Genomic DNA, 55950 nt, shown 5'->3' with positions numbered 1-55950 from the left:
TTTCAGAGCTTATGATTCATATAAACAGGGAGATGGAATGCCTTCTCATGCCCACTTTGCTCTGCATTTTCCCTATGATGCATGAATATGTCTAATTAAGCAGTCGTGCACTATCAGACACATATCGGACATGGACACTATTCTAACATGTGTCCGACACATCATATAAATGTCCAAATTGAATAATAATAAAAAAAAAGAGAACACACAAAGGACAACTATAGGATGCCCAGGATACACATGTTCTAAATTAAAGAATTAAAATTTTAAAAAAATTATTTTTATGAGTATAATTAAAATATATATTGTGTAAATTTTAAAAAAGATTTAAATACCCATCAGTTTTAGGAAAATTACATAAATAGCATCCAATTCTTATGGATTCAGCAACTCACGCCTAAACTTTCATTTTACTCGCATAGCACTTATTTATGGATGAAAAAATGAATTTGACTATTAAAATGTGATAATAAATGCTACGTAATATGATGTTTGTAAGTATGAAAATTTAAGTGAGAGATAAGTAAATATGAATGTTTTGGGTGCTAAGCACGTAAAAACCGCATCAGTTTTATACATATTAACATATCTAACACCTATATTTCAATTTTTAATGAACATTTTATTTCTTTTAATGAATAATTGATTAAGAAAACTTAAATCTTGATGTACTTTAATGGGACCTTACAAGTCATTATTTACCCATATGTACTTAGGGGTGTTTAAGATCAGCTTTTTCCCTTCTAGAAGTTTTTTCATAATTATAACTAAGACACTCTAACTGACATAAAAATCTTTTCACATCAAGTGATGTTGACAATTATACATAAATATCAGTTTTTCGATCGGCACGTCATTGGATCGGTTGACTTAGCTGACTTAGATCGACTCATTCCTTATAAGTATTAATCGATTTTGACTTTGGGAATTTGAGCGTCTTTCAAGTGATAGCCGATCGACTCTAAGTCGCCTGGTTCGTTGTCTTTGATCCGGACGATTATTTGATAATCATGCATAATTTAATCTGATCGGCTTTTCATCAGTTAGTCAGCTGATCTTGAGCCCTTTTAAATTTATCAGATCATTGAGTTTCATCTCTTCCCTTCCATACAATTTGATCACTTCGAGATTCGTGCTAAATTTTTTTTTCCGTACATTAATTGACAGTTAACTTACTTAATATGCTATAAAAACAATAAATTCTTATTCAACTCTATGGACCTTATTTTGCTCAATATTGGATTATTGGGGCTATTATAATGGTGGTGGCATTTCTATAGGAGAGAATATTATGTGCGGAGTCATGATGGCGGGACTATGTCTTCCTATAGGAGAGAATATTATGTGCGGAGTCATGATGGCAAAAAAATTTTCTGTGCGGACTCCTGACCTAGCTCTACGTGCGGCGCAGTGTATTCTTGAGTAATTTTCAGGTTATTTTTGGGTTATTTTCAATAATCCCAAAATAACCAAGAAATAACACGCGGTCTTTATTTTTGGGTTATTTCTGGGTTATTTCGGGATTATTAAAAATAACCCAGAAATAACATGAAAATTACTCAGGAATAACTTGCACCGCACGTAGAGCTGTGTCGGGTGTCCGGAAGGAAAATGCGCGCCATGTTGGCGGGACTATGACTTCCTGTCAGAGAGAATATTATGTGCGGAGTCCGGATGTAGAATTACGTCCTGACACTGCACAAAATACAACGATTACATATACAATATGTAAAACATATATAATAAGTACAGCGTTGTACTCGTATTTCTTATGTTTTCTGAGTATAATTCTAAATCATGACTCAATACATAATATTTTTTCCTCGTTCCTACAAAGCAATAGACACGCATACGTTAGCTATCATTCTCAAACACTGCAATCTAATGTATTTACTAATTCAATTCAGTATTTAAGGACATAGCCAATGGAAAAGATAAATGCAATATTCTATTTAAGATAAAATCAACAAAGATCAAGTGCATATCAATCCTGTTTTGTTTGTTTAAGGCTTCCTTTAAAGATCAAGTTTTGTAATTTTTAAACACATAACTTATTGTAATTTTTTTAAATTAAATACTCCTAAAATTAAATTTTGTATAATTCATTCTCTAATTTTAATAAATTTATAATCAAATTAATTGTCTTTACAAGCTGAATCCAAAAAGGTCGGCAATGGTTATATCTGAATCTAAATAAGCTCAAATTATATATTTAAATGTTAATAGGAAATATCTACAATTTAATTGAAAAATAAAATAATCTATAAAACTTATCAAATGGAGGCCAAATTTTTCTGTCCGGAGTCCGGATGTGAGGACAACGGTAGCGATGCAGCGGACGATCGGACCACCGTTGTATCGCTGCACCGCGTCCGTTGTCCGCATTTCCGGACTTCAGACAGAAAGATCGCTCCAAATGGAGAGGTGCATACATTAACAATGATGAGAGCAAAGAATAATAATTTAAAATGCTTATAACATTGTTCATTAATGTTCAATAATACTTTTCTATAGCACTATTTTATTGCGATGTGCCTAGCATTATGTACAAAGCATACATGCCACATATTTTCATAATATTCACTACCACTACTATCCCTACTAATTTATTTCATTCATATATTTTATTCAAGGTTTAGATGCATTATGAAGTGGTAAGTATTAAGATATATTCTTTATTTAATATATAAGAAAATATGCGCCGTGTGATTGACTTCCCATCCATTAATAATAATCTAAAATGTAAACCTCTTGTTATTGCTTGAGATAATTCTTTTGATTTAGATTATAGGTTTAATGATTATTTTATTAATTTTTTCATTATATTTAGGTTTTTGTTCTTCAAGTCTTCACCAATATGACAATTGATGAAGTTCGAGAATGTTAGAAATACTAAAAAGTACAAATACGCTTATATAATTTTATAAGAGCTTTTAATATAAATCATCCATCCAAAATCAAAGAAGAATGATTAGATTAACCCACAAATTAATTAGCAGGCAAAATGCTGATAAAATAAAATTATTATATTCTCTTGATCAATGAGGTGGTAGTATTAATAACATGAAGGTGGGATGCAGGAGTTGAACGAGGAAAGTTGATGGCTGTCAAGCTTAGTGAAACATTGAGATTGGTGCAAGTGTCTAGCATCCATATTTTGTCAGTTGTTGTGACTACTTTGACCCGTACCTATTCGGTCCAAGCAGAGGAGGGGCAGACTGGGCCATCCAGGCAGGGATTTTCTTTCTTTTTGGAGTGGGGTCTAGTCATTTTTACCCTAGGTCTATAAGTATGTTGTTTTCCTATTTTAGATTTGTGTGTGTTTTCTGTCGGTATAGTCGTTGGCATCTCCAATTCTCCCCTTATAAAAATGTATCCAATGGCGAGTGGTACTCCGGCTGTATCTCGTTCTCATCCTCTGTAACCAACCATTTTGTTGTTGTTGTTGTTATCACCAATGCTGCATGTGCCCCAAAGTCAACACATTTATTGTCTTCTGCAGCTCCCTGCTACCTTCCAGCCACTTACCAACCTCTTACCACCGAGTTGCCTCCCCCTTTCCCTCCCTCTTCCATGTTGTAGCCACCAAATTGCCTCTTATAGGTTGTTTCCTTCCATTCCAGCCAACATGTCACCGTGCTCCCACACTTTCAGAATGGATTCACCTTCCAATCCCCCTTCTACTAGCCTTTGTTGCCTAACCTGCACCCATCTCCTGTTGTCCTCCTTGCCACCTTGTTGCCAATCTTTAGCCGAACCTACAACCCTCCATCAACCATCCATTGTCCATATAATCAATCTTCCCATTACATCTAACTTTCACCATCCTACCAATCAAGCGCATTCAACTAATGCCCTTGCATCGCACATACATGACCATCACTCCTCTGGGATACAATCCTACTTGTGTTGGTGTCATGTATGTTGTTATTTTTTTTTCCCTTTGTGTGATTGAATTTCACTATTTTAAATTCAATGATAATATTTGATTTTTCTATCATTATTTAATCTTGCTTTGGTATTGTTTGGTATCACAGCTAACCTAACCCTAGTCATATCTTAGGGTTACCTAAACCCCTCCACTATCTAAATCAAATTTTTCTACATATCAAACATCACATATATACACTCTATCTCACTTACACACACCCAAATCCTAATCATGCCACCATCGAGATAAGTGTCAGGCACTGATCAGAAGCTTACCATAGAAGAGATACAATGAAAACTCCCCCGAGGGCTACAACGACTTGATGAAATTAAGGAAAGGCTCATGAAGAGGTCATTGTTGAGCATTATAGCGAGATTTGATGAGGAGAGAGAGTGTGTGGAGTACCGAAATCCCTTTTGTGTAGATGATTCTAGTGGAGAAGAAGATAGGTCACATTGCTTTAGGATTCAATATCAGAGGAGGTTGAGAGATTAAACGTCTATTGAATGATACAAAGACTCAAGTATGAAAGTGGACATACCAGATTTCAAAGGTAAAATGAATTCAAACAACTTTATAAAAGTGTTAACAGATCATCGAGCAAGGTTTTAAAGTGTAAAATGGCCAAAAAGTGAAACCTGCTGCTATCAAACCAAAGAAAATGCCTCATTTTGGTGGAGGAACCTGAAGAGAGAGAGAGAGAGAGAGAGAAATAGAGAGGAACAAAGTAGATTACTACATGGGAGAAACTGAAGGAGTTGTGATGATAGTACTTACCCTCACACTACCATCAATAACTTCTCGTGAGGCTATACCACTTGCAGTAGAGGAACTTATCAATAGAGAAGTACATAACATAATTTATGCAGATTAAGCTTAAATGTTAGCTGACGGAGCCAGATGAGCACATAATAACCAAATATTTGAAAGGTGTAAAGCCCTCCCTAGGCAACACAAATCATCTATGACCCTACTGATCATATATTAATGTTTATACATGAAACTAAAGGAGGAGAGATAGGATAAGCAGAGCATTCACCCATCACCATTCAGATATCCACCCATAGTAGGAGATATCGATAGGAGCACACTTAAGGAAATTGAGAACACTAATCACGAAAATGATAGAACTGAGTAGAGTCAGAAGAAGCCTAAAAAAGAGTAGCGTGAAAAATATAATTTTAGCCATGAAATGCTTCAAATGCCTTGTATATTAACACATTGCCTCCAGTTGCTTGACAAGTCAAGTTATGTCTTCATTGAGTAGGGTGGGGTGAAAAAAGTGAGCGAGTCGGAGACAGTCAAAGATTAGAGTGAGGAGTATTGACCTCCCCCAAATGAGGGAAATATGCTTATGGTTTGATTTGTTCTTCAGATTCAGGCTATAGGGCAATAGTAGTGGCTTCGATAGAATATATTCCACTCTTATTACATAATGAAGGAAAATGTATGCAATCTCATCACTGATGGTGGTACCAATAAGAATGTGGTACCAACACAGATGGTAAATAAGTTGATCACATGACTATGAGACATTCCTAGTTATACTCTTTGATATAGTTGAAGAAAAATAACAAAGTTAGTATTGACAGGAGGTGTCTCATAGAGTTTTTGATTAGAATCTAGTTGCAGGATCTGATGTGGTGTGATGTGATACCCATGGATGTCAACAACATCCTATTAGGGAGAGTGAGATAGTTTGGCTACATAACTCAACAAGATATGTACATGAACGTCTGCTCATTCACCAATGATGGAAGATGCCTCGTTGTCTTACCTTCTGCAGATTTTTAGGTTGCATGTGATATTACCATTGGAATCAATTTTAGTGATGGTAGAGGATAGTGGGATAGAGGCTACGATTCTAGACACGAGACAATCACTACAGTGAGCATTTCATGACATCATGATTGATACATTACAACCATGACTACAAATGTTATAGGTAGTTCAGTTAGTTCTCACATCATATAGGCATGAACCAACCTGAGACTATCTTGCGAAGTCTCATCATGGCATACTTGGCACAAATGTCCCAATTCAGTTTGGTAGTCTACCCTCTTGTGATTGGACTGATATGGATGGTTGCTAAAAAGTGGAGAAAAATCAGTAGATGTTTTGGGAGATAATGCAATGGATAGTGGGATACATATGCTTATAGAGCCAAAACTGAAGATTCTTCAGCCTTAGAGGGTTGCAATAGTTGTGTCCCTTCAATGTGCAGATAGAAGCTTCCACAAATAAGGTCAAAGTTCTCCCAACCCTAGGAGACTATGTGAGCTTCGAACACCCATGCACAATAATTTCGTGGCTCCTTTTGCCCAGACTAGTTCAGTCCAAGTAAAAAAGTTGATTGTTCCTTCAATGCAGGGATTTCTTTTCTATTTGGAGTGGGGTTTACTAATATTAACATTAGGTATATAAGTATATTATTTTTGTGCTTTGTTTTATGTTAGGGCAACCATCAATGTCTCCAAGTCTTCCCTTTTAGGGTTGTATTCAAGGGGGAGTGCTTCAACTGTATCTTGTTCATTTGTGATGATTATCCTCAACTTCCTACCGCCACAACTACCTCTCAGCTATCACCATCATTGCAACTATTGTTGCCACCCCAAGAACATCACCTTTGCTTTCTTCTATAACCAGAATACCTCTCGTCCATTGTCCAGCCACCTACCGTCTCCTGCCACCCAGACACCGCCCCCATTTCCTCCTTTGTTGCAATTGCCAAATAGCTCTAGCTCCTTACAGGCTTCTTTAGCCTACTTTGTTGCAATTGCTAAATAGCTCTAGCTCCTTACAGGCTTCTTTAGCCTACCCGTCACCACCTTCTCTCACTTCTAGGCTTATTGTCACCTTCTAGGCCCCCTTCCACCTACCTCTATCACTTGAACTACACACGCCTATTTCTGTTCACCCTACCACCTTTAGCCTACCTCCCATCCCTACAACCTCTCCACCAACCATCCATTCTTTCTACAACCAACCTTCCTGCTGCAGCCAACTTCCACCATCTCGTCAATCAACTGTAGTCGCCTAATGCCATTCCATCCTACATAATGGGCCCTTACCCCTTTGGGATACAATCCTAGTTGTGTTCGTGTATGTCTATAGTTATTCCAATTTCCATTTGTGTGATTGTATTTCACTATTTTGAATTCAACAATAATATTTGATTTTCTTATCGTTGTTTGTTTTAAAGTCGACATCAATGATAACCCGGGTTTTTATCTAGCACGTTCTTAGGTGACCATCTCTTTTATAAAGTAATTAATTACAGAGACTTGTCTTTTATAAAGAATATATATCATAGATTAACATATACTATGCATTCCTTAAATTAGTTAAGGAAATAAATCATTGTCTGAAGTAGGCACAAATTTGAAATCTTTTTTTAGTGTTTTTCATTAAATCATAGTTTTTCTATATTTTAAGATAGTCTATTATTCTTAATGTTATATTTGATCTCATAAATATAGTTTTAATAAATTTTGTAGCAGTAAATTGTATTATAATATGATAAATGGGGAATAGAAGGAAAGATAATTGGCATTGCATTAATCAAGCTAAACATAATTACCTAGATACAATTTGTTTAGTAGTACTTGAAAGACAATTTAAAATTTGTCAATTTTGGACAAATATGTAATATGTTATGGTTCTTATATTTTTTTGAAATAACAGTGCCTTTTCATTTGAGGTTTTAGCGATAAAATTATACATTTGAATAATTTAAAATGTTCAACCAAATTTAAATTTACTTTTTTTTTTAAATACAACCATGACAATGTTTGGTTTTGGCATAGAATGCTATGTCATATCAATATGCATATACTTATTTTAATGTCTAAACTTTATTTTGTCGATGGATTAACCAAATTGAATTTAAATTATCACCGTATGTGTGATGAGGGCATTCAGGTGAGCAAGCTAACTTAAAAATATTTGATGCATATTTCTCATTGTACATTAAAAACATGACATAACAAATCTCGAGGAAATCCAACGAGTGTTGTTTATGAACACCGAATTACATTGTAATAGGATAGTCAGAAGTCGATACACCAAGCGCCATTTTCTTCGATTGAAATTCTAAGGCGATCAAATGGAAGCACAACCAAACAAATGAATAGAAGACACTTAATTCGTGGGACAATTGTTCATGACTAGCTCCCTTAGCGGATTCTGAAATTCTTCACAAAGTGACCAAAGGAGACCCCACAAAACACATTTTTGATTCTTTGAGAAAGCACCTTGTCCAAAGAGAGCTCCCTCTCAGCTTACGCGATACACCCTCTGCCTAACGACTCAACTTTACCCAAATGACAGGAGGTCCTCTACTTAGGATTCCATTGAGAGGGTTGACCGATGGCATTTTCAGTAGACCGAATGTATAACAACTTACGAAAGGCTTCCAGTCAACCGAATGACAAGATTAATGGGTCAAAAAATGCCCCTCTTCAAGCATTTATGAATACAAAATTGTGTTAATGTCAGTTATGAATATGAAAGGGCGTCAAAATTAGTTATAAATGTGAAAATGTATCATAATAACTTATAACATCCCTTTTAAATAGGGATATACATGTAGTTTTACACTAGATACTCTTGAGACTTATAAATAGGGGGTCGTTTCTCAAATAAATTAATACTGAATTTACTCTAGCAAAACTAGTGTGTTACCTTGCATTTTATCTCTCTCAATCTTCCCCTTTCCCCTCTCTCTGTTCCCTCTCTCTGTTTCACTCAATCCGTCATAAGCTTTATACCTTGGGTGTGATCCACAGAACATATTCAGATTCAACACATTATGTTTATTATTGTTATGCTTAATTGAATAATATTATATATTGTTAAGTGAGATAATATTAGAAATAAAGTAGTGGCTGACATTATTTATTTAAATTTAGTAATTAATTGTTTAAATCTTATTGATGAAGAGATTCTTCTATCAAACATTTATGAACCATTTGATTAAATAATAAATTAGCAAGCATTGGTGCTCTTTCTCTCCCATTTGATGTCAGTTTTACAGTTAATTTAAAAGAAAAACCATAGCTAGAAGAAAGATTAGGAGAAAAAAGAGAAAGTTGGTTTCACTAATTATTAAAGCAAATCATCACTTATTAATGTGTATTCCTTTTCTAATTAGAGTTTGTGAAAATCATTATGTTTAAGTTTGATGTGTCGTCAAGAAATTTTCTTCATTCATCATGAATCTCAATATATTTTTTAAATAACAAACGTTTTAAATTCAAATTTAAGAATCGTGAGCCCTGATCTTATTAAGTTTTATAGTCAAACTGACCGTCTCGATAAGACAAACCCAATGGTGCCACAGTTGGTTCAATACCGGTCCAGATCAAACCATTAAAAAAATGAAAACTTTGGATCATTAATTAAATAATTAAATAAACTCAAAATTTTACATATCTATAGTTAAATCGTTATGATCAAAAGTGAGTAATATAGATCATTAGATCAAGTGATTGAGAGAGTTATTCATCAAAAGACTAAAATATCTCTCCATAGAGGCTATAAATAGACCTTATCATTCACTTGAGCTGATGAGAATAATGAAAAACTATAGAGCTTATTACGAACTAATGACCCAATAATAATTTTAGTCTATATTGATGCCGATCACTGTTGATCACCATCGATCATCACCGCCTCTCTTTCATCACCTATCACCGGAGATCCGTACAAACGGCCAACCTTTTCATATTTCTTAATGAAATTATCCACAGCGTTATCTATATTTTTTTTTTCTTAACTGTCGTTTTTTAAGCAGATCCGATGTTATTAGAGGCTATAAATAGACCTTATCTCTTCACTTGAATTGAGAAGAATAATGAAAAAATATAAAGCCTATTACAAACTAAAGACTCGATAATAATTTTAGGGCCCGTTTGGGGCAGCTTATAAGTGTGGGGGCTTTTTTGAAAATACCGCGGTACCGTTTGGATAACATGTTTTGTCTGCTTATCCGAAAATGTGCTTAGATTTTTACACTAAACGCAGGTCGAGGGTCAAATCCCGCGGTCCGCATTTCTGGATAAATTACTTATCTAGAAACTCACAAACTGACTCAAACACACCCTTAATCTATATTAATATTGATAACTATTGATCACCGCCGATCACACCAACTCTCTTTCATCACCTATCATCCGAGATCCCTACTTACGGCCAACCTTTTCTTATTTCAGAATGAAATTATCCACAGCGTTATCTATATATTTTTTTTCTTAACTGTCGTTTTTTAAGCAGATCCGGAAAACCTCATGTCAATGAACTCAGATTACAGGATCCGAACCGCTTTGGCGGACACGTGGCGGACACGTTTTCAAATCGGTCATGGCTACCTGCGTGCTGTTCCGGTTCGCTCATTCGATCCGAATCCCAAATCCCATGCCGTCGGTAACCTGACCGCACGGTCTCTATCTAGGTGAAGCATCCCGGACTCCTGCGGATGCGGAGAAATAGGAGGTAACCTTACTGAAATTGGTGGGGACAGCAAAATCATGCTTCTGCTCAAGGTAAAGTCCGCTTTACCATGCAGCACTCCACTTCTGTATTTCCGAGTTCTTGAAATTATAATTATTTTCTTCTTAAAACGGCCTTTCTCTTCTGCTGAAACCCGTTATTCAGCGGATTACAATATAGATGGAGCCAGATCGAGTGGAGGCAGAAGAAAACTAGGGTTTGTTCAAGACGTTGCTTCTTTCTTGGTTTACGAATCAAAAGCTTCTGAGGAAAGAAAATTAATGATCAAAGGGAGGAAAACCTAGGTCTTGCGTCTTACGGGTGCTGGGCATTTTGCGTGCTGCCGTTCTCTCTGTTTTTGCTATTTTTGCTCACTTGGATGTAAGATAATCGGATCTGGGATGGCGGATCTGTGTGGTGGTGACGGGGGTGAGGGATTCAGACCTGAGTCCAGCATCGGAGGCAATGCAGGTTCGCCGGCGTTAACTCAGGGGCCTCCGTTAGTATTCCCTGCTGTGTTGACTGCATCGGCGTCGTATAAGTGGGATGGGAAGTCTTCGGGGAAAGAGAGACGGAGGCCGGCGATAAGGCCGAGCCTGGATGCGGAGGAGTTCATAAATCTGTTGCACGGATCTGATCCGATCAAAGTAGAGCTCAATCGTCTGGAGAATGAAGTTAGAGGTGGGAATGTGGTTCGATCCACTGGTTTCTACTGATATTTTGTTTTTTTTTAGTCCGGTGAAATTTGTTGTGGCAATGTCACCGTTTAATTTGTTTTTCATGTCTTTGGGTATGCAGACAAAGACAGGGAATTAGGCGAGGCCCACGCTGAGATAAAAGCGCTGAAGCTGTCAGAGCGTGCGAGAGAGAAAGCAGTTGAAGAGGTTAGCAGAGATCTTAATTTTTTATTTTATTCTTCACTTCTATGGGCCAAGATTTTGTAAAAAGAGGCTAGATTGATGTAATTCTACCTGTAGATCGGTTGACTTCCTTTTATTGATTGAAAGCATACCTGCCTGATTTATTAATCTAGAATGTGAGACTGCCTTGGGAATCTAGTTCCGTTGGATCTCTTGATGAACATTATTCCGAAAATGGTGTGATGCATTCATATGCGAGAAAGTAATGCAACGTGATTGTTGCTTACTTTAGCAAAATGTGCTCTCACATTCTAGATTCGAAATATGAATCACCTTGAAACTTTTACACTTTCTCCTTTACTCTGTTTTGCACTTTCAATCTAATGTTTTTTTTTTTTTTTTGTGATTTTTTTCTTGAATTATGCTGTTGAAGTTTCTTTGTCGTAGCCATCAGTTGTAGTACTTCTTTTAAGACCATCATACTTTCTGGGTTTTACTTTGTTGATTTTACTAATAAACTGCCCTGGTTTCCTTTTTTTTAATCTCATCGCATTAGAGAGATATCAGCATTTTTTTCTGAGGGTCTTCAAGTTTTTATTATTATTTGTATTATTAACTTTAAATGATCACCTATTTAGAGTTAAATAAATTAATATTTATAGTTATAGAAGTTCTATTCTATCAATTAGTAAATGTCAAATATCTCTGTCATTCTTTTTAGGTTACATCCCAGATGAGGTGTTCAAGATTGTGGTAATTATAGAAGAACAACACTTATGAGACATACAACACGATTATAGGAGAGTATGATGGAACGTGAACTTTGAAAAAAATTATGTTGATATAAAAGAATCAATTTGTTTTTATGTTCGAAAGAATTACTGTGGAAGCATTCCTTGTGTTTAGATAGAGGACAAGTTTAGAGAGTAGATATTTGATTGAAATATTTCTTTTATTAATTTTGAGGTGTATGATTGGGTTTTATGAGAACTTATTTGGTGTATATTAAGGGAAAAATTGTATGCTAAAGGCATGGGAAGTTTTTTAAAGAGATGCATGATGGACCGTTGATTAATATTGTAATTGATTGTGGAGCGGCTCGAGTGTTTTCAATCACAATGGGGATATATTAAGGATTAGCACTATGTACATATCTTGTTATATTGGTTGGAAAGGTGTTTACAAAAGGATATTCAAAATCAGGTGCTTTGATTTTAGTTTTCTTGCAAATGACGTAGTTTCAATTGGCAATATTGGGTGAATTATCAAGGACTTGTTTGGTACTTTTGTTCTTTGTGTTTTTTTAGCTTTTCTTTTTAAAATGTATTGTTTAATGCGTTTTTTACTTGTTTTTTTTTATTTTGAAATCAAATTAGCTTCCTTTTTTTTAAAATACTCCAATTATTTGATTTTTTTTTAAATTAAACATGTTATAACATACCGAACATGTTTTGTTTTAAATTAGAGCATAAGTAATACAAAATGAAAACACAAAAACAAAGGACGAAATTAGAAGTGATTCCAAATGGCCCTTAAAGAAATGGAGAAAATGTTTTGAAGCTAAAAGACTGTGTTAGTGAAACATATTTTAGTACATGATGTATGATTGTAGTAGATATGAAATTACCAATGTATTAATCAATATAGTTGGATTACCAAGTGATATCCCGTAGATTTGAGTTTTCAAGAGTATTATATGATAAGAGAATATCATGTAGACTTCAAGTTGATTTTTTTAAAAATTGCAATCAACTTAGATATGATATAAAAATCGAAATATTGCACTAGAAAAAAATCATTTATAATCAAGTTGAGTGTGATAGAAATACAAATGCTAAGATGTATATGGTGCAAAAGTGAGGATGGATAAATTGAGCAAATGATTATAGGTATATTTGGTGTGGCTGTTTCAAAGAAGTAGTTGTGAAGTTGCTACAGAATAAGCTGTTGTTCAAGGAGTTGTGTTGGCTATTACAATTTTTTTTAATCTTAAAAAAGTCTGACAGTAGCATTCTGACAGCCACTACACTTTAGCCAAGTTATGTTGTAAAATACAACTTTTTCACCTCAGCTTCCCCAACACACCCCATACTACATGAATGGTGGCGGTAGAGTCCATTGAATATAAATTAATAGAAATAGACAAATAGTTTGAGAATGTTAAAAGAAGGGAAGAAAATGGTTCAAAAACATTGGTAGATAAGGTTTTTGCAAACATATAGAAAGGAAAAGGGGCAAACTTAAAATTATTGTGGATACCCAAAAAAATATTAGTATAGCTTAAGTATAACACCTCAAAGAGCACTCAATAAGAATTAATTGTTACTGATGTTCCATCTAGATAACTATAAATAGTTGGGATGAGATTATTAAGATGATGATGGTTCATAAATCTCAACAGCTTCATTGTTTCTTTTTAAGAAGTTTTAAAATTTTTGTTCTGTGTAATGTTATTTGTAGGCATTATTCCTACTTCCAGGATGAATATCAATACACATTTTATCTGCTGGAAACTCTGATCTGCTGATTTCTTTTTTCCTTCCCTGAACATAGTCTGCACGTGTGCATTATGTTTCTGCATGAAATGTTTCTGTTTGGCACATGTTTTCTTAGACCCGGACATAGTTTTCAACACTACTTTCATGTATTTTCTTAGTACTGCTAGATAGTTTGGTATGTGAGCTAATCCTTATCTACTTTATTCAGCTTACAGAAGAATTGACCAAGGTGGACGAGAAGCTTAAGTTAACTGAATCTTTATTGGAGTCTAAGGTTTTTAGTTGAAACCTCTATCAATATTCCATATTATTTCTCTTTAATTTTTTCTCTTTGTAGTTTATAGTGGTGCTTGATGCTAGCTATTTTCACAGAACCTTGAAATCAAGAGAATAAATGATGAGAAGAAAGCATCCATGGCTGCTCAATTTGCTGCAGAGGCTACACTTAGACGCGTTCATGCAGCTCAGAAAGATGATGATATGCCTCCCATTGAAGCTATCCTTGCTCCACTTGAGGCAGAACTTAAGCTGGCTCGCCAAGAGGTATGGTTTACATATTTAGTGCAACTATCAAGGCATATGGTTCTCTTAGTTTTTTAAGGGATGTAATGCAACTTATCACTCAACTTTTTATGCCATAATTTCCTTACTGGTTCTGTATTTGAGTGTGATGTGATGTATCCAGAAGTTATGAGGAATAGTTTATTGAAGAACACATTTTTTAAATTACCAAATGCTATAAAGTTCACAGTGAGAGTGTTTTAAGGTGAAGACTTTACTTGCACAAAGTTCTAATAGACACAAAGATAAGGAGGTATAAAATTTCACAGATCCATTAGCCAGACAATTTTAATGCTGAAAATTAGGAGAAGAAAAACCCACAAGGCGTTTCCCAATTAGAATAGTTCCATATCCTTGCTTCAAACTTAGACATGTTTGCCCTTGCTCATAATTGTGGAAGTTGAGAACACAACTTAAAAAACTCAAAAATAAATATTCTACCTAGGTTGTTGTAGGTTGTGACAACATTGCCAATGGATGACTAGCATTAATCAGTGATGCCGCTGAATGAGTGATGATTGATGTTTATGGGGGGTATTAACTAACATTGGTTGACTAGAAAGTTGGGCAATATTAGTCAGTGGATATTTTATGTTGGCGACGGCGTTATTACATAGACAATTGGACTTTGTGTGACATAGTTGGAAAATATTTGGGATTGTGAGCTGTCGAGTCTCGATGAACTGTAAGAACAAGCTTTGACAAAGCGAGAATCTGCTTTGGGAGTTGGATATTTGTCGATGTCATGACTTGGACGCTAGTGAATGTTGGATGACATTGGTTAATGGATATTTAATGCAACTATCATGGCATATCTCTTAGTTTTTTGAGGGATTTAATGCTACTTATAACCAACTTCTTAATGCCATAATTTTCTTAGTGATTCTGTATTTGAGTGTGATGTATTTGGAAGTTATGACTAATGGTTTATTGAAGAACACATATTTTAAAGTACCACATGCTAAAAAAATTCACAGTGATAGGGTTTTATGGTGAAGACTTTGCTTGCACAGAAATCATACAAACAATGATAAGGAGGCATAAATTGCATAGATACATTAGGTAAACAATTTTAATGCTGAAAATTAGGAGAAGGAAAACCCACAAGACCTTTCCCAATTAGAATAGTTCCATATCCTTGCTTCCAACTTGGAGATGTTTGCCTTTTCTCATAATTATGGAAGTTGAGAAAACAACTTGAAACCATAAATATAGATTTTCTACTTAGTTTGTTGTAGGAGGTGACAACATTTATAATGGATGACTAGTGTTTGTTAGTGATGCTGTTGAATGAGTGATGATTGATGTTTTACGGGGGACTTTAACAACATTGGTTGACTAGAAAGTCGGGGCAATATTAGTCAGTGGATATTTTATGTCGGTGATGGGGTGATTATATTAACATTTTTACTTTGGGCGACATAGTTGGAAAATATTTAGGATTGTGAGCTGACGAGTCTCGATGAAGTGTAAGTTTGACAAAGCGAGAATTTGCTTTGGGAGTTGGATGACATTGGTCAATGAATAATAATGAATGTCTGACGATTGGAGTATGATCTCGGTTGGCATTAAGAATTGGATGTTTATGGATGTTGGTTGATTGTGAAAGCTATTTTGCATTGATCTGTGAACGCCCAATATTAGTAAAGGTGACAGCTAACATCCAAGGATGGGTTGTTTGGTTATTTTTCTTATGGGAAGATGGACCCAATGACTTAATTGGTGGATGTTTTGGACATTGGTCAATGAATAATAACTAATGTCTGACGATTGGAGTATGATCTCTGTTGGCATTAAGAATTGGATGTTTATGGATGTTGGTTGATTGTGAAAGCTAGTTTGCATTGATCTGTGAATGCTCGATGTTATCAAAGGGTGACAGCTAACATCCAAAGATGGTTTGTTTGGTCATTTTTCTTACGGGAAGATGGACCCAATGGCTTAACTGGTGTATGGTCGAATGACATGTTTAGTGGATGTTTTGGACATTTGTTTTTAGTGGATGCGCAATTTGCACGCATTGGACGGTAGGCTGTGTTCAACTTAGTCTTTCTTCTTACAAAAGTTGGGTCATTTGGCCTTGTATGTATGCATTAAGTGTCAGTGATTAGTGGATGTTTTTTTTAGAGAATTCAGGAAATGGCGGCATGTTGGATGTTGAATGCTGGGAGTTAGCGAATGTTGATGGACACGGATGTTGGGAGACATACGAGGATGTATTGTTGGGGGTTGATGTTGATGGGTGTCTGGAGTTAGACTTAGTTGAATGGAGTTGGACATTGGTGAACGTTTGTCAATGAGTTAGTTGGGTGCAAATGGTTAACATTTGTCCTAGGTGGTACTCTGGTGGGTTTAGAAGCTATATGCATGAAAACATTTTACTATGCTGTAGAATCCTCAATTTTAAATGTGGAAAAATAAAGATAACTGAGTTGTATGTAGGGATCTTGAAGGGGATGGTTCTGTCTCTTCAAGGGTTACTCTAGAATATTTACCCATTTTTACTATGCTGAAGTATGCTGTAGTTTGTTTGACCATTTGAATGGTTTTTAGGATTTTTTTAATTATGATTTTTAGCTTTTCGTGGTTAGTTGAACTTGGATCTGGATGATTTTGATGTTATTTGATGCTTTTTGCCATAATAAATTGTCTCGACCATAAGCCTATTGGAACTAGAGTCTAGATTGGCTTATGAAATAATTCTCGTGGTTTTACCAATTTAATTTTGATTTATTTTTGGATCTTTAAAAGTGCGCAAAAATTTGTGCTTGATTAGGATGATTTTGTGAGCAGTGGCATATATATTTATAAAAATTTATTTTCTTTTCTCACCAATGCACCTTTGCTAGTTTCATTCCTGTATTTGTGGTTTATTATCCATTCAATTAATTTAAGAGGATGCTGCCCTGGTTATTTATTTTCTTACTGTTGAGTGCATGTATTCTTGTTGCTGCTTCTGGAGCTGTTCTCCTTCTGATTACTTCTCGTTTAAGGATTGCTGCTAATTGGTTGATTAGAAGCCAGGATCTTGTTTAATTCTGTTGGTAATAATCAGCTGGCATGATAGCTTTGGATTTTACTTTCCTTCTGTAGATTGCTAAGCTGCAAGATGACAACAGGGCGTTAGATCGCCTAACCAAATCAAAGGAAGCTGCACTGCTTGAAGCAGAAAGAACTGTTCAATTTGCTTTGGCAAAGGCTTCTATGGTTGATGATTTACAAAACAAAAATCAAGAATTAATTAAACAGATTGAGATTTGCCAGGTACAAAAACAAACAACTATTTTATTGCTTCTTAACTTCTGAATCAAAGTTTATGTTTTTGAATTATTGTTTTGCATGTCTATGTCATACCTTTTTAGGAAGAAAATAAGATCTTGGATAAAATGCATAGACAAAAGGTTGCAGAGGTTGAAAAGCTTAGCCAGACAGTAAGAGAGCTAGAAGAAGCTGTTCTAGCAGGTGGTGCTGCAGCAAATGCAGTGAGAGATTACCAGCGAAAAGTTCAAGAGATGAATGTACTTCTGTTTTCTGTTTACTAATTTCTAAAGTTCTGGGTTGTACTGGTTCCATATTTATTTTATATTATCTTAGATAACTTAGTTAAGTTCTTTTTCTGTACATTGTATGTTTTATAATAATAAAAATGAATTGTTTCTTACTAGGATGAGATGAAGACCCTTGATAGAGAGCTGGCTCGTGCAAAAGTTTCTGCTAACAGGGTTGCAGTCGTTGTTGCAAATGAATGGAAAGATGGAAATGACAAAGTAATGCCTGTTAAGCAGTGGCTTGAAGATCGGAGATTTATGCAAGTAAGTATTTTTTAATAGCTCTTTGCTTTCTTGATTACTTCTTCCAATCATCCGATGAAAGTCAGTTTTTCTTGATTCGTGTTTTCTCTTTTTCTTGTTTAAAAGTTGTTTATGTATGCTCTTTGGTGATAAATATAATCACCTGTTAATTTTCTTACAGGGGGAAATGCAACAGTTACGTGATAAGCTTTCTATTGCAGAACGCACCGCTAAATATGAAGCTCAGCTGAAGGTCGTGTTTTCTCCTTCACTCTTCATATGCATTCTTAAACTTTCAACTTTTGATTGTAGTTTCTCAAAAACATTATATCAATAAAGAAGTAATTAAAAAAATGGGTTTTGATTTCCCAGGAAAAATATCAGTTGCGGTTGAAAGTAGTTGAAGAGGGTCTGAAAATGTCTTCTGGTGGCGTTCATCGTACGAGTGCAGAGGGTAGGAGTGTAAGCAATGGCCCTTCACGTAGACAATCATTGGGAGGTGCTGATAATATGTCAAAAGCTTCCCCTAATGGTCTTCTAACTAGGAGGACATCATCCTTCCAGTTTAGATCTTCCCTCTCAAGTGGCTCTAGCATGGTTTTGAAGCATGCAAAAGGGACTTCGAAGTCCTTTGATGGTGGAAGCAGATCATATGATCGCAACAAAGTCCTTGCAAATGGGGGTACTTTTTCACTCAACAAATCTACTGATGAGACGAGGGATGGGGATGCACATACCAATTGGAAGGATAGTTTAGAGGAGAAGCCAGATGAGCTTCGCACTGAAGATGCAGATGACTCTGTGTCTGGATTGTTATATGATATGCTACAGAAGGAGGTGATTACTCTCAGAAAAGCATGCTATGAGAAAGATCAAAGCCTGAAGGACAAAGATGATGCCATTGAGGTAAATACATCTCGACGGGAGTGATTACTATCAATTTTTATATTCCACGGTAGTTTGAATTTCGGGTTCTACTTGCAGATGCTAGCAAAGAAAGTAGATACATTAACAAAGGCAATGGAAGTGGAGGCCAAGAAAATGAGAAGAGAAGTTGCTGCCATGGAGAAGGAGGTTGCTTCCATGCGAGTAGATAAGGAGCAAGAAAATAGGGCAAAGCGTCTTGGTAGTTCTAAGGTTCCTGCTAACACTTCACAGCTTCTTCCTGGGAGGTAAATCCAATATTATTATTATTATTATTATTATTTTTCTATTTGACTGCTTTGTTACGCTGTTAAAGGGCAATCTATGCATGTTGATTTGGCTCCTGAGAGCATTATTCCTTTTGGTTATTGTTGTTGGACATTTTAGGGTCTACGTTTTGCTAATGTAGATCTATTATAACGTGCACATAATTATGCAAACACACATATTTGCAAATCACCAACTCTTGATTCAGATATCTCTCTACCGATGCAAAAAATGTATACATGAATAAAATTATACAAATAATTATTTAATAACCATACACAAAAAATAATTTTTAGAATTTGTTATCACAAGTCAGTTGAATAAATCAGCTATCTTACAAATTTATATAACATCAAGTTGATGAAATAACAATTATGCACGCAAAGCCAATTATTAGAATATATAGAGAGCATGGCTAAAGTAAAATGAACATGAGTGGTACCGTAGTTAACCCAAACTAAAATAGAAAAAATAGTTATTATTACTTGAAAGCCAATCAGGCTGTTACATCTCAAATACTGAAAGGAAAAGTACAACAAAGTCGATGGAAATACGAAAAAACAACACACCCGACACACGACATGTGGTTAGGGTTGGATCAAGGGTGGTAGAGCGGTGATGGTTGGAAGGTCGTGGGCTGATGGACGAGGTTGTCGACAAAAACATGTCGTGAATACCGTAGTTAACCCAAACTAAAATAGAAAAATTAATTATTATTACTGGAAAAACAATCAGGCCGTTACAACTCACACATTGAAAGGAAAAGTACAACAAAGTAGATGAAAATAGGAAAAAAAACAACACACTCGACACACGACATGTGGTTAGGGTTGGATCAAGGGTGGTAGAGCGGTGATGGTTGGAAGGTCGTGGGCTGCAGGCGAGGTGGTCGACAAACAGAAAACAACAAAAATGACCGTTTCACGCGTTTTAGATATCAAGTACGCAACCAATATCGATATGACATCTGTCAGGGATGACGACAACAAGGGTGGCTGGGTATGGGTGTGGATTCCGACAGTGGGCAGCAAGTGGAAGAGTTTGCAAGCTGCGACAGTGAAAGTAGGAGACGGTGACAGTAAGGTGAAGAGTAGAACTCTAGGGAAGACAAATACAGGAAACTGTCCGGGCAGTTGTAGCAGGGATAAAGTGTCTGGGAGCGACGTGGGAGATGGAAGGGGATAGAGGATGATAATCACCATCTCAGAAGAGGAATAGAGCCGGATCACCATTCAATATGTTGGATATAGCCCTAGAAGGGAGAAGAGTGGATGTTGACTGTTGTCCTAAAAAAAAAAAAAATCCCTTCTAACCCCTAATTCAACACATATCTAAGGAATGGCTAGAAATGAATGAAAGAAAAAAAAAAAAAAGGAAACTCGCTAAAAATTTGAAAGGAGTCAAAAACGGGCCGCTCGGTTCAACGTTGTTCCGCTCGCGTGAACTGTTGTCTGGGTACCGTAGCATAGTTGTTGTAAGGGGGAGGAGGTCTCGATAGCTCCCGCGTGAATCAGTAACCAACTTTAGCCTCCAATTTGGACAAGGAGATTATCCCTGTCGGAAATTTTCAGTCTCTTGTTGAAACAGTGGCATAGAATTGAACGTTTAATTTTGAATTTATTTTAAATTACACGTCTCAATTTTGGTTGTTATAATCATAAAATCCCTCCTGTTTCTATTGAAACATATTCTTAGAAGAATGGTTAATGGCCTTATAATCTCGAAGTCCTGATAGCTTAGTTATAAGTAGCGTTGATTTTAAGCTACCATTATAGTTGGAAGGATTAGGTTTCTGAGAATTTGCAAAAGGTTGCATGCACCTCCTTAAACCATTTAATTGCAAAAGGATCTAAATTTAATTCCGAGAAAAAAAAAATCCAAAAACTCAATCATAAGCAACAACAACCCTCAAGGAAAGGATGTACATCCTAATCAACAAGCTACGAAGCAATAATTCCACTCTTCTAGTCGGTTCTTCTAATTTCAAGTCAATAACTCAGGCAAGAAGCTTCCAGGATCTAATGTGAAAATCTAGCATTCAAATTTGTTCATTTTAACTCAGTCATGTTTCATTTATCGTACATATTGAAATTTGCATCAATTCTGTGTGACTTCGAAAAACTAGATTTTGATAAATTCTTCATTTGATAATCTTCAATCAGATGAAGGTATGATTGTCGTGCTTTCTATAGAGTAATCCATGAACCATTATATGCATTGTCTTTCATGTCATTGGACAAGGTACCTTTGATGTGCATCAGTTGATATGCATAATCTTATCGTTTAGTATAGTATTTGACACACACACACACACACTCTCTCTCTCTCTCTCTCTCTCTCTCTCTCTCTGTATATATATATATATATGTGTGTGTGTGTGTGTCTATGGTGGACTGGAGGGGTGTTGGATTTGAAGCTTGAAGGAGATAGAAAAAGTGAGTTCAATGTAAACCCATGATGTAAAGCCCATATAAATACATGTCAACTCATATGATGCCAGCATTTTTTTTTGGAACTTTTAACTTAAAAGCATTAAACATATTATATTTTATGTTTTTATCTAATCTAAATTTTTTAACTGGTAATTTTTTCTTGGGTTCCTGAGGATATCTTTTCATTATTTAGATCAATTATTACCTCATCACCTGATTTGAATTTCACATATTTTTATTTTAATTAAATATACTTCAGTAGGCTTAATTAGGAACCTGTCCTTGGTGAATATTTTTCAGCAAGTTGTGCACATGATGTGTATAAGATTGTGTCAATTTACTACGACTATACTCTATACTCAATATGAAGTCCAATGATATTCATGGGATTTCTAGGTTGAAATATCACAACAATTTTAAATGGACTCTTTCCTCTATATCTTTGAACTAATGAATTTTATGACAAACTTGATGGTAAGTGATGTCAAGTCCAACTCTAAAAAGAATATATAATTCTTTATTAGATAATGTATGCTAAAAAACTAATATGTCTTGAGGATTCTTATGTGACTTGCAACTATTTCTTAGAAGAAGTAATGATGACGAAAACTCAACTACGCAAACCACTCGAACAATAAGCTTATGTAGTTTATCATCATGCTTAAAATAAGTTTGAAATATAATTCTTTTTGAATCAGATTCAATTTTAGGTGTGGCAATAGTAGTATTCAACATTTAAAGAGTTCATTGAATTATGCTCATAAACACTTCTTCATCAAATCCATGAATGCGCCCACTCTCACTAATTTCATCATCATCTTCTTCTTCCACTTCACTTCTTAGATTTCTATTGATACATTCATCTACTTAGTGACTAGTTTGATGATATTTTAAATAGATTTTGCGAAAATCATAGTACAATTTGCAATAGTAATTGAATTTCCTTTATTATCCTTATTTATAGTACTATGAATTACTTTTCATATTGTAGGTGTAATATATTGAGCTGGATTATTTTGATGTGAGATGTGTAGAGGTAGAAGATTTAACATCATTTATAATATGATATAGAAGTGAAAAGGGAGAAAGAAAACTCAAATTCTTCTTGTTCTTTGTTGGTTGAAATCCAGCCCCTAATATAGAGGTTTGCAATGAGGAAAAATTGGGAAGAAGTAAACATTTTTTAATAGGGAAGAAAAGCATATATTAGAAGCTTTTTTAAATGTAGAACTTATAATGAATATAGTAATACCCACCTAAAAAAATCATGGATTACTGCCTTTCCATGAAGCAAGGAATGCATTCTCCTTCAGTAATTTATGGGTTCCCATTCCTTCTTGGAAAATTGCCAGGAATGAGGCCTTTTGCAGCCATAGTTCCCTGATTTTAAAGGGGCATGCATGAGCTGTCATGTTATAATATGGAAAGAGGGAAGGCTTGGGTGATTGGAACATTCATTACTCCTGTTATATTGGTTTGTAAGCACCCAAGATGTCGCTTGTCAATCAAGTTTTAAATATTGAACTTGCCAATTTTCTGTCAGGTTTTCGCCTGACAGATTAGTGGTAATACATGAATACATAAATGGTGACTTAACATTTTTGTAATGAAGTGTCTATTTTCTCCTTATATTTGGTCTAATCATGATAGATAAGATTGTGTGCTATGCTAATAACAACCTTATTGTTATAATATACTATTCTGTTAGTTCTAAGAGTTCTCTAAAATTTTTCTTGAAGTAGCTTAAGTCAGATTAATTCACCAATCCCACTAACCAATTATTTGAGTTCTGCTTTACCACTACTATTTGCCAAAATACTTTTGTTTTTACTTCTCCTGGTCACTAGATTACCACACACATGGGTGCAATACCTTGAATTAGATTTTTTGTCTGCTATTGACCCAATCCAATCAATATAAATTTTGACCTTTAAAAGTCTCTTCTCTTATAGCAATACCCCTTTAGGCTTCTTTTTAGGTGTTTGAGAATCTTAGTAACAACATTCATGGTTTTTTTTTGTAAGTGGCATGCATGAATTAACTTTTTAATATGGCATCAAAGATTATGTTAGTTAGACATGAGTCAAATATATGACTTTCTCGCCAATTTTGATGTCTTCCTTTATCAACTAGATAAGTGATATCAATATCACTTAAATTTATTTTAGGATCAGTTAGTGTTAATCGGTTTACTTTCTATAAACTTACTTTCTTTGAAAGGTGGTGAGGCTAGGTTTGTTCTTATAGATTTTTATTTCAGAAAAATATTTTAAATGCTCAAGGTTTTAAAGATATTTGTCTCCAAATAATGATATCTTATAACAATAATATTATCAGCTTATACAATTAGTATGATTGATTTATCATTTTTGTGTTTGGAAAATGAGTTATGATCATTGTGAGCTTGTTTAAACTTTTGTGAACTTTTTAAATCAAGCTCATGGTGAGCCCTTATATATATATATATATATATATATATCAATTTTTGGACTAAGATTTTCTCAAAGGCATTGATCACGCGGGAGGAGGATCCATGTTAATTTCCTTCTTTAAGTCACTATTCATGAATGCTTTTTTAAGCTCTAGTTGTTGAAGTTGCCATTAAATGTTGATTTTCATTATCACCCTAGGATTAGAGGTTTTAGAATAATCAACCGTGCTTTTTGTCCCTTGATGGATTCAATAGATCAATATTTCACAATCAAGATCCATTTACATCGCATATGACTGACAGTCTTAGGTGTTTGAATAACTTCCTTTGTTTCATGCTTTTCAAGGGCTTACTCCTTTTCAATTGTTTCTCTCCATTTGATTTATTAAGGACCAATTCTATATTGTCTTCAAAATTTCAATCTGCAAGTTTGGAGATAATTTATATGTATATATATTTTTTATGGAGAGGACATGATTATTTTTAACCACATTTTATTGAAGGATGCTAAGTTGGATTCTTGACAAGCTTCAGGAGGGATAATGATTTCCCTTCTTTGAAGATTCTTTCTTTGAGAGTAGACTTGCAGTAAGTGGAATATTAGGGGGAATTGGAATTTTAGTAATCTCAATATAGTTTGGTCTAGAAAAATTTGTATTATTTGTGTGTTGGAGATTTTCAGAAGAAATATCTCCCTTTGATGGAAATATTTCTGGAAGAAAGGTCTCTTTATGAAGTTATCATTTTTTTTTATTAGTGCAATTGTATTTATACTTGTTTTGATTTGTTCCCTAGTTGTGAAAGATAAGCTTAAGGTTTTGCGATCTAGCTTAACATTTAAGGTCCATGTTTGTGACAAATGCACTACACCCAATGAATTTAATTGAAAGATTAAAATGGTATGGGCATCATGAATGAAATTGAAAAGCACATCAATTGAAGTTTTAAATTAAAGGACGTTTGTAGGCAAGCAATTTATAGGTAGTAAGTAGTAAGGTTGGCTTCTCTTAAAAAATATTTAGGGTTATCAGCGAACATAATAGATCTCTCCACTTGTAAGAGTCGCTTATTTGTTTGCTTAACTATTCCTTTGGTTTTTTTGAGCTTGGGACAAGATATTTGATCGTAGTTTTGGTTTATTTAACTTCTCATAATATATACTTAAATATTTATTTCTTTTAGAGCAGAGGATTTGGATTTCATTATATTATTCAAGTTTTAATTATATTGTAGAAGTCATTGAGAGTTTATTCTACATCAGATTTATCTTTTAATAAATATATCAAACATAAGTTAGTGTAATAATCAATGGTAATCTTTAAATATCACTTGTAGTTAGGATTTTGAGTTTTGGATGGGCTTTATATGCTATATATTCAAGTGAAAAAGGTTTGGTGACTTTATATGGCTTATATTTTATGGTAACTATTTGGTGTTTGGCATATTGATAGTTTTTGCGAACAACAACAACAACAACAACAAGAACAAGAAGCTTTATCCCACTAAGTGGGGCCGGCTACATAAATCCTTTTTCTTCATTGTTTCCTATTGAGTGATATTTTCATTTAATTGTAATAAATTAAGATCATTTTTTATGCAACATGCCCCAATAGTTTACACTAAATTTTTTTTTATTATCAATTGTGAACTATCCACATAATTTTCATTAATTGGGATCCACACTCACCAAGACATATAGCCTTTTTTGTTGTTTTCTAATGTCGCCTTATTGATGGTATCACTGCTACATGTAGACTATTGTAATTACTATGTAGTTTTTATTTTATCTATCATCAATACATGGGCCATTATAATTATTATGTAATTATTATTCTCCAACTTTATATATTTTTTGTTAGAATCTCTCCTAGTATTTTATGACACAAATATTGGAATGAATGTTCAGTCAATTTTCTTCCGTGAATGCGAAATGAATATATTCGTTATAGGTTTGGTTAGCTCAAGTGACGGGCAAAATTAGAGAGAGTCGTCTTAGATGATTTGGTCACATTAAACGTTGACCGTCTCATGATTCAATTAGAAGAGTAGTTGTTTTAAATTTGACTTATGTTAAGAAAGGTAGACGTAGACCTAGAAAAACTTGGGCATATTGTATAAAAAATGATCTTAATTTATTAGAATTAAATGAAAATATGACACTAAATAGGGCGCAATGGAGCAAAAGGATTCATGTAGCCGACCCCACTTAGTGGGATAAAGCTTCTTGTTCTTGTTTGGTTTTGTTGCTGTTGTAATTGTCATACTATCAGAATTCTAAGTATTTCTGTTCATGTATTTTCATTGCAATGTTTATCATTACATTACTACAATCCTGTGCGGCTTTCATTATGGCAAATTAGTTTCATTTTTGCAGGGCAGTATTCATTGTTTCATTTCAAGCTTATTTTCTATTTATTTTTTTTCTATGACCAGAATCTCCTTTTCTCACTTCATCGACAAGAAAAACAATATTCACATGCTCTTGATTCTTGATTCTCCTAGAATTGAGGAATGCAATCTAAATGCAACAAGGAGGGTTGCAAAACATCAATTCAAAATACTAGTTGATTGACAAGAACTATTTAAAGTGAATGTGATTAATTAGTTCATATGCTCTTAAAAGGGGGAAAATTTGAGCATTTATGACGCATAGAAATACAAAAGGCTGGCTAGGAGTGCTTGAAAACACCTCTACATTAGGTAGCTGTATTGCAACATGTCAACATTCTTACGTGGACTTGTGGATATACTCACTAAAGGATTATGAATGGCAACCTTTTAAATATTTTTGTGCATGACATCCATTCATTTACCTTGGGGATGGTTTGAATTGCTTCCATAATTTTTGGTAGTCGGGATCCACACTCACGAAGACTTTCGCCTGCTTTCTCTCCTCTTGTTATTACATCATTAATCCATGAGATTCTTACTGCCTAGTTATTAACCCATGCATTGCTATAATTATTCCTTGATTTATATGTTTCATAATGGAAGCTCTCTAAAATTGTATAAATATTACGTTAAAATTGGAATGATATATCAGCAAATTTTCTCCAATTTTTGTATCTAAAAAAAGAACTAATTTTTAAGGCAGGGAATATCTGGATGGCCAAACCTATAATGCCTTGATCCCCATTTACGAGATCATTGTAGCAGCAAAGCATTATTACTCTTATTGGAATTTTTATAAAACTAATATAAATCTCTGACCTTACTAACAACGCCATTCTTCTTCCCTGATTTTTAATCTTGAAGTTTATAAAATTTTCATAAGAATGTGATCTTTCGGTTGTGATCATTATTTAACTTGCTTTTAGAAAAGAGGTTGCGAGAGAGATCTGGAAAATTTAAGATAAAATTCAGACAGTCTCGAGTTAATTTTAATGGTTCCTATCCTAACAAAATGGGATGGATATTTATCAATAATTTTGGCCTTGTGGTTTCTAATTGAGGGAGTGTAAGCAAAGAATAGATGATCAGAACTTGTCATGTAATTTGATGCCCTTGAGTCAGTATTTCATAATTCTTAGCCCCACTTAGTACAATTAAGAACAAGAGAAATTTTTTTTTGGTTAGAAGGGAAAAACTAACAGGTTTTTAGGCGTGAATTAATTGTGTGGAATATCTAATTGCTTTTTGTTAACGAAATGTAGCGAAGGGTTTTATTTCTTTTTAATTTTATTCAGACACTTTCAGTTTGCTAACTGTGGCCATTGTTATGATGATTTTCATGATTGTTTCGATTTGTTGGTTTGTCATTGAGTTTTCAGCAATTTTTGGTTGTTAGATTAGTCCTTTACAGAAATTACTCTAAAAATTACCTTTATTTATCTTGGATTTTGCTTGTTTTCTAATGGTAACAACCTATTGCTTAGTTATTAGCGTTTGTGGTATCTTTAGGAACTATGTCTGTTTACTATTTTTCCCATTAATTTCAGCAAATGCTTCTTCTATTTAGGAAGTGGATGAGTCCACTATTTTTTTTTTTTTTTTTGAGATCCACAAGAAAATTGTATGTTCTTGTCTACACCAGTTTGATGTTTTTACTTGCACGCTTCTTTGACCAATTATATTGGTCGAACATATCTTGTTCTTGCTCAACTTTTGCAATAATTGTGAGGTATTTTCTGGCCCTCATTTCCTTGCATGAGGTCTTGATCTTGATTTTGTAATACTTATAATTGAGTGGATTTTTAAGGAATAATTCCTTTTGTTAAGTTTTTCTAGCTTGCTCGTGTGATTTTGTAGACTAAATGTATTCAGTGTGTTTTCTCATGAAATTAATAATCCAATGCATTATAAAGGCACTATCCTTACCCATGATGGAAAGGAAGTGTTAGCCATTTAAGGTTGATGGATGATGTAATTTAGGCATCCATTTTTTTGCCTCTTCCCCAAATTATATTTTTAACAAAGTGATAGGCGATAGCTCGCCTTATACCAACAACATTAATTATTCTTATCTTTTTTGCTAGACTCAGTTAGGGTGTTACTTCCCAAATTATGCTATCCCAATGCTGAAGCAGATTGTTTAGAATTTGGTTAAGGTGTAACTTCATTAAAATTTACCTCTTCAGCGCTTACTTAGCGCACACTACCTTTCTGCCTTCCTCGCACGCGACCTCGATCCTCAACACTGCTCGACTCCCGCCCGCCCTAGTTTTCTCTTCCACTGCCTTATTCTTCTCTGCAGGCTTCCTCCTTCGCACGAATTCAGCCCGCGGTTTCCCTCTTTGTTCGACAGTGACTTTGGCTCCTTGCTCTGTCAACTCCATGGTTCAATCAAGCAGCGCAAGTGTTTGACACCGCAGACTCCTCTCACTTCGTTCTCAGGTAAGTGGGTATGTAACTTGCATTGGCAAAATTCTTCGATTTCTCGGTTTCCACCCGCTTCTTAGCTCTTCGTTGTTCGACTCACAGTTTCTTCTTCTCTTCAGTTTTTTTCTTCCGATTGTTCGTTTCCTCTTCCCCGGAGTGGCAGAACCGTTAAAAAAATCACTAATATGGCTTATCACATGCTTAGTTCTTTTTCAGGACTAATTGTAAGCTGTGTTTTAAAAATATTTTTGTGGCTTGTATGAGGATTACCTTGGGGCGAGGTGGGGTAAAATTGTCTCGTCCCATTTAATTTAAATTTATTTCAGTTTTTAAAATTTATTCATTATATATTAAAATAAAAATTGAATGAATTTTTTTTAATAGCTAAGACTTTTTAAAGTGATTTCTTTCTTAAAAGCTTGCAAAAAACATCTGTCCTCAAGTGGACTCATCTTCCTTTCTTTCGCATCCATCTAGCTTTCAATTCCACGGTAGAGGTTGCATTTTCCAGAAGCCACGCCTCACACCTGTGCATTTTATTACACTGTGGGTGCAAGGAGGTGTTTTTCTAACAACCAACCACCTCCCGTTCTTGTCTTGTCTCGTAGACTAGGTCGGATGCTTATGCTTTAAGGCATCTGTCTTTTCTCTTTTCGCCACTTCACAATATCTGTTTAGATTTTAATTCTGGAAGGTGTTGTAGTGATATTTGCTTTGTTTTGTTAGAACACATTCTTTTTGTGAACTAGTTTTTGTGTTTTTGGGCTACGTTGGGTTTCCTTTTTTAACTCAACCTTGCATTAAATTTTTATTACTTTATTATTTTAAGAACTTGTCTTATTATTTTAATATTATTTATTGGCATTTAAAGTAGAGATTTAAAATTTAAGTTGACATATTATTCCATAAAATTAAACCTTTTTTGGTACCTTCTTAAAGATAAATTTTAAAACTGAGAACTTAAATTCATCCAATTGCTATTGGAAGTAAGATCTAATTGCATCCAAATACTTAAACTGAAGGAACCATCAATCTAGCTGAAAAGAGTGGGGATGAGGGATGTGGTTGGAAAATTAAACTTGCACAAAATGTCAGACAATTGGATAAAATATGATCATTTAAATTAGTAGGAACATTTGACAAAATATGATCGGTTAAATTAGTAGGAATATTCATGGCTGGAAAAGCTAGGTACATGGCAGTCACTTGGCTGAACTTAAATTGTAGTCATTTGATACCAAGGGATAGGATGAACTAGCAATAGAAAATAGAGCTTGGATTGGTCATTTTGAAAAATAGAGGATGCCAATGGGTGGAACTCATTTTTGAAAATTTTAAGGAACTTTAAAATTAGTGTATGCTAGATGTAACGTTAACATTGAAGTTTTTTATTTATTGCCTTACCTAATTTATTTGCATTTCGATATGAGTATGACCAATCTTACTCAAAAATGATTTGCTCACTGTATGAGTGTCCCGGTAATTCGGGGTCTAATAAGTTGTTATATCATGCTACCTTCTCCCAAGATTATTAAGAGGCTATTATTGTGTTTCAAATCTATGTTATTGTAGACACTAACCTAATCATTGCTTTAGGTTTATTCTTAATCCAAACTTAGTGTGTTCTGATAATTTTACTATATTTTATTTTTTGTTGCTGTAGAATCCTTCTCTCCTCTTGAATCCTTCAGTGATATTTGGCTATGGAAGATGACAAACCTAAATAACACGAGGTATTTTGAAACAGCTTAAATTGAACCTGTGAGATAAATCTCAATATTTAAGATCAATAAACTAATTTTATATTTAAGAATAAAGATTCATACGAAATATATGAAAACTAAAGTTTATAATCATAAACAAATGATATAAAGCTTTTTTAAATTAATAGAACTTATAGTAGTCTTTCACCATGGACAATAAACTAGTAAAACCAAAAGATAACATCAATATTTGAAATAACTAATCCTAAACTCTACACAAGTCTAATAAAAAAACTAAATAAGGCAAACGTTGAATTATTGAAATATTATTCTTGGAGAATTTTTTCTTGTGGCAATGATTCACAAATCAATTTGATAGGATTTGCTAAGGGGAAAATTAACCATAAATGACTTTTATATGCAAAATCTATTAGCAGCTTGTATTTATTAAAATAAATGGGAAGATACAATGCATCTGGTATGAAAAATAAAAAAAGGTAGCCGTCAGAACATCTTATTTGAATAATATTATATGGTAGAAATGACCAAAAATATCAAATATTGTGGTGATTTACTATATGGATGCATTCATTATTCTTTATATACAACAACAAAGTCTTTATCCCACTATGTGTGGTCGGCTACATGAATCCTTTTTCTCCATATGGTCCTATTTAGTGTCGTATTTTCATTTAGTTCTAATAGGTTAAGTTCATTTTTTTTACAATAAGCGCGGGTCTTCCTAGGTCTACTTCTGTCTTTCAATGTATGTTGAATCTAAAACATCCACTCTTCTAATCAGATCTTTAGATGACCGACGTTTAATGTGACCAAACCATATAAGACGACTCTCTCTAATTTTGTCCGTCACTGGAGCTACACCAACCCTATCACGGATATATTCATTTTGCATTTTATCTCTAAGTGTAAAGCCACTCATCCACCTAATCATTCTCATCTCAGCAACACTTAACTTAGTACCAGGCTTCTCTTTTAAAGGCCAACAATCACTGCCATAGAGCATTGCAGGTCTTACCACTATCTTATAAAATTTTCCTTTCAGTTTAAGCTGTACTTTTCTATCACACAAAAGGCCCGAAGCATTCCTCCACTTCAATCAACTTGAATTCTGCTATTAACAACAGACACGAGATATCTAAATCGTTCACGTATTTTAAAAATTTGATCACCCAAAGTTACACTTATGTCACTGGAGCTACTAAAATTATATTCTATGTATTTAGTTTTAGTTCTACTCAAATGAAGGCCTTTAGTCTCCAATGTAGACCTGCATAATTTAAGTTTTTCATGGGCTTTTTCTCTCGTCTTATCCACGAGAAGGATATCATAAGCAAAAAACATACACCAAGGTACATCCTCCTGTAAATGTCCAGTAAGACCATCCATAACTAAAGTAAAAAGATATGGCCTTAAAGCCAATTCATGATGTAATCCAACAAAAATAGTAAAATAATTGGTCAATCCTCCTTCAGTTCGATCACAAGTAACAACTCTAGTATACATATCTTTAATGACGTAAACGTAAGTCATATCAACACCTTTCTTCTAAGAACTCTCCAAAGGATATCTCTTGGAACCATATTGTGAGCTTTGCTAAATCAATAAAAACCAAATGTAGATCCTCCTTGTTATCTCTGAACTCCTCCATCAAACCTCTCAATAAATGTATAACTTCCATAGTAGACCTGTCCAGCATAAATCCAATTTGATTATGAGAAATCTTTGTAATACGTCTTAACCTATGTTCAATTACCCTCTCCCATAATTTTAAAGTATGACGCATCAACTTAATTCCTTTATAATATGCGCACTCTTGTGCATCCCCTTTATTCTTAAAAATGGGGACTAAAACACACTTTCTCCACTCCTCAGGCATCTTTTTAGTTTTTAAAGTAATAACTCCCAAATCTCCTAAAAATTTCCACACTTCAATTGGGATATCATCAAGTCCCACAGAATTTCCACTCTTTATTTTCTTTAAAGCCTCCTCAACTTTTTTTCTTTACTAATGCTACGGTACAAACAAAACGTTTTATTATTATTGACGATATTAAGATCACTAAGGTCGATTATATTTTCTGAAACTTCTTTAAAATGTTTATGAAAATAATTCACCCACCTATCTTGAATATCTTTTTCTAAGAAAAATATTTTTTCATTTTCATCTTTAATACACTTTACTTCAATTAAATCTTTACTTTTCTTTTCTCTTTGTTAGAATAGATTGTTTGGCTAGTTTATACACTTATTTTTCACTTTTCTTAGTATCTAATTTATTATAAAGATTATTAAAAGCAAAATTTTTAGCGTCACAGATTGTTCTTTTAAACTCTCTGCGGGTCGTTGGGTCGTTTTTTAAACTCTCTGCGGGTCGTTTGATTTTTTTCCTAATTCTTTAAGCTTTTACATTTAAAATAATTTTTCTAACATATATTCTTATATTTTATCTTTTCTTGCACATTATTATTCAACCACAAACTATTTTTTTTAATAGAAACTTTTTCTTTTGATTCTCCAAATACGTCTTTTGCTACTTGTTTAATAATGTTTGTTACTTTATCTCACACAGCATTCGCTTCTTCATGAACATCTCAAATTTTGAAATCTTCAATTTTACTTATAAAAATATTTTTATTTGTGTTTTTTAAGTTCGCCCATCTAATTCTATGATGATAAGTCATAGTATTATTTATGTTACAACTTGTTATCTTAAATTCTAGAACTAATAATCAATGTTGGGTGCTCAAATTCTCATTTGGAATGACCTTACAATCTTTATAATCTCGACGATCTCTTCTTCTCATAATAAAATAATTAATTTGTGTTTTATTATATCAATTCTTATAAATATTAAGATGCTCATCTCTTTTCTTATATAAAATATTAGTAATAACAAAATCACACGTTAAAACAAAATCTAAAATGACTCTACTTTCTCCATTAATCACTCCAAAACCGTAACCACCATGAATATTTCTGAAGTCTTCTATCACTCTACCAACATGTCCATTTAAATCTCATCCAATAAAATTTTTTTCATCAAGAGGTATCATTTGTATTAAATCTTGTAAGTCATTTTAGAATATATCTTTAGACTCTATATCTAAACCTACTTGAGGAGCATAAACACTTATAATATTAAAAATCTTAGTATTAAAAATAATCTTAAGGGCTTAAATTCTATCTCCAAATCTATTAATTTTTACAACATTTTCTTTCAAACTCTTATCAATAATTACACCTACACCATTTCTAGTGCGACTTTTCCCAGAATACTAAAGTTTAAAACCTAAGTTATCTATTTCCTTATCATTTTCTCCAACCCATTTAGTTTATTGAATACATAAAATATTAATCTGTTTATGTATCATAATATCAATTAATTTTATTAATTTACCATTGGAAGTGCCTATCTTTCAAATTCCTATTATAATATTAGTTTCATTAGCTTCATGGACTAATTTCTTTACCCACATCTGTTTGTAATGTCAGAAATCTTACTTATTTGACACTACATTAGGGCGCTAGTATAGCGGCCCTTGCACACTTTTCACTGTATTCAGGTCATACAGTGCGTCGCTTCCAGATGACACTCTAGCACAAACATAATTTTCAATAGGATTCATGTTCTGATTTTATTTCGACAAGTTTTATGCTGGCTGTCGACTACCTAATGCAACCCTCTATTTTTCACTTTCGGGCTTGAGACCGACAATGACAGTGTTAAATAATTGTATGAAAAAATTCAATATATTTGTATGCCAACCATCCCTGTGCGATTGCATTGGTTATAGTCAAAGATGACTTATCAATCATTTAATATAATACCTTTAATCCGTTACTGAATATTTAAGATACTATGAGGAAGATTCCATCTACCTAGTGGATTCTAATGACCCTTAAGAAAGTCACCATTGTATAGTCCTATCATTCCAACTAATTAATTTTATCAACAAAAGGGTATTAATGATATCTACATCCATCTAACAACCATACACATTATATACATATATGTGTGTGTGCATGCTTAGCAAATATTTTAACAAATTATTCTCTTAGCTTTATAACACTCAATAGGATGCAATGGAGAAAAATGATTCATATTGCAGACCCCACTTAGTGGGATAGAGGCTTGTTGTTGTTTTTGTTTATTCTCTTAGCAGTATAATTATGACTTTTTTGGCATACATAAGGTATTAAAGGAGGTCACAAGCTTGACTGGTAATCTATTTTATACATTTGTAGATTTATATTAAGTATCAAGAATAATAATATTAACCAAGAATGATATATTTATCTTCTAAAAAAGATAAGTTATTAATTTTGAGATGAAATGGTTGAAACCATTGCTCAATTGAGTTCCAAAATAATAACACTTAAAAAAAATGATAAGAGGGTAGAGAAGGCTATAAATGGAATAATGCAACATCAAGTAGCTTGTGGCAAGATTGGCTTTGAGGTAGTCCAAGAAAATTTTGTAGACGGAAATGCATGTGATGAGGTGTGAGATTTGGCTTCAAATTGGATTTTGGACTAAGTCAAGTGTTGTACTTGTTTGGTTCGTTTAATTTTCTCCCCTTCCCCCCTTAAAGCGTATGGTTTTCAAATTCATAACTAGTTTCTAAAATGCTCATCTATTACATTATCACTGTCGCATAAGCTCTCACGTTTCTTAATGTTTTAACTCATTCTTTCATAGTACCAAGTTTTTAAACTTCTCGGCCCATTATATTTTCTTGTACCTATTCATAACTCAAATCTTTTTAAGTAGCAAGATCATGCTAAATGATATGATTCATCATGCACATAACGTCATATGAAAGAGATTTAAAAAATATTATGCACTCCTAAAAATATGATTCATCTTGCAGAGCAATGCATGCATTGGAAGTATTGCCGGTGCAGTTTGTCACTGGCTATGATATTGCACTTTTCTTTTTCCCTTTTTGTGCCAAGGGTGCAGGTCTCTTGGAGTGTTTGGACTCCCCTTGCTTCCTTTCTTCTGGTTGTTCCTCACAGACCTCCTTTTAATGAGCAAATTCAGGCTAATTCAAACTAGGGGTATGCTCTTTTGTTATGGCCTAGACGTTGACTCATGTTTCTACAATACCAAGGAGCATATTATCTAGCTTCTCCTCCAGGTCCAGGTCAATGCTAGCAAGTTTAAATTTCTTTGTATTCGTTAAAACCTACAATTGATAAATTGGTCTTCTAAAATGCAGAATTTTAAAATAAGAAATATTGAATGTAAGACGTTCTACTTACTGAAATCTTCTCTTGTCACCTCTCCTCAGGTGCATCAACTGTTTTTCTAATGGGGTTTCATCCTAAACTAGTGACCCATCTCTTGATCTCTTTGCACAACTTCCAATCCTTTTTAAGCTAATCCCATTTATTTTTTAGCAGGTTTTGTCATACAGTCTATCAATTCTTTCTTGAAAGAGTTTGGTTATATTTTTTCAACCTTGTTGAAATGTGTTGTGGGTTCATTGCCCTTTTCTACCTGTTTTAAATATAGATTACATAAAATTTTTCGTCTCTCTATGCGAAATAGCGGATGTTCCACATTCTTTTTGTTTACCCGTCTGATATATAAGTAAAAATAGAAGGTATCAACATAATTTGGCATGTAAAATAATAATGCATAAACCTAAACAAGAATATGTCAATTAAAAAGTAAAAGTAGAGCTCAGAGTCAGTCAATAGATGTCAAAGATACCTCTATCCATGATTAACAATTGTGTTATGTGGGCATAAAGGCCAGACAATATCCGTGTCAAAGTAGCCCGGACATTTTGTTTTCCACATTCACATTTGGTAATCAATTGAGCTCTTTGCTATGTTTTTTCCATCATCGCTCTACTAAACATTTCTCAAGAAAGATGAAATGTGCTCACAAATCGCATTTTGAAAGCCTCATCATAAACGAAAACCAGGTAAACAACGCGTTGACAAAATTTCCGAAGTAATAAGATCATATAAATCATCCAAGCAAACCAAGCAATGCTTATTTATTTGTTTTAGATTTTTTTTTTTTTTTTTTGGATATATGTGACTATTTAGTTTTTTCTGAAAAATTATGTTGCCCGAATTGCTTGCTCTTGCTCCTCATTTTGGAGTAATATTTTTTGGGGAGAATGTTGAACATTGTTTCTCTTTGTTGTAGTTTTCTTCTGTTGAGCTTTTTATCAATAGAGTTGCATATATAAAAAAGAGGAAGCACTGAAATGAATTATAAATAGAATGTTGCATTTCAGTGCTTTTACTGTTTGATCATGCAAACTTCAAATATACAACAAACCATATGCAGTTATATTCTTGAAAAACTTAACAGAAGAAAACATTTAAAAAAGAGGAAGCAGTGCTCAACATTCTCCACGAAGATATTACTCCATATCGAGAAGGAGATAAGATTAAGCAAATCAACAAGTATAATTTGTCAGAAAAACTTGAAGATAGTGTTCACATATCTATCCAAATAAAATAAAACAACAAAGAAATATGAAACAAACAGATGAACATTGCTCATATATGTTTAATCTGATTGCTACTACTGATTGATCAAAACTGGTCAGGATGCTGTTAACTTTTCTATCATGCAAACATCAAATGTGTAGCAAAGTATATGCAATTCTATTTATAAAAGTTTTAGGAGAAAAAAAAAACTACAAAAAAAAAGTGCTCAACATTATACCCCAAAATATTACTTTATAATGAGGCCAGTGTAAACAATTTGGCCAACATAATTTGTCAGGAAAACTTAAATCCAGTGCTTATATAACCATCTAAATAAAATAATTCAATAAAGAAATCTAAAACAAACATATGAACATTGCTCATATATAATTCATCTCATTGCATCCGCTAATTTATCTGAATAGATAACGATGTTGCTAATTTATCTATCATGCATAATTCAAATGTACAACAAAATATATGGAATTCTATTTAGAAAAATCTCGATTTTAATAAACTAAAAAAAAGAAACAGTGCTCAACATTCTAAGCAATTTGACCAGCCTGATTTGTCAGAAAAACTGAAAATAAGTGCTCATATAACTATCCAAACAAAATGAAACAACAAAGATAAATGAAACAAATAGATGAGTACTGCTCATATATTTTTCACCTCATTGCTTTTGCTGATTGATCAGGACATGAAAGGATGCTACTATCTTTTCTATCATGCAAGCATTCAAATGTGTAGCAAATTATATGCAAATTTGATTGTAAATGTGTCAGATAAACTTAAAAAAAGAAACAATGCTCAACATTTGCTCCCAAGGTATTACTTCACACTAAGCAGGTGGTAAGAGCAAGTAATTCGGGCAGCATAGTTTGTCAGAAAAACTGAAAACGGGTGCTCAAATATCTATTCGAACAAAATAAATTAACAAAGAAAGTTGAAACAAGCAGATGAACATTGCTTATATATTTTTCATTCCATTGCTTCTATTGATTTAACAAAACAGGTAAAGATTCTGCTAACTTATCTAGCATGCAAAATTTAATTGTGCAGCAAAACATATGCAGGTCTATTTGTAAAAGTATCATATAAAGTAAAGAAATAAGCAATGCTTAACATCCCTCCCAAAAAAAAAATATTACTCTACACTGAGGAGGCAAGAGAAAACTATTCAGCCAGTATAATTTGTCGGAAAAACTAAATAATATTGCTCATATAACTATCCAAACAAAATAAACCAACGAAGAAATTTGAAACAAACAGGTGAACATTGCTCATATATAAATCACCCCATTGCTTTTGTTGATGGCTCAGGGCAGGGAAGGATGTGTTAACTAATTTCTCTTGGAAACCTCAATTTTGCATCAAAGCATATGCAATACGCCTAGAAAAACAAAATTTTCACAGAGAAAATGAGAAACACAGAGGAAAACTGCGAATGAAGCTAAAAAGAAAAGCATAGAGGAGAAAACTTCACAGAAAGGTTGCAGCAAGTTGTCGGCGTTGAACGGAGGGAGGGGAGCAGAACCAGGTTTCAACTCTAGTGATACGGGTGAGAAAGGAGGAGCAAGTGTATATGTGAGGACATGGAGTGGGATTACTGGAAATCCGAAGGGGCAGCTACGTTAAAGGCACTTCGCAACGGAGTTCCTGCAGCGGAACACACCCTCTTCTCCTTTCGTCGGCCTCCGCCCGCCGTAATGCTAGCGGTTAAAGAGGAGCCAAACACCGCTTCTGCTTTTCCAAGATGTAAAAAATCGCCAAAAACTGCAGAATGGGGTCCCAAACAGGCCCTGAGTATGTTGTAAATGTCCTTTGGTGCAGTCATTATAGCTGAGGCAATATTTATGATGCATTTTAACTGGGGACCTATTTTATTAGTGAAATTTTATTGAAGAACAGGAAGCATTATGCATTCAGTTGTACCAAGCAAGAAATTAGGTTATTTAGCTTTGAAATCAATTATTTGAATTTACTAGCTTCTGTTGTTTGAAAGCAAACAAGCTTGACAAATTTTTGATATCTCGATCATGTGAGGAATAAGAATGCTTCGTAAGTTTTTTTTTTTTAATGGATTGTTTGATTAAGTACAGTTTGAAAAACTGTAGCTAGTTCTTGGTTACAAAGACTGGCTTATTATAAATAACATCAACTATCTGGTTCGGCACCCCTTCAATGTATTTTCAAGGTCACTCTTTTAAGGATAGAAATCTTTATCCTTGTTAGTTGAAAGTAAGATGCAAGGCTAGTATAAGTAGTAGAGATTGATGCCAGTTATATATTAAAGGGTGCCCAAGATCAGTTGCAGTCTTGCAGATTGATTTATAAAAGGGCTAATTTTTTTGCTTGAGCCAAAATTCTTTGTTCATTACTTAAAGTACCATAAATCTTGAATGCAGATTTTAGTTGAGGGTTTGATTGATTCCAGTGCCAACTTGAGCACGTAGTCCTACTAGGTTAATGAGACTTATTTGCTCCTCTGAAAGGGGATACCTAATTTTTAGAAAAGGGACTAATCAAACACTTCATAGTACAATGCATTTGGCATTTAAACCAGATGTTTTCTTGTTCTAGAATAATTGTTTTTTAAAACGCAATCCCATTTCTGAAGGCTATATACATAAAAAAAAAGCAATCGAACTTAACAATCCTTTTGATGAAGCTTTACCCAATTTATAATAGAAATAATGCACAATATATCGAAGGATTAATTTATTGAAATACTATAGCCAGCTGTCCCTTTGAAAGTTTTAGAGGAAGGGCAATTTCTTAGGGGGTTGTTTGGTTGAGTGCATGTGTGGTGTATTGTAATCCTTTTGTAGGAATTTGGATTGGAAACTTTTCTTTCTCAAGCGGTGGCCGAATTTTCAGCCTCTTGCAAGTTAATCAGGAGAGGTGTAGATTTGCAGTTTAAGGAAAGAAGAAATGGATATCTTAATCAGAAAATAGGAGAACAGAGAACCTGATTAGAGATGGGTCCTTTGACTCCATTAAATGGTGATTCTATCCTCAAAACCCACAAACATACTATCTTGTAATCAGTGAATTGTTTTGATCAATAATTAAAAAGAATTGTATGGACACCAGCTGTTATTACGTTAGATGCCTTTGGAATAGGAAATTGAAGAAACATTCTATTGAAAAATTCTCCCTGTTCCTTTACTTAACTTAACCAAAAGATCACTGGTTATTGAATTTCCGCCCTCACAGCACCAAGCAGAGAGATTACCTCCTATATGCTGCATTCCAAATGGCTTATACCTCTGGAAGAACTACTGCCGCTCACTAGACAGCTAATAGACCTGGAAAAACTGCAGAGATGCCTGTGATATGGCTAAAAAGTTGCTTTTGGAACGGTTTTGGAGTTGGTAGATTTTGGCGCTCGTTTAAGATAGATCTCTCCCTTAAACCCATAACAGTTCCTGAAACATAATTCAAAAAAAAAAAAAATTCTTTTCATAGGATGGGTTATAATTATAAATAGGTTTGAAAGATAATGTTGTAAAAATTAATAGAGTTGGAGATAAAATTTTATATCTTAAGATTTTTGTTGATACTAAGATTTTTAATATTATAAGTGCTTATGCCCCTCAAGTAGGTTTAGATATAAGTTTTAGGTATAAATTCTGGAATGACTTAGAAGCCTGAATATAAATGATACCTATTGAAGAAAGAATTTTTATTGGAGGAGATTTAAATGGACATGTTAGTCGAGTGGTAAAAGATTTTAGAAATATTCATGGTCGCTACGGTTTTGGAGTGATTAATGAAGAAGGTAAATTTATATTAGATTTTGCTTTAGCATATGATTTTGTTATTGCTAATAATTTATTCAAAAAAAGAGATGAGTATATTATTACTTATAAGAATGAATCTAATAAAACACAAGTTAATTTTTTTCTTATGAGATAGAGAGATCGTTGAGAATGTAAAGATTGTAAGGTCATTCGAAATGAAGATTTATGTACTCAATATCAATTAGTAGTTATAGATTTTAAGAGGAAGAGTTGTAAAATAAAGAACACTAGGAATCATCGTCTAAATACACAAATAAAACTAATTTATAAGTAAAATTTAAGATTTCAAAATTTGAGATTATCGTTAAGAAGCAAATTCTATGTGGGATAAAAATAACAAGAACTATTAAATAAATGAAAAAAGTTGTACTTGGAGAATCAAACGAAAAAATTCTATAAATAAAAATGGTTGATGGTGGAATAATAATGTGCAAGAAAAAATAAAATATAAGAAGATATGTTATAAAAATTGGTTTAAATGTGAAAGCTTAGAGAACTCAGAAAAATATCAAACGAGTCGTAAGGAGTCTAAGAGAACTGTGACGCTAAAAATTATGCTTTTAGTGATCTTTATAATATATTAGATACTAAGGAGGGTGAAAAATATATGTATAAACTAGCCAAACAAAGAGAAAATAAATTGAAGATTTAATAGAATTGAAGTGTATTAAGGATGAAAATAGAAAAGTGTTTTTCTTAGAAAAAGATATTCAAAATAGGTGGTTGAGCTGTTTTGATAAACTTTTTAATGAAGTTTTGAAAATATGATCGACCTCAGAGATTTTAATATCGTTAATAATAATAATAATATGTTTCATTTTTTAATGTCGTATTCGTAAAAAACAAGTTGATGGGGCTTTAAAGAAAACTAAGGGCGGTAAGTTTGTAGGACCTGACGATATCTCAATTGAATTGTGGAAATATTTAGGAGATTTGGGAGTTTTTTGGCTTACTAAACTCTTTAATATTATTTTAAAAACTAAAAAGATGCCTGAGGTGTGGAATAAAGGGGATGCACAAGAGTGCTCCAATTATAGAAGAATTAAGTTGATGTGTCATACTTTAAAATTATGGGAGAGGGTAATTGAGCATAGGTTACGACGTATTACAAAGATTTCTCATAATCAATTTGGATTTATGTCGGGCAGGTCTACCATGGAAGCTATACATTTATTGAAATGTTTGATGGAGAAGTTTAAAGATACTAAGGAGGATCTACATATGATTTTTATTGATTTAGAAAAGGCTTACAATAAGGTTTCAAGAGATATCATTTGGAGAGTTCATGAGAAGAAAGGTGTTGATATGACTTATACTTAAGTCATTAAAGATATGTATACAAGAATTGTTACTTGTGTTCGAACAGGAGGATTGACCAAATATTTTCCTATTTCTGTTGGTTTACATCAGGGATCGGCTTTAAGCTCATATCTTTTTGCTTTAGTTATGGATGGTCTTACTGGACACTTATAGGAGGATGTATCTTGGCGTATGCTTTTTTGCTTATAATATCTTTCTCGTGGATAAGATGAGAGAAAAAAGCTCAGGAAAAACTGTAATTATGGGGTTCTACCTTGGAGTCTAAAGGCCTTCGTATGTGTAGAACTAAAATTGAATACATGGAATGCAATTTTAGTAGTAGTAGCTCTAGTGACAAAAAATGTAACTATGGGTGATCAAACTATTAAAAAGCCTGAACGCTTTAGATATCTCTGGTCTATTGTTTAAAGTGATGTTGATATTGATAAGGATGTTATTAGTAGAGTTCAAGTTGGTTGGTTGAAGTGGAGGAATGCTTCGGGCCTATTGTGTGATAGAAAAGTACAACTTCGACTGAAAGGAAAATTTTATAAGATGGTGGTGCGACCTGCAATGCTCTATAGTGTTGAATGTTGATTTTTAAAAGAGAAGCATAAAACTAAGTTAAGTGTTGCCGAAATGAGAATGATTAGATGGATGAATGGCTTTACCCTTAGAGACAAAATGCAAAAAATGAATATATCCGTTATAGGATTGGTGTAGCTTTAGTGACGAACAAAATTAGAGAGAGTTGTCTTAGATGGTTGGGTCACATTAAACGTCACACATTTGATGATCCGATTAGAAGAATAGTTGTTTTACATTCGACTTATGTTTAGAAAGGCAGAGGTAGACCTAGGATGACTTGGGCATATTGTATAAAAAAATAGGGCACTAAATAGGACACAATAGAGAAAAAGGATTTATGTAGCTGACCCCCTTTAGTGGGATAAAGGTTTTGTTGTTGTTGTTGTTTTATAGGATGGGTTATAAATAAACTGGCTTCTTTCTTAACCCCTAGGATCTGGAATTAATTGATTGTCCCTATGAAGGTAGGTAAAGAAAATAGTTTTATACTAATAAAAGTTGATTATAAAAAGGGCCAGTGAGGGATAAAGGCAATTAATAATTATGACATTCTACTAGAATTAAGGAGACAAATCACATATGATTATAAAGACACCACAAAAAAAGTTAAGAATTTCATAAATATGGATCTCGCTTTTATCTTTAACCTAATAATAAAGAACAACTAGGAGTCTAGAATGATGGGAACTAAAGAAATAAAAAGGAAAAGAAGCCATATAATAGGTAAGTGTTATGTTTATACATAGAGATATTTTTTCTCGTTTTCAAGTCATATTTTTTATCAGAAATCATTGAAGGAGATGAATTTACACATCCAATTAGAAATATGGCTCACGATTTAATATTTTTGTGCATGTTGAAGAACCTGACCCTCTTTATAAGATATGTAGAACCTAAGAAATAGCCAACAAAAAGCCACATGGAGCTTTGAATCTAGTTGTCAATATTCAGGGATAAGCAACATAAGATATTCAAGAAGTCTAGAATCAACAATGTAAATACTCCAGGTGCTTCAAAAGAAATATTTATATTCTTAAGAATGGTCATATGTTTTTGGGTTTTATATTGAAATTCATTGTTGAGATGCACAAAGAAACAGACCAAATATCAAATCTCATAGTTTTCTTGGTCTCTTTTGATTTGAAGTAAAAAAAATACGCACAGTTTATTCTAAACAATGATTTAAAGCTGCCAAAATTTTGCAAAAATATGAGAATAAATTCAAAAAAAAACAAACTCACACTTAGTGATTTAGGATTTCTAACGCAGAAGGAAAATCTTAGCATAGCAGGATTAAACAGTTCTAACTTACCGTGCAAATGAGTAGCAAAGTATTTATATCAGAAGAAGGTGTAAGTCACCACTTAGAGGGTCTGATTCTCGAATCTGTTCTAGGAAATGCAGGTCTTGAAAGATATTATATGACTTGCTTGATAGAGAACTTCCCATCCAACTAGCTATAAGTTTGAGGCAAAAATTTTTATTCAGAATTTATGATATAAAATATGGTTGAACGGTCTTTTTAATAACTTAAAAGTTTTAAAATTCCATGATAGAGAATTTCCATCCAACTTGCGCATATAAGTTTGAGACAACATATTTTTACTTAGAGTTTATGATATAAAATATGGTTGAAAGGTCTTTTTTTATAACTTTAAAAGTTGTAAAATTAGTTGTTTAAATGTTAGCCACCTTAGTTACAACTAATTTTTCTGTCATGATTGCAGCAACAATCAGTGGCAGGAACAGGTTTGTTGGTCAACCCATATGATTTTTTGGTTCATTAGAGAGATTGGCAATTAAGATTCTCAGATTTTAGTAATATTAAATGTCTTGAAGATAAACAAGGAAACTCTATAGAAGAGAAATATATTGTGTGATCGATGCAAAGAAACCGTCCCCTCTTATGGCAATATATGTAATGAACACTGTTCAGTAACTCAAATGGCTTGTGAAACATGAAGATTCATCAACAGCAATATGTAGGAAACAAAAAGTATTTTATTTGCTATTGTAAAACATTTGAGGGAAAACATGGTAGTGGTGGCAATGTGGAACTGACGATAATGATAGTGCCAGCTCACCTGATTAATGTTAATGGCAAACAATAATTTTAATATTTGAAATCAAACTCGATTGAAACATGGATATGGGTATATGCTGCAATAAGGAATGAAAAGCAATTGAGCTAGGGAATTTGTTGAGAGCATAATCAAAATCAATTTGTAATAATAAGCTAAATTATACCAATATAATTAAAACATTAGAGAACACATTTCTTTTTTGCAGTCACCATCATCATAAACGTGAAAAAAAGACAAAAAACGTTGAACAAAAACATTACAAAAATTCAAGATGACATAAGCTTCCCAATGCTCACATATGTGCTTTGGATGAGAGAGAGTGTGTGTATTTTATTTTATTTTATTTTTTTTTTTTTGCGGCTTGTAAAAATTTGTTTTCTAGGAAGTGAGGGTCTTATATTCATCAAATAGACTTGGGCAATAAATGTTGTGCTTCCTTCCAGATAATGTTTGAACCGTCATAAATAGGCATATTACGTCATTTCATAAGATATCTTTAACATCCACTATCATCAGTGGATGCAATCTTATCACTAAGAGTTGCTTTCGAAACAAGATAAGTAGATTATCTGGTGGGTTGTTGGATCTGATTTCACAAGGAGATGAACAAAGAGAATAATCTAAGGCATTAGTACCATAGTCACAAGTCAAATTAGATATATTCAAATTTTAACTAATATAAACAGTGATACCATGCTTGAAATTTCTAGTTTATAAATATTCATGCCAGTTACATTGCCTCTCTTGCAATTAATTTTTTAGAGTCCTTCAGTTGGAATTCTTCCAGGACTACAGAAATATCATTCCTTTATCACTTGATTTGAATTTTACACATCTCTTTATTTCAGTAATCTACCTCTATTTGCCATAATTAACAACTAGGTTTCTTGGATTTCTTCAAGCAAGTCATGTAAATACTATGCAAATAATTGTGAATATGCACCAGATTGGGACTTACTTGAATGTTAAATAAGATTTATAGATTCTTTAGGTGGATATCCTATTGAAATTCTTGTACATATTTTGATAGAAACTGAATTATTTATAAATCCAATTATACATAATGTAAAGACTTATCCGGATGTACTCTTTTTCATATTGGGTTATTATTGGTCACCAAGATCCCTATTAATAACCCCAGTTTGTCTATCTGTTGTGTGTGATGAAAGGCTGGAAATTTTAATTGTGTTCTACACTTTTTTCATTGTATTTTCAATAGTAACGCTTAAATTTTATCTCTCTATTAGATGCAAATGTTTTAGGTAATCTATTGAGTTCAACCACTTGGATGCTATATAATTATGTTATATGAAATGCTACAATAATTTTTTAACATACAATGAGATGAACTATTGTGGAAAGTGATCAACCGCTAAACATGTAGAATACGTTTGTTAAACTTTTTTGTAATTCTAAATTAAACCCATATTAATACCCTTCCATGACATACAAGGAATATTTAAAGTTGTGTTCACGCTAATTTTATTTCTCTTTTTAACTTTCTGAAAAATTTCACTTTGTGAAACAATTCTTGCATGGTCCCTATTTTAGACTTTACCAATAATATCTATTTATTTGTCATAACTATAATTTTATAATTTTGAAGTTTTATTGTAGAACGACTATGCATGACAAGCAAGTCTCTTAAAGATGAATATGAAATCCATAAATGAGCTCTCTGCAAAAAAATGATCTTTAATCATAAAATTCTTATCAAGCACACTAGTCTTTGTTTAAGTCGTGATATATTTCATTGATTAAGTCATGATATATTATATTGAAATCCTTGCAATTGCCATAATTTTCCTTAATGTGAGCATAGCCAATGACGTTGAGCTGCATTTTGTTCTTGACCTAACATTAACTTAAAATTATAAAAAGTTAATGTTCACCTCTGCTGCACTATTTTGTGCAACTCACTTGGCAAGTAGTTAGGTGCTTTGTTTTCAATTGCATGGGCTTGAGTTCAAAGCTTAATGCATACAATATTTGCGTGAGTTTAATAAACAATTAGTATGGTATGTTAGCAAAAATGTATATTCCTACGAAAGATTAACTTATTTAGCATATCTATGTTGATCTTCATTTCAGAGTTGAGACATTTTAAGTACACAATCATAGTATTGGACAAGATTTTAAGTATTGTCTCTAATATTGAGGTGATAGGACATTTTTTTATTTTAATTTGAATATTTCTGCTTGACATATGCTTTTCCCTAAAATAATCAATCAAATACCCTTTTTTGTGCAAGTCTTTCTCAATCTCTATGTTATATACTTATAAAAAGTAAATGAAGGCAAGTTAAGCTTGGTTAATACCTTAATATCATTAAAAGCACCATCAATGGAGTTTGGCTATTTAAATTCCCTTTAAGACAGAATGTAATCAACGCCATTTTAGTATGAATTTCATTAATGAATCATTTACATAAAACAACCAAATCATTAAAAAAATTGATTATCATGAATTCTAGCATGTGTTGGACGATTTTAAATTGCTTTAACTTTATCAGTATCATTAGATAACCCATCAGTAGAGAAAAAAAAAAACTGAAATAATATAACTAGACAACGCTTTCAGATCCAGATATAATTGTTTAGCTTACAACTTTTCAGAAATTTTTGTAAAATCTAGTAATATATCCTGCTTAATCTTGTCACAAATTTTTGCATTAAAAAGTTTTCGAGTAAGGTTGATGATTCTCATAGAAAAATAATTGGTGCATTAGTTTCTTCTGAAGTTTACTATATTATAATCATTAGTTTGTTCTCATAAGATTGATTCATACAAACTATCTATAGCCTTTTAAAATAGTTATTCACCCTTATTTGATCTCACTTTCAGTAACCACAACTTAAATCAATCTTATGAGAAAATAATAGTTTCAATCATCATATCCAACATATCATCTACCTTATGTATATTAAAAAATTTTGGTCATGATCTTATTAATTACTTGACCAGTCACACATTCTCCAATTACCTTCATTTTTAGATATAAGCAATGCAGGTCAACACAATGGCTTATTATCACCCAAGTAAATTCAACGTGGTCGGTTGGATTCATCTTACATTGTAGTAATTAGTAATTAGTAAGTTGATGATCTAATAATCAAATCAATGTCATGTATATTTGTAAGGGTTGATAGTTTAACAATATGCATACTGAGATTAATCTTTAACTTCATAGAGTTATTTACTAACATCATTTGGCATATACTTTATTTGTCACATTATTATTTAATTCAATACCTGTAATGCATAAATCAATATCTCAACTCAACATTTTTTTTCAAGAGCATTTTTATTCAGGCTATGCTAAGATTTCTTCAATTTATCAGGAAACTCAATTCTTATAATGCACGACCTTCACATGTAGCGCGCTTTAAAACAAATCTATCCATTGACCATAAACACGTAAATATTACATTTCCTAAAGAGCGTTGCATCAAAATTGTACAATCAAGATCTATTCAAATGACATGTAACTTCATAGGTTAAACATAATTCCAGATCTTATCACTATGTGCTTAAGTTGAAACCAGGTTATAGAAATTGTAATTTATCTACTCAATGCTTCTTTGTAAGGTTGTGGTTTTGCTTTCAAATTCATGCAATCAACAAACTTAGCAACAACATTCGTGCAACTATACTATCAATACTATCAATAATATGTTTACGAAGTTTTTCATACTAAAGTTTGCTTGAAAGATAAAAACTATTTCAATTAAGTACAATTTTTAGGCTTGACAATGATGCATTACATGATATTTAAAGAGTTAAATTTAAAAATCTTTAGAATTACAGATCTTCTCGCTGAATTTGTGTGCATTATCTCTTTTAATTTCTCTCTTTATCTTCTTTATCAACATCAATGTGCAAATTTCCTTTATTACAAAATGACCTGTTAGATCACTTTTAAAATTTGCTTTAGTAGAATTGAAGAGTTGATGCTGTAAGAAAATGTTTTCCTTTAAAACCTTCGTTAACAATATTGTTACTTCATTTATATGATGTCGGTGAAGCAACTGAGTGTGAATGCTTTTGCAAAAAGATATATTTCCACTTTATGATGATTTCACCACAAAAATTTCTGGTGCCTAACAAGAACACGGTCTTAATTCTTACATAAATTTGTAATTCGCTGTTTTATGATCTTCCCTTTTCTCAAAAAAGTGTGGTGGGCTGGTCACATTCAAAATTCGATTAGAGTAGTCCAATGATAGTGGGCAATGATTATTAGGGCAAAGACCAGTACAAAGAACTACTCTTAGTAGACCTCAAGATGGAAGATGGGTAAAAATAATTATATATCTCACATCAAAAAAGGCTGACATGTTATTGTGTTATTCTAGAAAATGCTTAACCCAAAGTGATGCATGCTTTATTGTAGTAGTGAGACTTTTGTATCTTTGATGGGTGACTCGTGAGAAGTTACACCTCTGAGGATAAAATTGTGAATTTTAGTTTAGTATTGGTTTGTTTGTGCCATATTGGATAATAACCTATAGTTTATGAATGTGTTGTTACAAGTGATATCAAAACCAAGACTATTCTAGTACATTTGTAGTTTGAATACAAACCTGGCAGAGATTGTTTGTCTTATGACATTCCCAATCTAATGACGGCAACCTAATAAAATCTAGGCGCAATCATCAGCTGGGGTCTTCAATGAAGATCAAATCTTGACAAGCTTCTAGGTTTGAAGGTATGCAAGAATGTGCTAGATCCTACATTATTAATGGAGATATATATATATTTTTTTTTTGGTTAAACTAAAACTTGTACCTTCATGTGAGGCTCCCTTTGATCTCATACTAAATTTCATTTTAAAGTTTAGATTTTGACTGTTGTACAAATTTAAGTTCATTTTCAAGGCTGGATTTGATTTCTTTTAGTAATTCACGTTCTGAGGTGATACCTTCAGAAAGTGTCAACTCCCTAAGAGCTTGTTTTGGTTCACTTCTACTTTTTTGGCTTTTTTTTATTGATTTTAATTTAAAAACATGTTTGTTTGCTGCATTTTTTTGCATGTTTAATTTTTTTTATTTTCAAAAATAAAATTAGATTATTTTTTAAAAATATTCAAAACATCTAAAAGTTATTTTGCTTGTTTTAAAAAATAACTTAGCATGTTATAACATACTAAACTTGTTTTATTTAAGTAAAAATATATACAAAATAAAATAGAAACAAAAAATAAGGAACAAAAATCAAATCCCAAACAAGCCTTCATAAATTGAACACTAACATTAAAAAGGGATGCAGCAGTGAGACAACTCAAAAGCCTGCCTAACATGATGAAAAAAAGAAAAAAAAATCCGCTCTATTCAAGGTAGGGAAAACTGGGCAGCAGCAAGCACATCAGGAGAGCTCAACCAAAGCTACAATGCCAACCTACCAAGTTAATGAGTAATCTTCCGAACCAGATATTGGACTGAAACAAGGAGATGACATAATTTAAAACAGCGAGTTTGGAATGAATGAGCTTGAGAATTGAATCAAAGCAACTTGCCACTGTTAATCAAACTAATAAGAATCATAGAAATGATTTATCGAAGTAAACAAAGCCAGGAAACATAGAATTAGAACTGCTCCATAACCCAAATAAACAAACTACTTCGTCAACTCGCATCTGACATCCCCATTACTATAAACTGTGAGTCGTACGTTGTCAAATTGTTATTTGGAGCTCTATCCTTGTTTTTATTGGATGTGGTTGGATTTTGATCTGCTTTTTCTGGCACTAAATTTCATTTTGGTCGTTTTTGTTAATGATTGGCTGACTGTTATTATTTTGTTCATGTTTCCATTTTTTATTTGTGCTCTAACATGCAGCCTGGGCAGCTATTATTATTTTTTTGTTTCCTTCTTTTTGTTTTATGATTGATTTTGACAGTTTGATGTACTACAATTCTGATCTCTTACCATTGGTTTATTTATTTATGAGCTTGATGTTAAATGTTTCTTCGTATTATGTATGTATGTGCAGAAATATACCTCGAAGTGGTTTGATGCGCAACCTTCAATGAGATTTATTTGATCCGCCGCTCCGAAGATTTTCTTGAGGTTCTCTTCTTTTCAGTGATTCCTTTCCTACTACTACCCACTTTGGTTTTAGATCGAGACATACCATTATCTCTGCTATATATTTGAGACTGGTAAGGAAAACTTGAGGGAGAAGATGGGTCTGCGCCTGACATTTTGACTAATGGGCTTAGTATTATAGGAGTGAAGCTAAAGAATCTAACTTTTTTGTCACATTATCTGATAATAACTTTGTTTGGTTGTATAGGTTTCTAGGGCCTTGTAATATGAGCAGTATTATGATTTTTTTTTCCCACTTCGTTTTTTCCATTTCGGTTGTGAATATTATTGTAAACTCAGATAGTCTTTGTTGCTTTCACTAAATGGGTGGTTGATAATTTCAGTGTTTAATTATTATGCTTGCAGCTGTTTATGCTTTGAAAGGACTAAAAGGGCTGTGCGATGAGATTTGGGCTTATCAAATGTATTCAATTGCTGATTAATTTATGAATATTCGTTTTAAAAACTTGAGATATTTAACAAATTAAATAATCAAATATTCTGGTCATGAATGCAATTATACTAAAATTTTAGTAGGGAGCTTTCAGTTTAAAGAATTAGCTCATCATATAATATCAAGACTTGTGCCTATTGAAGCTTCTCAGTCAATGTTATTTCTAGCCGATTTATATTGATATAGTATTTTTCTCAGTTGGCGTCATTCATTTTGTATGTTTATTTGTGCTGTGCGCCAAACTGATTTGCTTAATCTTTTTCGAATTTTTTAGTGATTCGGTTAACTGTGCAGAATTTGGGCTTCAGCTTTCAAGCACTAACAATAAAAGGCTTTTGCTGCACTTTACTTTACACCACAAATAAAGGTTGTTTGGGTTTTCTGGTGGACTTGAACATGAAGCAAATGGTGGTTGCTTTGTGTCTGATTACCACGAGACCTTGTTCAAATTCAAAAACAGGACTAAATTGTAATAGTTTTATGCAAACCTTCAATTTTTTTATGAAGATTTTCCTCAAAGCTTCCTTTTTTTGAATGATTTAGGAGTTTTTTTTATTATTTTTGTCAGCGGCCTGAGTAATGCTAATTCATCGTTAATCCAAATTTATAGTTTTATAATATATATACATATTTTTTCTCATGATAGAAAAATCTATAAATGGCTCCCATAGGAGAATATTTAGATAATATTACATATAAAGCTTAAACAAATACACTTGCGAGGAAGACTTTTATGTCAAGTTGGAGAGTTGCTTGTGTTACTAGTGAGTTGCAAGAACAATTTAAACTTACAAGTTGTAATAATTCAAATAATTGCTTTCTTATTATGCTACCATGTCTCATGCTTCTTTAAGCATCATGCATTGATTAGTCGTGTCGGTCACTGAAGAATTTTGTGGGCTTTAACTTGAAACGTCTTTCCATGATAAAGTGGCCTTCCTTGTCAAGCTTATCTTTTGTTACTAATCATTTCATGGGGATAACCAATCTTCGTTGTACGAGACTATTTTTTTCGGGATATTTGGGGATGCACCATACAATCAAAAGCCTACATGTTTGCTCGATAAATTTCATATTCTGTTGAGCTTATAGTGTGTGGCCATGGGGTTGGCCTACTTCAAGATGGTTAATTAGGGTTTGGTACTCTTTTTAAAAGGTGTTTAAGTCGTGATGGAGTTGGTCAACAAATGAAATTAGGATTTAGAGCACAATAAAAAGGTCTATCTAGAGAAGGCAGTCTAACATAATATAAACCTCAATTCTGTTTTTATGAATTTACTATAGTAAATCAATCTGTTCTTTCGGAGTATAATTGTGGAAAATGTTGAATTAAAAATTTTGAAAGTAACCAAATTTTGATTTTTGGAGCACTTTTTGTTTTATTTTAGGATTTTCATAAAAAATTAGGTCAAGATAAAGTCATTTTGATCGACATCACAACAATTGGGGTTTTAGCTTAGATATTGAATTGGGGTTAGGGGATTAGGTTTTTAAAGCATGAAAATTAAAGGCTAAGTTTTGTTGTTTGAATATGAAATTGTTTATAATTTTTAATCGAGTTTGAATCCCCAAATAGGCCATGAAAAAAATTCATGTTTTGCAAAAATCCATACTTTACATGACTTTTTGTTAAGATTAATATAAAAATATTTCTAATTCACTTAATAGTTGGTAGAGCAAGATTATAATAAGTTAAAAAAAAGGACAAAAATAAATTCCTTAAACTAGAGTAGTGGTGGGCTCAAGGATTGGGCAAGGTTAAGAGATAAAGGAGTTTTAATTCTATAATAATAATAATGATAATTTTAGTCATATATAAATAAGTAGAGAATCTATGTCATTTTATTAAAGTTTTTTTTTTTTTGTAAGATATAAGAGAATCTATTATCTAATATACAATGTTTTATATGATTTAATTAGATTATTGCATGCAGGTGATCTTCATAATGTGAGGATCCGACAATTTTGACACCTTTTATATGTCGATTGAATCCATTATATGAAGTGAAAAATAACTAGATTAACTTGATTGAGTTAATGATATTTTAAATCAAATTTGTGTGATATTTTCAAATGTTTAATTAATTCAATTGTAGATATATTTTCTATTAATTATGATACTCTAGATGTATAGGCAAACCTTTTTTTTTTTTTCCTTTTTTGAGAAATAAGCAATATTTGAATGATTTTAATTGTTATAAGCATACTATGAATTCTTGTCTATAATATTGCAACCTTTGTCTGCTATCCTTATAACAACCAATCAATTTGAGTTTTGAAGTATACATTGAGGTTAACAATCATGCCCATAAATATTCTATAGCTTATTATGAATAGACACTTGGTAGGTAGGTTTCAAATTCATGTTGTATTCCCTTTAGGTTACAAATGTCTTAGTGAATTTTCTAAATTTTTATTTCTTCATTTGTTTTTTACTAACATGTCATGTAAGTAGATTTTGATATTGTGATTGTGTTATTATCTAAAAGAAATATTATCCATAAGGTGTTATTACATGGCACTAGCATTCATCTATGGGAATGACATTATTATGTAGTAAAATATATCCACTGGTGATGAAATTGTCATTCTCTTCATTAGTGAAATAAATTTTGATTTGTGGAAGATATAAAAAGAATCTTTGAAGTTAAGGCTAGTGTGGTTAGCTATCAAATTAATTAATTTGTAAGTTTTAGATGGCGGCTATGAGTCAGTCAAGCTAACCTGAATGAGTTCTTGAAATCTACACACATCATTCATTTCTCGCTCAACTTCTTGACCATCACCACATTTGACACACCTGTCAAGAAATTTGTTTTTCCTTAAATAAGATATCAATTAGAAACTTCTCAACCTCTTCTTATATCTTCTATGCATAGATATAGAGATTTTTTGCTTCTTTCACATTGATTATCTTTTATAACAAATAAGAAGTTGATGGAATATGATGTCATGGTTGATTATCTCAAAAGTGCCATAGAAAGAAAAATGAATAGATAAATCTAAGCATGCTTATCAGGTAAATAAGAAAAAAACGTTCATATATAAAAACTTCAATAAGAACACTCAGTTATTTTCTTGTTACATAAATATTTAAAAAATTTTTCTCGACTAATCATTAAAGCTCATATGAGAAGTGGTTGGAGAAACATGTTTTGTTGCATGTATTTAAATTTTAGAGAGAAAATCAAGTCTCCTTGCACAAAAGTCAGACCATCAAGTAGGAGTAAGTTGTGTTAGAAATAATACATCAATGTAATTGTTGTAAAATTATTCAAAAGTTTCCTTTTAAAATTGCATTGTTAGATGATGTACTCTGAAGTATTATAAAATCTTACTTTCATGAGTCAAAATACTTCCCACCCCTCCTTGTGAATTTAAGAAGGATCAACCCCTTTGAGATCGCTTTCTTCCTTAGAGTTCAACAAATTAACCTTGAGAATGTGTGGTAAGCTTTTCAAATGAATCATGTTAGATATTTTTATGTATCAAAGGCTTCAATTGAATTGGAAGCTATTCAAGTTTGATCTCAGGTAACAAAAGTTTATTTACATTAGCTCGAGCTCAATTCAAGCTTTTATGATAGTGAGTTTAGTTCATTAAGTTCATATTTATTTGAATATATTTTATTGTATGATTGTTTTAAAATATAAGTAAATGTTATCAAACCAAGCAAAAAAAAAAAGAGAGTCTTTAATTTAACAATCATTAAACTCCATCTAACATGATTTCACCTACTCATTTGAATCACTCGCTACTCCGCAGGTCCCTTATGTGCTCACACATTGGCACTTGAAATCACACTTTAAACAATACTAAATTAAATATATACATGCATACACACTTCTTAACGATTAGAAGAATATTCAAAGTGTATCCATATTGTAACTTATCCCAGGGGTCAATGTTGCAAACAAAAATTAACTCAAGCTAACACATTTATTTTTTTTTTGGAAAAAATAACACCCAATTCTATTTAAAGAAGAAATGCACATTAAAAAGAACTTACAACACAACTCCAATGAAAACCAAATAAAAAAAGGATAAAAAAAAATTCAAATGAAATCAACACTAAATATGTGCAAAAATGATGATTAACAAGAAGCATCAATTATCCACAAATTCAATTCTTCGGGTATAAAAAATTCCAAATAAGACCCAACATAAACAACCATCCAAAAGAACCATCTCCAATACCAACACTAACAACCATTTAAAGAAAGCTCAAAAAAGAAAGTTATCAGCTTCCAGTATGAGCCAATTTGAATCCTCAAGATAAAGCTCCAATAAACAAGTTAGCAACAACATATACTCAAAATGGATCAAAAGAACCTGCAAAATCAGACAAGCAAAATAAGGGACCCAAGAAATCACTGCAAAAACCAAAATGTAAAAAAAAGATAAGTGAAAACAAGAGTCCAACTAAAAAATCAAAGAAAAGAAAAAAAA

General features: G+C 32.9%; 1 protein-coding gene across 2 annotated transcripts; it reads left to right on the top strand.

The window, feature by feature from the left end:
• Window positions 1–10394: 10394 nt before the first annotated feature.
• On the top strand, window positions 10395–51385 carry LOC110026309 (microtubule-associated protein 70-2-like). Of its 2 annotated transcripts, XM_020727201.1 has the most exons (12): window positions 10395–10473; window positions 10586–11101; window positions 11219–11304; window positions 13987–14052; window positions 14151–14321; window positions 17433–17603; window positions 17702–17857; window positions 18005–18151; window positions 18312–18383; window positions 18503–19036; window positions 19115–19302; window positions 50953–51385. In XM_020727201.1, exons 2-12 carry the CDS (start codon window positions 10822–10824, stop codon window positions 50990–50992), a joined length of 1911 nt encoding a protein of 636 aa, XP_020582860.1. In that variant the 5' UTR covers window positions 10395–10473; window positions 10586–10821; the 3' UTR covers window positions 50993–51385. The 2 variants fall into 2 exon arrangements, with proteins under 2 accessions (XP_020582860.1, XP_020582859.1); XM_020727200.1 differs by lacking the exon at window positions 10395–10473 and having other exon boundaries at window positions 10497–11101.
• Window positions 51386–55950: the final 4565 nt, after the last annotated feature.

The sequence above is a fragment of the Phalaenopsis equestris genome, unplaced genomic scaffold (genome assembly GCF_001263595.1).
Source record: "Phalaenopsis equestris unplaced genomic scaffold, ASM126359v1 Scaffold000364, whole genome shotgun sequence".
Taxonomy (NCBI): domain Eukaryota; kingdom Viridiplantae; phylum Streptophyta; class Magnoliopsida; order Asparagales; family Orchidaceae; genus Phalaenopsis; species Phalaenopsis equestris.
This window is presented reverse-complemented; position numbering and strand designations above follow the sequence as displayed.

Excerpts from the sequence above, each read along its gene's own strand:
- LOC110026309 (XM_020727201.1), top strand. The coding sequence starts at position 10,822 with ATGGCGGATCTGTGTGGTGGTGACGGGGGTGAGGGATTCAGACCTGAG. Across the intron at positions 11,102-11,218 it reads TCTGGAGAATGAAGTTAGAG|ACAAAGACAGGGAATTAGGC; the intron begins GTGGGAATGTGG and ends TTGGGTATGCAG. Across the intron at positions 17,858-18,004 it reads GAAAAGTTCAAGAGATGAAT|GATGAGATGAAGACCCTTGA; the intron begins GTACTTCTGTTT and ends GTTTCTTACTAG.